General features: G+C 46.5%; 1 long non-coding RNA gene across 1 annotated transcript; it reads left to right on the top strand.

The window, feature by feature from the left end:
* Window positions 1-23,070: 23,070 nt before the first annotated feature.
* LOC144753702 (uncharacterized) lies at window positions 23,071-63,102 on the top strand. The gene is made up of 3 exons (XR_013594487.1): window positions 23,071-23,250; window positions 27,691-27,771; window positions 63,051-63,102. It is a non-coding gene; the product is annotated as an uncharacterized LOC144753702 (long non-coding RNA).
* Window positions 63,103-72,089: the final 8,987 nt, after the last annotated feature.

Here is a 72,089-nt window from a genome sequence, read left to right as displayed (position 1 = left end):
CCGACCCTATCGCTAACTTCCTGTGCAAGGTCTTTAATAACATACTTTTGTCCGGACAATATCCTATCATTTTGAAAGAAGCCATTGTTTCACCGCTCCTTAAGAAGCCCAACGCCAATTTCCTCAGAGCTGAAGAATTTTTTGCCTATCTCTCTTCTTCCTGCCCCAGCCAAGATTCTGGATACATTTATTAATGTGGAGCTTATGAAACACATTGAATCTTAAGATGTCCTTGACAGATCCTGAGCGGCTTTCGGGCAGGTCATAGTACCGAGTCCGCCTTGGTAGCAACCTCTGACTGCATCCGAATGCAGGTTGACCGAGGCGGATCTGCGGTACTGATCCTGCTCAACCTTACAGTGGCGTTCGATACCATCTCCCCAGTTTGCATGCTTCAGCTACTGCGGGAAGCAGGAGTTACATGGAAGGCCCTGCAGCTTCTTCACTCATTTATGAATGGCAGAACGAACGCTGTCAGTTGTGGTGGTTTTAAAGCCAAAGCTTTCGGCCTTCCGTGTGGGGTTCCCCAGGGCTCTTCGCTCAGCCCCACTCTTTTCAATCTTTACGTGACCCTCTCTGGCTACATTGGTAAGATCTTTCGGGTTTCACGTGCTCTCTAATGCGGATGCTACGCAAAACATAATTTCGATCTCCAATGATTTGCAATTGGTTGCCCAAAAGTTCAAGCAATGTATGTACAACAATATATGCTAAATGAAGGACAACTCACTTAAAATCAATACAGACAATACTGAGGTCCTGGTTTTTAGCCCTCAGACCCCCATTTGGTCTGCAGCCTGGTGGCCCGCAGTTTGCGGTCCCCTTCCTGTTCCGGTCAAAATGGCAAAAAATGTGGGGATCCTCTTTGACGAGGGCCTGTCTTTTGATGCCCAGGTGAACCGCATAGTCAGTACCTGTTTTTAAATCCTTAAAATCCTGAAGAAAGTCTTACCGTACATCCCCTCAGAGTTATATCGGCCCACCATCATTGCTCTGGTCACCTCCCGTTTAGACTACTGCAATGCTCTGTATCTTTAATATCAGTACAGGCTCCCTGAATAAGATCCAAGTGGTGCAAAACACGGCGGCAAGGCTGGTTCTTAATATCCCGAAACACCAGTCCGCCAGGGAAGGAATTAGTGCCTTGCACTGGCTTCCTATCAAGAAGTGCATTTCAAGGCTCTTAACTTGGTGTACAAAGCTATGCATTGCAAAGGCTCACGACACTTTAAGAATATGTTTCAGTGGTACACTCTGGGGAGAACCTTGAGATCCTCCACTCAAAAGCAACTTGTCTCTCCCAGATTTCGTAGGTTCATATGGGGTGGCCACTCATTTTTGGTGGCGGCCGCTAAACTTTGGAACTCTCTGCCCCCTTCTATTATCACGGCTGACTCGCTTCCGGTCTTCAGGAAACTTCTGAAGACCTGGCTTTTTGCCTCTAAGCTGGCTGGTGCTAGTCTTTCTCCTGCTCGTCTAGCGCCTTGACACCTTTTGGTTTAGTGCGCTCTATATATAATATCCTATCCTATATAAACATTTTCTCGAGGATGAAACAGATCACCAACCAATCATCCAGACAAGTACTTATTTCTTAATTTGGTTCTTGAAATGGCAGATCAAGATCCTGGGCCAGGGATAGCAGAACACTTTACAGAATAGCATAGAATTATTGTAGACAAATACAGCAAGTAATGTAGCAGGAGCTAGTGATAGCTTTTTAATACATACTTCAAAAGACTAGGTACAAACAGTGGGTGCAGAATTGCAAATTGTCTTGCTATTTGAAGGCCCTTTTAGAGGCGAAGATTGCTGTGGACTGTTGGATATGTTCATTTAGAGTTTTTCGGATACTTGATACTATTACATCTATGTTGGGAGCAATGCTGGGAGTTTTCCAGCGACTACATGCAACCAGGAGAGACAGGTGTGTTCAGTGTGCTGTTGGGTAATGCATAGTTGCACACCATGCTCAGCCCATCATCAGATGTCCTCACTGCTTGGATTGCTTTGCTGTTTTGACACTCATTGGTTACCATATACACATCCCTTTGTAAGATGGTGCTCTGGTGAAAGGATGCTATCTAAGATTAATAATCCAAGATGAAGCTGAGCCTTTTCTTCTGGCTGTCAGCTTCTGTTTGAATCACACATAAGGAGCCATGTCTGTCAGGCTAGTGCCAACCTTATGCACAGGATCCAACAAGAGTGATGCATCATTCCACCTCTCACTACACCCTGCACTGATCACATGCATGGAAATATGAGGACCAGTGGCATAGGCGGTAAATGGGAATGAGATAAGACAGAAAATAGAGACACTGGACTTCACCACCTCTGTCTCATCTCTCGCTTGCCAATGAGATCTGCAGAATATAGTGAATTAAGCCAAATCAAAGAGATATCTTAAGTGCTATGTCTTTCGGATAACTAAACAATGGTGAATAGAGACCTGGATTCTATCTGTATGTACCCAACTCTCTGGATATTCCACTTACCTAAACATATGCATAATACTGGTGAATATAAATTATAGTCTCCGCTTCAGTTCTGTAATTAGAAAAGATATGTTCCTACTTAAAACCTTATTCTTACAATTGTGAACTCACATCTGTTAGTGAATTATTAATTATTCAAGAATAGTCCAAGTTCGTTTTCATGAACATCACAACTTTAGAATAGGAACCACTATTCGTTGCAAAATAACCCCAGTTCCAATAGTTCGAAAATAGGCCAAGTTCAATGTTCTTTTTTCCAACAGTACACATTTAAAATGCCCACTCTAACTCTATAGTGAATTAAACTTCAGTTTTAATTGTTAAAACGTTGCCCAAATTCAAAGTTTGTTTTCATCAACAATATGACTTTAAAGCATTCACTGTAAATCTTTAGTAAATCAAACCCCAGTTTCAATAGTTCAAAATTAGCTCAACAATATGGTATCAGGATACTTCTCTGTGGGCCATATATTGATACAAACATCTCTCAACAGGCAACTGGTTTCTATGAAGGTAATCCAGAATGAAGTAGCAAGTTCTGGTCAACAATGTAGCATGTTACAGGCAGTAATCCAAGATGGCCGCCATCCCTCAGGAACACATGAGAATACACCTTGCTGGTGATTGTGCTTCAATTTAATTATCTCTCCATGACTGCAGGACACCCAGCAGAAGCGGCTTGACACACCACCAACACGTGCATGGATCCTGCATTACAGTAAGCAGCACCTCCAGACCGACTTTTTTACAGTTCCTCAGTGGCGGCCTGTGCAGGTAAGCGGGGTGGGCTGGGGCTGGGTGGAAATGACATACGATGGGTTAGTGAAGATAAATAAATAAAACCACTTACCTTGCGATGAGTGGAAGGTAAGTGGTTTTATTTATTTATTTTAATGTCAGTTCCACCAGCCTCCTAGCTCCTCGCTGCCCCATCGTGCTTACCTGCATGGGCCTCCACTGCAATTTCCATGAGATAGATCCCAACGCATTCCTTCCCTTAGTTTTCATTGCATTCTTTGACCCTTTATACCTATTTTTGTCTCTGATCAGTTGGAGTCTGTACTGGATTCTACTTCTTGATATTCTTGTTTAGCTCTTTCCTCTTCCCTGATGTCAAGGAGCGTTTGGTGCTTTGTGCTGTTCTCTTCCTTACATTGACTCTCATAGAGCGACAGTTGACACATTGCATGTATACTATTCAATGCAGGGTGACACTGTAGCAACTCGGGGAGTTGCCCTTTCCTCAGATAATCAAGGATGGGACTTACCAGACAATGGGTCTTAACAAACCACCTCAGTGTCCAGTCTTTGACTAATGCATTTCTGGCATATGATTGGTATAGAGAAGAAAACTGAATCACTGAGTTTGAAGCTTGTGCAGCGCTTCGATTCTTAATGTTCTGATGCTGCCTGAACGCTGGAGCTTTTGTGATGAATATTCAGCTTTGTATATTTGGATCACACTGCCTTAAAGATGATGCATATCTGTATTCTTTACAAGAGATACAGGCATGAGGCTATGGAGATATTTTAGTTGCAACCTGGCATTCCTGGCCATCTCTTTGACATGGAGACCAAGGTCAAGTAGCTTTTTGAGTTTGAAGCCTAAAGATTTTGCTTAGGTGATTTTTTGATGGAAGTCCTTTTACTGATTTGATTACTCAGCTGAATGATCCTATCCTTTTTTAGGGGAGAGAAGGAGAAATTCAGCTCTCTGAAGATTTAACTTTAGTTTCATGGCTGTCACCCAGTACTGAATTTCCTTAAGGAAGGAGACTAAGTGTTCTGAGGCTATTGTAGCAATCAATTCTAATTTATCTCTGTGCATCTTCAATACATAGTGTAAAAGAATAACCATGTTTTGTTAATGTATCCCCTAGCAATTCCACATAGAGAGTGAAAAGCAGCACGTGAGGATGGAAGCCTGAGGTATTCTGCAAAGTACATTGACAGAAGTACGGAATGAATGCCCCACTTTGATAATTTCTGTTCTATAAGAAAGATAATACCTAAATCGTTCTTTTACTGTTCCTACAAGACCTATTCTGTTACTTATGGTTTTGTGGAGGGTGTTTTAATAAACAGTATTTGAGGAGAACCTAAAGGCTGGCATTTCTTTCGTCAAAGAGCCATAGAGAATTATCCGCAAATGTGAGCATGGAGATCTCAATGCAGAGACCAGTTTGAAACCAGACTTGAAGATGCCTAGTAGATGATTATTGCTGGTGTGGACTTTTAGCTGCTGGCCACAAATTCACCAGGATCTTTGACATTAGACTCATCGTAAACACTCACAGCAAAAGCAACTGGACCCAGGTATCCCGCACACATAGGCACTCCAGAAAAAACATCAAAAGTATGGTGCACCCAGCCCAGCACAAGATCTATCCAGACTCAATGTAGATCTACTAATGGACACCATTATCATGGATTAGGTGGCAGGTCAAAGTACATGCACCCCCACTATTACTGCGATGTAGCAATGCAGAAACATTTCACTCTTACACAGGTTTTACCAGCAGGGCACAATGACAATCACTTCTTAATAATGCAACTAGAGGTAAAATCCAACACCTAACATCCCAGACTTTATTAGTAGATTTTACAGTTTTCAGTTACCACAAATTATATTCATATTTCAGAAGAAATCTAAAACAACACCGGATTTTGCTGCACTTTTACTGCTATGGCACTCTCTGGTGTCAAACAATATAAAAGCAGTCATCACTTCTAGCCATGTTTCTGGAATGGCAGCTCTTGCTAAGACCTTCTCGGACAATGCTAAAATACATCGTAAGCCATTGTGGCCATTCACAATGTCCCTGGACCTCTAGGACCTACTCTCACTCCCATTTAGGAGCACGGCTCACACCATGCGGCTTCAGCTCACTGTTCATTGCAAGCTTGCTATGTAGTGGCCAGCATATTCACAGCTGAATTCTGAGCAGTGTCTCTATCAATGGCAAGCCGCACCGCCATGATACCATCCACCTACATTAATTGTACAGTAGAGCTTTGCTGTCTGAAAGCTTATGTATCAGGGTTTTGGAAATAGAGATTGCAGAGCATACAAATGTCTCCAGTATCAATACCCAGCTATATGGTATGCTATGTGAATTTATAAAGTGCGAAGCTACCCAAAGGCTTCCCAGCACTAAGTGAGTCATAGCTAACAAGCAAACTACAGGGGCAGTGCATAGCTATGGCTAATAGGGGTATAACCAGGTTTGTAGCTTTTCTCTGAGCTCATTCATTTAGTTAGTCATCTCAGTAGGCATAGAATTCCACAGCTTCGAAGTCAAATGGGAGAACCCTTTGGATTCACAGCACTTTTAGTAGTCGCACCTTAGAAGGTCTTACTGTCCTACTAGTGGTGTGAGGTACCAGAATGTCCTTATCAAGGAGGGCCCTTAATGATTAATTCCCCTATGGGCCAGATAAAGTGCCTTAACCCCTTGGCAACGGCGGTAATTCCGCCGTGGCGCTAGGGGGAAGGGGGGCGCGTGGCGCCACCATGCTCGTGACCGAACCATTCCGTCACGAGCCGCGGTGGCGCTGTGCTTGTGATGAAATAGTTCCATCACGGCCCCGCCCGCCTAATAGAACCCTCAGCGCAGGCGCAAAATCAGGGCCGCGCCTGCGCGGCGTCCGGGCCGTGACAGAACCATTCCGTCACCAGCACAGCACCATCGTGGCTCGTGACGGAATGGTTCCGTCATGAGCATGCAAGGGGTTAAACTTGATCCTCTCAACCACAGGAAGCTAGTGCAAGGAGGCCAATGCATTTTTTTACTGACGAGTTCTGGGGTAGCTAGAAGATGATCCTTGCTACTGCCTTTTGGGCTACCTGGAGTCTCTCAATAATATATTTAAGTGAGCCAATATAGAAGGAGTTCCTGTAGTCCAGGCAGGAAGGAATCCGCGCCTGGACCACTGTTCTCCTAGATTGTATGGGTAAAAGCTCTAGGATTTTACCTAGGGTTCTAATCACACACTCTGAGGAGACAACCTGGAACAGAAATTTTGTATACGCCGCTCTATGCAGCTATGATTCATACTGTCACTTAGAACGTTACCTCTTCTATTACCCTCACTGTGAGTTAACAGTTTCACTGTCAGTAATTGTTGTCTCTTTTCGTTATTAATGCAAGCTACTGAGACTATTCCAACTTGAAATATAACTGTACACAAGAAGATCTTTCAAGTTCATTCTAGGATGGTCTCTCTAAAGGTGTTTATTTCTTTGTGTTGGTTTTAGGATGTGTTAATTGTTTGCGGTATGAATGCGGTATGCCTGATAGACCAGATGTGAGATTCTCTTGGTGTTTTTGGCACTGTTGTCTTGATCAGTTTATTTATTGTAAGGTGTTTATCACACTGATTTGATCTCAATATGTCTAATTTGATTGTCTTGACATGATAAAAATAAGAAATAAGAAAAGCAAGTTTCGTCCATGTTTTGGGAACTAATTCAATGTACACCATTTGGAACAGGCCAAGATCAGACAGTAAACGTACATTCATTGGCCTAGATCTTTCCTAGTAGCTCAAGGCAAAGAATTGAATAGGCTAACCCTGGGTTGTAGAAGCTAAGCACAGAACAGTCCAGTATATATCTCATGTCCTATGTACAAAATATGTATTCATCAAATCTTTGCCATTTGTTTGAAGAACAGAGGAATCGCATATCCTTGACATGGGTTGGGACAGGACCACTGGAAAGGGCGATTTAGTATTGGGAAATGAGAAATGAGATAGTCGGGGACTTTGGAGAACTAATGAAAAGTTATTTAGAAGAGCAAATTCAATTAAAGGGTACAATAAGAGAGCTGAGAGCAGGAATGAATATAGAAATACTTGACAATAGGAATGAATGAGGGAAGGAAGGACATCTCTTTATAAGTACCAGAAAAACAGCATCCCCTAATTATGTGCACAGCAAAAAAGAATAAACATGGGCAAACACTGATTTTATTAACTTCTGAATACATCGGAAAACACTGAAACCCCTGACAGGAGTCACAACAAATAGAAAAAGAACAGAGGCAAGCCCATATACTGGGCAAGATATGCTCACAGACAGCCCAACAAACGACCCTCCATGGGCAAACCCACAACAGAGACACATACCGCTGCAAAGGCCATTGATAGATGTCAGGTGCGCAACACCCATTGGGCTCATGGGGCTTCAGCCCCCCCGTCGTGTGTGTCAGCCCGGGCTGACACAGCTTTGCTGGCTGGCGACCATCTAATTGCAGCCGCACCCGAGTACGTAACAGGTCTTTAAAAGACCATTTGCTTGTAAATTAGGCTTTTGTTGTGTTTTCACCCCTTCTTACAGCTACTCTGTCTATGGTTGGAAGAATTAGCACCCCCCCCCGAAATATTTTTCAGCCCCCCCCCCCCCCCCCGAAATTTGGCTCTAGTTGCCCGCCTGATAGATGTGCACTACATAAAAAGTGTAAAACATAAGAAAAATAACATGCAAGGCAGGCAGAGAGTGCAAAGCATTGCTCGTAAGAGCCTCTGGCGTAGATCATGTGTTTTTCTCCACCCCTTTGCCTGCAAGACTTGATACAAGTGGTTGCCAAGAAACCGAGGGTTGCTCTTGGTAACATCTGAGACTTCAAGTGAGACTGCATCATCATAAGATGCTAGCTGCAGAATGGCAAACAAGACTCCAGCTCATCTATAGTAATGGTGTGTGACCAGTCACTAGCACCTTTGACCATGTTAATCTGCCCTTTTCTCATGTGAAAGGACTGGTAGCTGCATTAACTGGTTCTCTTTTAATTCTTGTCTTAACTAAATGTTGAGTTTCCTTATTTAGCAATGCATGTTTGCATTGAATTGTTACTACTAACTTTGTCAGAACAAACACACTTCCAACAGACCACGGATATATTATGTTATGTTGATTTGTTTAGCGCACTAATCACCCGAGGAGGGGTATCCTGTTGAAATACATCTATAGCTTCATACTGTACATCCAACAGACCATAGATATAGTTCTCAACTGAATGAATAACAAATCACATATCATACTGGTCGCATATAATATCCACCAGCATGCATTAAACAGGACCTTGCAACCCAACACAGTACCGATGGGCTAAATCGTTGGGTATAAACATGCACATGAAATACTACTTTTCACAGGCATAACATCCAACCAGACAGCACACATTAAACACAACCAACGTCACAGAGATTTACTATATAGTTGGATATCCTAGTGTTCACACCAGGACTGTCCACATAGACACACGATACTATGAGAGCAAACATTAAGCTAGGACTCTAAACACATGCCCAAATGTGCAACTTACAGCACTCACTGTCACCCGTTACCTACTATGCACATATATTTGCCATGAAATGGGCATGTATACTAACTGAGAATATATGTAACAATTTGTCACAGTCCTCCAATCTCACCACCTTAAACCCACAACGAATTTAAGCCGATATGTAGATGCACTCTCACTCACTTTACTGACTGCGCGTTACCCCAAAGCTGAATCAGACTGCGGTCTGCAATGCCAACCTCTGAACCATTTGGAAAATCATCTCAGGACTTCAAAATGTGGCAATGACATACTAACCACAGAGCGTGCGCTGTAAAGATATCAAAGTGCTATAATAAGACTAGCACAACTAATACATGACTTTCTTCCAGCACCCACAGATGTGCTCTTTGTGACTGCATGGTACCTTCCACAATGTGCATTGTTAAAAGTTAGGCTGAAAACCGTCAACATTATCGGCGCCCTCTTGCTCTCCTTAAACCTTTTGTGCGCGTAAAACAGCCGCCATTTTTTTGGACACCATGGCTTCCCTGCTCTCGCCGAGAGCCAGCGCGTCTCTCTCTCTCTCTCCTAACTTCGCTGGCAACCCCCCCTGCTTGCACCTGCCTTGAGTCATAAACCCCTCTTCGGCGCTGCTCTGCCCCAGGCCCTCATCCTGTTCCCAGCGCGACACCTCCCTGCTTCCCCGTCATGACCTCCGGCCTTTTTTGATGCAAACCCCTTTTCCCCGTGTGCCCGTTTGTCTTCCCCGTTCCCAGGCCGACACCTAGCTCTGCCGATACCAATCTCTTGCCCCTCCCCCTACCATAGGAAGCTTCCCTCCTCAAAGGACCCCCGAGATGATCAAAGCCCCCCCCCCATCCCATGAGATCCGATCGAAACCCGCACACTCCGTGAATCGGCGGAATACCCAGCTGCGCAATGATCATCACCTGTTGTGAACGGGGCGGGGACTTCCACTGTAGCCTTGCATGGGAACGGGCTGGGAAGGGGGGATTCTGAGGATGTCTTTCCGTACATCAAAGTATCAACGAGAATGTGTTACATGTAATAAAGAGATAAACTTGTGTATAAGAGGCCAGGCCTCCGGGATGCAGTTAGAGCACCTCAGAACGATACCTTCTGTCCGTTTTCGTTGTGTTCTCCTCCGGAGCGAATAAAAACCTTGTTTCCTGCCTTCCAGTCTCCAGCGCCTGCCTCTTCAATAGTTTAACTTCTTTGTGGGTTCAAGAGGCGACATCGCCGGGCAATAATTAAGGATCTTATATTCTGGTTGGTAGTGCCCCCCAGTTTGTATTTTTCCACAATTGGCGTCCCAAGCGTGGGGCCCATCAGCGACCCATGGATCCAGTGGGAGAGGTCCTGACGACAAAGTGAACGACTGCAACGATCGGGAACGCGTCTGTCCGATAGACCCTCGTCTGACAGCCGATCATCCGAACTTCACTGGTTCCGAACAGACCTCTCTCGAGTGATCTACGGTCCTGACTGGGAACCATCAGGAGTGCCGCGAGGATAACGAAGAAGAGAGGACGATCGGGCGCTGGATTCGGAAGTCAGGAAACTGTCCATGCGGTCCGGGTAAGGTCGTGTTACCACGACAAATTGCGAAAAAATTGCTTGATTGCTTGTTTGTTAAATACTAGTATTGCTCTTTTTGTTTATTTGGAGATTCACTGTCTGCAAACAGAGAAACAACAGGCTCTCTCTTTGCAAGCAGTGGAGGATAGGTAGGGCAGACAACCGTGCTTATTTTTCTCCCCCACTCAATAATCACCTGAAACTGAGCTGTTGTTCACAAACTATTGTTTCCTGGAGATTCCCTGTCTGCAAAAAGGGAAGAGACCACCCTTTTTGCAGATAGTGAAAAGGGTAGGTAACGCAGATCTTTGCGGACCTACTCATTCTCCCCATTGTTATTTATCGGTCTTTTGTTATCTTGATCTATGAGGGATTCACTGTCTGCAAACGGAGAAACAAAGGTCTCTCTCTTTGCAAGCAGTGGAGGATAGGTAGGGTAGCAGCCGTGCTTATTTTTTTCTCCCCCACCCTATAATTGCTTGAAACTGAACTGTTGTTCGCAAAATTATTGTTTCCTGGAGATTCCCTGTCTGCAAACAGGGAAGAGACCACCCTTTTTGCAGATAGTGAAAAAGGTAGGTAACGCAGATCTTTGCGGACCTACTCATTCTCCCCATTGTTATTTATTGGTCTTTGGTTATTGTGATCCATGAGGTATTCACTGCCTGCAAACAACGTAGAATAGAAATATTCTGTCTAGTCTTTGCACCTAGTGATAAGATAGGCAGTGCTGACTTTTTAGTCCCTCGTTACGAGCCGTCATGTCTGTCTTCTCCCCACTGATTAGTAGCCTGTTTAGCCCGGACCGCTTATTAGAGATGGACCATCCAGCCCCACTGGAAGGCACCCCTAATAAGGACATGTTCATGAAGCATGGATTGACCGCTATTGCCTATAGTAAACTATGGCATAAATATACAAAACAGGGTCAAGAAAGTCAATGGCCCCTGATAGGATCCTTCGATGATGATAAAATAAAAATGCTAGAAACTGCCCTAGGTAAAAACAAGACAACACCTACTATGCTTGATAGCTTCGGCATGTGGCGAAAAGAAACTGAACAGCGTAAAAAGAAAACTGAGAGTAGGTTGGAAAAAGAGCTGCAAAAAGCAGCCCACCTAGCTGCTCAGAAACTAAAAAAGGAGATAGAGGAAAGAGAGAAAGCTAAACAGAAACTAGAAAGGGAAACGCCAAGCCAGTGTCCGGTTAGAACCCCCTCCATGCTCTACCCTGATTTACCCTCGAAACGACAAGCCAATGAGGACCTGCTGTTAGGTCCTCCTATCATCTACATGCCCCCTCCATACGCCCCTTCTCGGCCCTTGGCGCAGCACGCGCCACCCCCAGGTACAAACGAAGGTACCGCCGCAGCGTCGGCCCCAATGGCCTCTGTGCCAGCCGAACCCCTTGTATTAAAACCCGCATCAACGACAACGTTAGACGAGCATGAGACTCGAGGGGCTGGCCTTGCAAGAACAAACAGGCTAGACAAAGATGAGCGAGCGGGGATCGACAAAATAGCAAGGACACTGGTAGAAAGGAAGGATGATGAAGAGTACATCACAGATATGTTCAGCTCGTATACAGGGAGTCACAGACGACATTTTACCGTACGACTGTGTTATCATGTCTTGAATACATACGAGGACCGATATCGAGACAAAGGTCCCGAGAGCCTAAGGACTCTGTACCGGAAGGTCGATATCGGGGATGAGGGCGAGTGTGATGTGTCGGACCTCCTTACGCGTACGCTTGAGGTTTTCCGCCACCTCACTGAACGAAAGCCGGGAGCTAAATCCGCGGCCCCCGTAGTGACCGAACCACCAACCGAGCAATCTAACACCATGATGCCGATACGTGAGGCTGCCCCTTACTGGGTTCCTCCTCGGGGTACAGGGACTCACGATGATGCAAACAACCAAGATGCGAAGGGAAGGGTAGTATACAACTGGGTCTACCAGCCATGGGACCGGCAAGAGATACTGACATTCCGGAAATCTCTACCCGACCTACGTAAAAACCCCACTGCCTTCTATACTGAATTGGGTACAGCCCTGGGTTCAACTATCATGACCCTGGCTGACATCGACTTGTTCTTCGGGTTATGTCTACCAGCTGATGTGTGGAAGCAAATCCGGAAAGTCGACCACCTTGAGCTGTTCGGACATACCTGGTCACAACTCGATGACTTGGACAAACAACGGGGACCAGGACAAAAACCGTTGAAATCCATTCTAGACCTCCCAGATAAAATTGTAGAGAAATTAAAAACCCTAATCCCAGAAAAGAAAGTGGACTGGTCGATAGTAACAGCCTGTCGCCAAAAACCCCAGGAGGATGTATCGGAATACTTCTCCCGGTTTGAAACGGTGTTCTCCGATTACAGCGGCCAGGACATGACCACTGCAACCGGACACCATCTGTTTGTCCAGAATTATGTTAAGGGCCTATCATTGGACATCTCCCAGAAACTACAGGCCAGCGAGAGTAGTTGGGCAGCCTCCAAACCTACAGCGATTCTCCAAATGGCCCAATATTATGAGCATCAGAAAAATGAAAACGATAGGGCGACAGAGAAAAAGAAGAAAGACTTAAAAGAGAGGGTGATGATCGCTAAACTGCAAGGGGTGACTATAGGACGAGACCAATACCGGGGAAACTACCAGACAAACGTCCCTAAGACTGCATTTCCCCAGGACCGCACTCTGACTCCCTACAGTGGACGCACAGACCTTAGAGATGACCAGTGCGCTTTCTGCAAAGGGACTGGCCATTGGAAATCCCAGTGCCCAGTTCTCCTGGAAATGATCAGGAACAGAGACCCCAGGGATGTAGCAAACGGACCGAGACCTAAGGGACCACAACGAGGGCCCCCAAATGACGCGACTAATGACAGATCAAGCAGACCGAATACGTTCGATCGACCCAGACAGAACCAATATCAACAATCTGACTATGACGACACTCACACCTTTGCATAGGACAGCCAAGGGCGAGGGAGGGATCCAGTCGAGCTCTATGTTGACCAGCAGGGCCCTTATGTCACTGCTAAGGTCCTGGGTACCAAGTCTCCATTTCTGGTAGACACTGGCGCAACACGTAGTGCGTTATCTAAACGACTGATTCCAAGGGCACCCTTGTCTGGCTCACTCATAACATCGACAGGTTTCGATGGAACGCCCTCCACCAACCCTTTGTCTGCCCCGATTCTCTTTGACGTAGAAAACAACACCACCGACACCACGTTCTTGCTTTCCTCCAATAGCCCTGACGCCATTATGGGACTTGACTTACTGAAACACTTCCGAGCGACGATTAGGTGTTCTCAAGATGGAGTTCGAGTGTTTCTTTACGACAACCCCGTTCTGCTTAAACATTGTTCCCCCCGACACATGTTTTCCATCACCGACGTCGACGCGTCCCTGCTTGACACCCTACCTCCGTATCTGTGGGCCAAAGCGGATTCGGACGTAGGGCGTATGTTAATTGACCCAGTGCACATTACTGTCCGACCAGACGCAACACTCCCAAAACTCCCACAATATCGGATATCGCCAGAGGGCGAGAAGGCATTGGTAATGATTATCCAGTCACTGATAGACGCAGGAGTGGTAGAGGAAGTGGTTAGCAACGTTTGCAACAGCCCTATCTTGCCCATTATCAAGAAGCAGGGAGAGGGAGATGAGAAAGCATACCGTTTCATCATCGACCTCCGAGAGATCAACAAAGTGGTGGTACCCCAGTACCCTGTGGTCTCAGACATCACCACCATCCTGACCTTGATTCCATCCACTGCCACCACCTTTTCCGTCATCGACCTCAAGAACGCATTCTTCTCCATCCCCATCCACCCAGACAGCCGATATCTCTTCGGCTTTACCCTAAAATCCCGCTCATATAGGTTTTGCCGAGCCCCTCAAGGCTACACGGAGAGCCCTAGCATCTACAGCCAGGCCCTCAAAAGGCAACTAGACCAAGTCCGGTTACCCGACGGGGTGGTGTTGGTACAATATGTCGATGACATCCTTTTGGCAGCCGACACCACCCCTCTAGCGGTTACCGCCACCATTCAACTCTTGCACTTCCTTGCGGAAAATGGCCACAAGGTCTCCAAGAAGAAGTTGCAATTCTGCCTACCCCAGGTCACTTACCTAGGCCACCTTCTGTCCAAAGATGGAAGGAAACTCACCCCTGATCGAATCCAGACCATTCTAGACACCCCTGTCCCTAAAACCCAGAAGCAGGTTCGCTCCCTATTAGGCCTCACCTCCTTCTGCCGACAATGGTTGCCAAACTTCAGCCTCGTTGTAAAACCACTGCTCTCTCTCCTAAACAAAGACGTCCCTTTCCCACTCCCTTGGACTCCTGAGTGTCAAACCTCCTTCACAGAACTACGAGATGCCCTTTGCTCAGCCCCTGTCCTGGGTACCCCTGATTACGGAAAGCCCTTCTCCCTTTACACTCACGAAAGGGAGGGGTGCGCTTTATCTGTCCTGACCCAGGCCATCGGTCCTAAGCAACGACCGTGCGCTTACTTCTCTGCCACTCTTGACCCTGTCGCCAGAGCCTTGCCTGCCTGCCTTCGAGCTGTAGCTGCTGCTGCAGTCTCTATCCGACAGAGTGAGGGGATTGTACTCTCGAATTCCCTCACGGTACTGGTACCCCATGCAGTCGACACCCTCCTGAACCAAACCAAGACGCAACATCTGACGAGTGCACGACTGACTGGATACGAACTAACCTTGCTTGCCCCCCATATCACCCTGAAAAGATGCACCACACTGAACCCAGCAACTCTGTTACCCTTGCCAGAGAACGACCCCAATGTGCACCCCGTACATGACTGCGTGACTCTTACGGACGAACAGACCAGGAGTAGGGTCGATCTCAGAGACACAGCTTTCCCTGACCCCGACGGGGAGTTGTGGGTGGACGGTTCTTGCATCAAACTCTCCGATGGTACCACTTCCGCTGCCTATGCAGTCACCACGGCTCGAACTGTAGTAGAAACAGCCCGCATCACCCAGCGATCTGCCCAGGCAGCGGAACTGATTGCTTTGACGAGAGCCTGCATCCTGGCAACAGGAACCACGGCGAACATTTACACCGACAGCCAGTATGCCTTCGGGGTGGTTCACCATTTTGGGCTCCTCTGGAGGGAGAGAGGATACTTGACCTCACACGGCACACCCATTCTGCACGGGGATTTAGTCTCCGCCTTAATCGAAGCTGTCCTCCTCCCCAACAAACTTGCCGTTATCAAATGCCAGGCACACAAGAAGGTGACAGACATTATTGGACAGGGAAATGTCTAGCCGACATCACCGCCCGAACGACAGCTGAAAATAGAACGACAACACGTATGTACGTGACCAGGTCACAAGCAGAAAACTGGACTGACGCCAAGGACACAATTAGAGACATACAAATGGCTAGCACACAACACGAATTGACTGAATGGGCACGGGTGGGATTGAAAGACGATGAAGGCTGCTGGCGGACAAAAGACACGAACAGATGGTTGCTACCTGATTCATACTTGATTCCCATATTATCCATGGCACACTCCCCAGCCCACATAGGATCAGCCCCCATGATCGAACTTGTCTCCAGGGTTTGGCACAATGACAAGATCCCAGATTCCGCCAAACGCCTGGTCCAACAATGCTTAATATGCCTGCAACACAACCCCGGGAAGGGAACTGTAGTACCCCGGGGGGGATTTGGGGTCCCAAACCACCCATTTGAAGTCCTGCAGATGGACTACATCCAGCTAGACAGATGCCAAGGCCTGAAATATGTACTTGTCGTGGTGTGCGCATTTAGCAAATGGGTGGAAGCATATCCAACCCGTGACAACACCGCTATGGCCACTGCAAAGGTCCTGTTAAAGGAGTTTTTCCCCCGTTATGGCCTCTGTCGTGTTTTATGGAGTGATAATGGCCCCCACTTCGTAGCCAACGTTATCCAGCTCATCCTAAATGGGCTGGGTATCAAACAGAAATTCCACGCAGTCTTCCACCCTCAATCTGCTGGGCTTGTCGAACGACACAACGCCACACTAAAGCTTAAACTGGCCAAAATAGTGGCTACGACGGGCCTGAAATGGCCAGACGCCCTCCCATTGGCATTGCTATCGATGCGCTCTACCCCCACCCGACATCACTTAACCCCTTATGAAGTTGTCTTCGGTCGACCCATGAGCGTCTGGTCTGCCCCGAAACCAACGTCCATTCATGACGTTCCGGATGTCCTAATGTCTGATTATCTGTACAAATTGACTGAAACTTTGTCTGTCCTTCATCAGCAGGTGCGGCAGGCCATCCCCGATGCTTCCAGGGGTCCGGGTCACGCCATCCAGCCGGGGGACTTCGTGCTGATCCGAAACTTTCAGCGATCAAAGAGTTTGGAACCCCGGTGGACGGGCCCCTGGCAAGTGCTGATCACCACTCGGACCGCACTTCGAGTGGAGGGGAAGAAACACTGGCTGCACGCTCATCACTGCAAAAAGGTCTCTCCAGCCCTGGCCACGACAGACACCGTCAACACCCAAGAAGAGCTCCTGAACCGGGACCGACCATCGTTGAACTGCTACCCTGATACAGAGACACTTGAACTTTCAAAACATCCTGACCCCACTGTGCCATCTCGAGAAGGGTATTTCCTGCGTCGAAAGGAGGGAGCTTCGGCTAAGTAGGCCACGGACTAGGTTAAAGAATCTCAGAACGGTGACCCAAACTACCAAGGGTTACCTGGAGAGAAGCTAAAACTGAGTCTGTGGTCCTGCCCACTACCGAGCACCTTGAAGACGAAGATGATGGAAGCGCCAGATAAGAAGATGATGGAAGCGCCAAACAAGAAGCCGACTGAGACAACAGGAAATACCCACTACAGAAATCCGAGAACAGACAGACTCCATAGCTCAAAGACAATTGCACTCTTCACCGTAATCCTCCTCTGTTTTCTCCTCATGACTACGCTCTGGATTATGGAAGAACACGCACCTGCTCACGAAACATTCCTAACCACTGCTCAGCCTACCACCATGAAGGAACATTATCTAATTTCGCTCTCTCCTCAACTAAGAGAGAGGCGAAAGGAGTTTTGGAACAACTCTTTCGTGCAGCTACTTCACCAGCACAATCTTGCCACCAACGCCACCAACTGCTGGATCTGTGGGTTGCTACCCCATGCCACTGGACATTCAATACCATTCATCCCTTCACCCTTCTCCGTCCACGGCTCCTGCCTTGCCTGGCTGATCCTCCTGCAAGAGAGCTATACGGGAAATGCCACCTCCAGCAGAGCTGCAGCACATTCTTCTCATGGGGCCGGGCGAAACAAGACAAAGACACACTTCTGCCCGCTGACCCCCAGCGACTCAATCCAAATGGACATTCCGGCCAAAGAACGAATCGAAATGCAGGTGTTCAACAATCCAACCAGACCCACCTTCTCCTATCTGCGGAAACGAACGGCTGCCACTCTGACTGTGGCCCTGACGGTCATCAACGTCACAGGCCACATGTGTGTAGAAGGACTTGGGACACAGCTGGTGGGTCACAGCGCTTGCCGCTTTACCAGAACTTTGGACTCCACGGATCCACCTTCCTTTGTGTCATCCCCAAACATGTATTTCATCTGTGGCACGAAGGCCTACACCTGGCTCCCCAAAGGCTGGGGGGGCACTTGCTACATCTCCTTCGTCCTTCCTCCAACTTATGTGGCCCCAGCGAATCACCACAGACAAAAACGAGCCAAAGACGTTGAGCAAGCCGACTCAACAGGGGCACAGTTCCTCGATGCTATGAAAGGACTCGTCCCCCTCTGGGGCCCGATGGCAAACAGCCGTGCCATCCGACATTTGACTCAGGCAGTCGAGACAACCATGAACATCACAGCGGGCATCTTTGCCAACAACACTGCCGAGCTCCAAGCGGTCCGTTTGGTGGCTCTTCAGAACCGCCTCGTTCTAGATGTAGTTCTGGCGGACCGTGGAGGAGCATGCCGCATTATTGGGGCCAGCTGTTGTACATACATACCGGACAACTCACCCTCAGTGTACAAAGCCATCGAACATCTTCACAGACTCTCTTCGGAAGTTCACCAAGAGCAAGAAGAATGGTCGCTTGGTGGTTGGTTCTGGGACACCGTCAAAAACTGGGGCTGGAGACTGCTCACCATTATCCTGATTCCCGTAGTCGTAATATGTGGCCTATGCTTAGGAATTCAATGTTTGCTACCTATGTGTTCTTTATGTGCGAGTTGTATTTTTCCCAAAACTGTGGACATTGGAAGCGAACATATGAGGGCATTATATGATACCGAAGTTAGGAATTTGATGAAAATTGACATTGAGTAAGCAAGTTGGCTAGATATGTTGAAAAGGGAGGACTGTTAAAAGTTAGGCTGAAAACCGTCAACATTATCGGCGCCCTCTTGCTCTCCTTAAACCTTTTGTGCGCGTAAAACAGCCGCCATTTTTTTGGACACCATGGCTTCCCTGCTCTCGCCGAGAGCCAGCGCGTCTCTCTCTCTCTCTCCTAACTTCGCTGGCAACCCCCCCTGCTTGCACCTGCCTTGAGTCATAAACCCCTCTTCGGCGCTGCTCTGCCCCAGGCCCTCATCCTGTTCCCAGCGCGACACCTCCCTGCTTCCCCGTCATGACCTCCGGCCTTTTTTGATGCAAACCCCTTTTCCCCGTGTGCCCGTTTGTCTTCCCCGTTCCCAGGCCGACACCTAGCTCTGCCGATACCAATCTCTTGCCCCTCCCCCTACCATAGGAAGCTTCCCTCCTCAAAGGACCCCCGAGATGATCAAAGCCCCCCCCCCATCCCATGAGATCCGATCGAAACCCGCACACTCCGTGAATCGGCGGAATACCCAGCTGCGCAATGATCATCACCTGTTGTGAACGGGGCGGGGACTTCCACTGTAGCCTTGCATGGGAACGGGCTGGGAAGGGGGGATTCTGAGGATGTCTTTCCGTACATCAAAGTATCAACGAGAATGTGTTACATGTAATAAAGAGATAAACTTGTGTATAAGAGGCCAGGCCTCCGGGATGCAGTTAGAGCACCTCAGAACGATACCTTCTGTCCGTTTTCGTTGTGTTCTCCTCCGGAGCGAATAAAAACCTTGTTTCCTGCCTTCCAGTCTCCAGCGCCTGCCTCTTCAATAGTTTAACTTCTTTGTGGGTTCAAGAGGCGACATCGCCGGGCAATAATTAAGGATCTTATATTCTGGTTGGTAGTGCCCCCCAGTTTGTATTTTTCCACAGCATCAGCAAGAGGTGGGGGAACTGATAAGATGCTTTAGGGACCCTTTGAAAGTGTCACCCCTTATGTACAGAGGTGCACAGCACGCCTAGAGTTTACTCTCTCAGGAAGTGAGAGACACGTTGACACACAACCCAACGTGGTGAAAAGAGAGAGAGATGCACTCATGTGAGCACAGAGACAGGTAACTCCCCAGTCACGTCCACACTAACTGGAGCTGTCGATACCCACAGCTGTGGAGGTAGAAAGAGGGCAGAGCTGGAAGGCTCAGGTAAGTTTAGTAGAAATTCAAACATGGACAAAAGCAGGATGGAAACACCCGCTGCTTGTCAGTAGTATACCTTTATAATTTCTTCTTCAAGAAAAGCTGGGACACCCCCACACTTCAGGTCTCTATGAAGGTGCGAGGCTGATAGTGAGATCAGGGTATGAACGGTTGTTTCAATTTCCTCTGGGAGCACTGGAGGTCTAGGATGCTGTGATTTGCCCTTCAAATATTTAGCTTTTTAAATGGAGCCAACAGGTGCACTTTAAAACACATTTACAAATAAAATGACGAATGAAAAGACAGAATGTAAGGAATGTACAGAAACTCCTGCTTGTATGTGTCACATGTCTCTGGTTGCAGCACATGGCATGCTTATCCTCAGTTCGCCGGTCCACTGTGCCCACGGACAGCCATGGGCGGCATCGACTCATGAACACACCGCGTACCAGCAGACAGACATGGGTGGCATCAGCTCGCGAACACACCCTGTACCAGCAGACAGGCATGGGTGGTATCGGCCCCCCAGCACACCCTGTACCAGCAGACAGGCATGGGTGGTATCGGCCCCCCAGCACACCCTGTACCAGCAGACAGGCATGGGTGGCATCGGCTCACAAACACACCCTGTAACAGCAGACAGGCATGGGTGCATCGACTCATGAACACACCGCGTACCAGCAGACAGGCGTGGGTGGCATCGGCTCACAAACACACCCTGTAACAGCAGACAGGCATGGGTGGCATCGACTCATGAACACACCGCGTACCAGCAGACAGGCGTGGGTGGCATCAGATCGCGAACACACCCTGTACCAGCAGACAGCCATGGGTGAAATCGGCTCACAAGCACACCCTGTACCAGCAGACAGCCATGGGTGGCATCGGCCCACAAGCACACCCTGTACCAGCAGACAGCCATGGGTGGCATCGGCCAGGGCCGGCTCTAGGCTCACGGAGGCCCTGAGCAGGGAGTGTAGGTAGGGGGCCCGAGGCCGCCAAATCCCTGCCAGGGGCCGCAACGCAAATATGTATCTAAGGATATATATTGGCGTGGCAGCCCCTGGGGTTTGGCGGCCCTGTGCAGGTGCACAGCTTGCACATGCCTTAGGCCGGCCCTGCATCGGCCCACAAGCACACCCTGTACCAGCAGACAGGCATGGGTGGCATTGGCTCACGAACACACCCTCTCCCTGCTACAGACTTGTCTGAAGTCCACTTATATGTCTCATAGAGACATGTCAAAACAATCATTTACAAATGTAATGCTTATCACCTCGCCCATTCGTTTCTGGACACAAAGCCACTGGCAAAGATACCTCTGTCAGTGGTTTTGGAGAGAGGGTCGCCTTTCCTGAGCGCTAGTCTACCTGTTACATATGTCAACTTCTACTCTTCTTGACCTGCTTTAACAGGAAAGTATTCTAAATGATTTATATTTATGCCTTGCCACTCTTATACCATGGCTGCCTACAATATTGAGCTATAACCGCCATTAAGCCAGGACCAGCATTAAGGTAGAGAATGCACTATGATGCCAGGCATGGCCAGAATGTGTCATGAATTTACTACCATAATGTAGGGGCCAGCTTTATAGATGCAATGGATGTCCATTATATATAAGGAATTAACACCATTGGGCAATGGATGCTCACAATCACACAAACATTACCAGTGTACTGCCCAACCCATCCCTGTGGCTGTGATGCCCACAATATTTCAGGAATTACCTGCAGAGCGCCGTCCTGAACGCCAGGACACTGTGGGGCACCATTGTGCAATGGATGCGGACAAAATGCCAATAATTGCCACCAAACTGTCAGGACTGCCATTATGCCATAGTGAGGCCTCCATCATACCACAGATACCCACAATATACCAGGAAATGCAACCCTTATGCCAGCACCAGCATTTTACCAGTAGTGGACAACATGCCACGGATGTCCACGTGTTACCCAAACCTACCACCATTATACCGTGGAACGACACTCATGCACTCTTTACCCGTGCACACACAGTCAAAGACACAAACACTTATGCACAGACAGACGTGGAGTCACTCATGCTCATAAACAAACTAAACATACATCAACATTTTATTTTACACAAAAAAGTGCCCTGCGCTCTGTGCTGCTCTCCACTTCTGCTGCTGCTCCGGGCTGCCTCGTTGCTTCTCTTCACAGTGGCTCAGATCCTGACACATGCGCCCAGGAGGAGGGAAAGGTAGACGGGAGCATCCAAGGGGCTGGGGTAACTCGTGCAGCCACTGTGGGTGCCAAGCGACTGAGGGGCACGAGGCTTGAGTGAATGAGGTGGCGGGAGCGAGTATGAAGCGAGCAGGAGTGCACGGGAGTGCTGGGGCATATGGCGCAGGAGAATGCGCCAAGGAGTCTGGGGGAGTAATGCACAAAGGAAGGGTGTCTGTCTGGAGAAGGTGGGTTGTGGGACCAGTTGAATCTACTCGCATGGCGGGGTGGGACCTTTAGCAGGGGAAGTGGCTGTCAGTAATGGGGCAGAGGGAAAGGGGCCGTGGGCCATCAGTTTAGATTTGGGTTCCTGGAGGGTTTCATTCCTCCCGTTGGTGGGAGAGCTGCAGGGGAGCTTCCTTTCGAGCAGATACATTTCTTTGTTTGTGTTTTTTCAACTTGATGGGGAGGCTACTATGGGAAATTCTTGTTATTTCTTTTGTTATGCAGATGGGCGGTTTCTTGCAAATGTACAACAACAAGGTAGTGGGATATCCACGGACGACGTGTCAATCATCATTTTGTAAAATCTGCCACAAAATGCGCATCAGTGTTCTACTAAGCTCCATTGAGGCAAATCACAATCACCTCAAAGGCCACTGCTAAAAAACTCTGGCATGTAACCGCATAACTACCCGCAGAACCAGGGGCCTGACATATCAAATGGGTTTCTCTCATTATGTGTCTATAGAAAAATGTGTTATTCCATATGACCCTGGCTGCCATGGTTGCCATAACAAGCGCCACTGCATTTCACATAACCACAGAAAGAATCTCTTCATGCGCAGCATTAGCTCATGTGACACCTGGGGTGACTATGGACATGAAACTGATTATGTTCTCTGTTTCCTTCCCAGGAGCAAACAAGCAGGACCAAGCGCTGCCAGGTGAGGCGCCTACCCTGCCGCGCTCGAGGAGCTGCCAGGAGAGACAGAGGCACACTGCTCACGAGGATGCAGCCAGAAGAAGTGCTCTTTCTGACTCGAAGACCACTGACACTACCCGAGCCAGAACAAGTGACAGAGGAGGAACATACCCAGCAACACAGAAGAGAACTACACGATGCAAGTGCAGGTGAGAATTACATGATGAAAGTGCAAGTGAAAACTGCATGATGAACGTGCAAGTGAGAACTACATGATGAAAATGCAGGTGAAAATGACATGATGAAGGTGCAAGTGAGAACTGCATGATGAAAGTTTAAGTGAGAATTACATGATGAAGGTGCAGGTGAGATCTACACGATGAAAGTGCAAGTGAGATCTACATGATGAAAGTGCAGGTGGGACCTGCATGATGAAAGTGCAGGTGAGAACTGCATGATGAAAGTGCAGGTGAGAATTACACGATGAAAGTACAGGTGAGAAGTACACAATGAAAGTGCAGGTGAGAAGTACACGATGAAAGTGCAGGTAAGAACTGCATGATGAAAGTGTAAGAACTACATGATGAAAGTGCAGGTGAGAACTACATGATGAAAGTTCAAATGAGAACTACATGATGAAAGTGCAGGTGAGAAGTACACGATGAAAGTGCAGGTGAGATCTAAACAATGAAAGTGCAAGTGAGAACTACATGATAAAAGTGCCGGTGAGAACTACATGATGAAAGTGCAGGTGAGAACTACATGATGAAAGTGCAGGTAAGAATTACATGATAAAAGTGCAGGTGAGAACTGCATGATATAAGTGCAGGTGAGCAGCTCATAACTTTTGGCCCAAACTGGCAGGCATTAGCACCCCTTGCACCAACGTTAAATGTACTTCTCCCTAGTGAAGCTCCTGGCTGCTGCCACAGCTCCATTCTTGTTGCTGTCCCCGCAGGATAGCAGCCTGGGGTTGACCCCCCCTGGGGGTGTGGGTTGCTACTATGCTCAAATATACAAATAGGCTCTTCCTTCCATAACTGTATTGCAAGTGCATGAGACCAGAAGATTTATTTTTCGTTCAGAACAAATAAATGACCTACTGCTAAGAGCTGCACTCGAATGCTGGAACACCTACATTTGTAATTTGTTCTGCCCGGCTATTCAGGAAATAAATCATGTCTTATTTATTTGTCCCGTCTAAAGCTCGACCAAAATTGCTGGAACTGCTACTTTGTAAGTTATAAAGATATAACTCTACAAGAGGTTTATCTCCATGTATTGGTCCTTCGACTTTGGCGTTTTTTTTCCTGTTTAAAATTATTTTAGATTTTTATTTTCAATACAAATGTATCATCTGGGGATAGTTTTATCTCTCCATTATACAAATGTAATGTGTTTGTAAATAGAGTTGTGATGCTATGTTGCCCTGCAGTGGAGGGCTCAAATAATTTTATAAATAGATAAAATACACATATAAACAAAACAAAGTGCATCCAAGGCTTACAACTTCTTCCCCCATTTTATCTCACACTTCCATTGACAATGCAATCAAAGCATCCAGACTATTGAAAGGATCAACCTGGAAAATATTTTTAACTATTACAGCTAATGTTTCCCAAGATATAGAGCTTTGAAAATTTCTGGGGGAACATGCGGTCCCCAGCTGACACTCGGAAGTACCCAGACTTTGTGGGCCCTGAAATGGTTTGTTCTGAGACTGCGATACGGGATAGTGAGAATCCAATACCGCTTGTGCATGAGAAAAAGTTGAGCATAAGTGCCCCGTTATTGCTGTTGGCCCCGGAGGTCTACTAAAAGCCCTTACTGTTATTCTTCAGACAAGGGAGGCTCCTGGGCACTCGTGAAACCTTCACAGCTGTTGGCCAATATCCATTGTTAAACAAGCATTGGCAAAGCCCACAAGTCTTGCATTTGTAATGTGATTGTTAAGCTCTTACCTTTGTCAATGCCAATTTGAAAAGCATTGTCTGAAAAGATAAAAAATTCTTAGTTGGGAAGAAAAAAAAACATAACTTATTGTATCTCAAAACTGTCCATTGATTTCAATATTTTTACTCTTTATGATTGCCATGGTTTATTTTTCAAATGTTAAGCAGGTAATGCTGAACAGGATTTTAAAAAGCTGTTGCATGTAATCCAGCTTCAAACATGACACAAGGAACTAGTTACACATACTTAAAAGAACTTAGCTGTCTGAGGAAGTGTCATTTACTTTCCATGTAACTCAGAACTGGGACAAATGCTCTGGCTATTTGGTGATCTGCAGCAGACCAAAGAGTAGATTTATGGGCCTGACAAAGAAGGGACATCTTTCCAGCCACTCTCAATACACATTCTGCCTCAAATGCAAGCTTAGGGCAGCAGACGTCTTCTCCCCACCATATTTGCACTGCCTTTGTTTGGCAAGGCCTTTGCTTTTTTGCAACATGTGGAAAGTAGTAGATACATTAAAATCAAGCTGATAAAGTCTACTGTTTAGTCAAACCCTGCAAAAATATACCTGCTCCTGTGCTTTTTCTGGTGAGCAGGGAGGAGTGGGAAGCAACACAGAGAGTGCAGGCGCAGGAATGTGAAGGGAAAAGTAGCATACGGAGCCAAGAGCAAGAAAACACATATATTCCCTTACAGTGCTGAAAGAAAAAGAAAAGAAGTTCCCTGATGTAAGCCACGAAGCATTGCGAGTCATCCAGTCAAAAGGATGGTAAAGAAGCTATGAACCAGTGCAGCACAAGAAGAGAAAGGATAGCTATTGAATAAGAAGCAAGCAAATAAGACTGACCAGAAAGACAACAAATGATAAGCAATGGGCTAATCCAAAACCCACTAGTGGATCCTAAGTATACTAAAATACATAGGAAACAACAAGATGATAGTGGATTAGAACCTGTGAAATGCATGCATCCTTTCATTGAATAAACTGAAAAATGAGAGCACATGTGAGTGGTAGTATTATTCAGCAATTTCCTTCATTTAGCCCTAATCCTCTTCAGTATATGCCAGGATTTGTTATCTAGATTGTTGTCCATCTTACAATTAATTAAATCAGGCTTCCTCTAGCTAAGTTCGGGCTTCTTGATCCTGGCTTGCTGCAAGTGGTGTTGGATTTGCTGAATTCCGCACTTTACGGGGGCTGTGTTCCACAGTCTTGGAAACACGCTCTGATCCTCCCACTCTCAAAGAAGCCCAATCTCGATCCAATTAACTGACTGGGCTAATTTTAGACCCATTTCTCTGTTGTCTTTCTTTTTCACAATTTTGGAAAAAGCATGTAAACTCATTGCTCACCACCTTGGTGAAAGACTACCAACTTCTTAAGTCTTCCCAATTGGGCTTTAGATCTGGACACAGTATGGAGTCCGCCCTCTTGGTAGTCACAGAACATGTAAAATGGCTCGTGGTCGAGGGCGGAACAGCTGTGCTAATCCTATTGGATCTTAGTGCAGCCTTCTATACAGTGACCCACTTCATCCTTGTAGATAGATTGATGGCTCTGTGCTTTGAGGGAACTTCCCTAGCTTGGCTGACCTCTTTCTTGAAAGATCGGTCATTTCAAGTTTTTCATCAGAGGCAAGGTAAGGGATTTGTGCCCTGACCTCAGGTGTACCCCAAGGTTCTGTGTTGAGCCCTATGCTGTTCAACCTTTATGTTCGCCCTCTTGCAGATGTGGTAGAGAGCTGTGGTTTGACATTGTTTTCCCACGCAGATGACACACAAAATGATTTTCTCTTTGTCATCCTCACAGAGGCACAACCCTGATGGCACAACCCTGATGCCTTCTACCTTGGTCGAGTTGCTTCCTAGATGCTTCCTAGATGAAAAGCAACTTGCTTAAACGTAACAATGATACAACCAAGGGTATGGTTTTAGGTAGAAACCCACAGCTCTGGGGTCCACAACATTGGCCTGAGTCTCTGGGGGCTCTTCCAATTTTATCTCTCAACGTAAAAAGTTTGGGATTTTGGCTGGTTGAAACTCTGTCTATGTGTCCCCAAGTGGCCAAAGTGGCATCCACCTCTTTCTTTGTGCTAAAGTGGGTGAGGAAGAATATTTGGATCATTCCTCACTCGCCACAAAGAACACTGATTCTGGCCCTGATGCTCTCACAAGTGGATTACTGTTACGTTCTCTACCTGGAAGTTGACAAGGTCTGCATTTTCCGTCTGCAGGTTGTGCAGAACTCAGCTGCAAGACTCCTTTCTCGGCATCGGAAGTATGTCCTGGCTTCTCCTTTTCTTTGTGAACTGCACTGACTTCCAATTAAAGAAAGTGCAATATAAAACTCTATGCTTTATGTTTAAAGGTAGAGATTGATTTGGCCCTTGCTATATACAGGACCTGGTCTCTCCCTATCAACCCAGCTGGAGACTCATATCTGATAATTGCGATTCTCCTATTACCATGAACAGAGAATCTGGATATCATTAAAGACACAGAGGCTAACATTATGCATTATTCTTTTAATACAACTTCAAGCAGCCATTTTAAAGTTATACATCACACAAGCAAAGCTCTAGAATATAATGCTCATGTGTTGCAATGGAGACACGCCTAGATAGATCTGCCTCTTTTAAATGCAATGAAAACAAAGTTCAACTATTATGAAAAGAAATAAACTTCTTCTTTAGAACTGGTGAATTCCAAAGGAACAACAAAGCACGATGCCGAGACTTGCTTGGAGGGAAGAGGAGGAAGTCTTAAATCTCCAGGTAAGATCCTGCATCTTGTGGAGGAACCATTTAAGCTGAATTATCTGAAAAAGGATGAAATATTACAAATTTACACTAATAAGCCCTATGTAAAAGGGAGAATATTGATCAAATTAAATAGTGCATTAATAAAGCATAATACATCAAAACAACTGAATTGTTTTCTCACTACACTTTTAAAAAAAAATCTAAACTTCAAACAAATGCAATAAAGTAAATTATTATCATGCTAGCTTAAGAGACCACTCCTTTGAGGGAAGGGTTGGGATAAAGTTAGCCTCCGTGTCTAATGAAATCCAGATTCTCTGGTCATGGTAATAGGAGAACCGCAATTTCATTACAAGACCGGAGACTACATTATGCATGTTGGTAGTCTAGTAAAAGTACATCAAATATGTGTTCAACAGGTTTACAGTAATGGAGGGGGCGTGGCTACCAGCCAAGCATGGTAGACGTGAGCTGAGCTCGCTCCGTCTAACACCCTAAAAATAAGCTAATCATCCTGAAATTCCTGGCACTAAAGTTCCCCCGTCTCAGTCCACTACTAGAGAGCTGTATTAAGGAAAGGGGTGACTGGTTTAAAAGACTGCCGAGGCTGTGGATCACCGAGACCGGCTCTTCGCGCTCGAGAGGCCTACACACGGAGAAAAAGCCACGGCCCACAGTAAGAGGAGGAGCCGCAAGACATCCGCTACTGAGACCCGGTGTTCGGGATCCCCCGGACACAGGCGACCTGCGAACCGCAGCAGAGAAGCGGGGACAGGCGAACGGACCCTACGCAACCGGACACACAGCAGGATACGGTGGGAGCAAGACACGCCCGAGAGGAGCGGACTGGGTCCGGACGTGTGGAGGTGAGACGGGACCACCGCAGCCGACGGCAGAGTGGGGCGGACTGTGCGGGAGCCCGATACGGGACACCGGAGCGGACGGGCGGGGGCCCCGTACCACACCATTGAGAACTGAAACTGTTACCTGCTCGGAGGGGACACACGGGGACGTTCGACAGCGAGATCCTAGTGAGTACGCACGGCCGCCATTTTGCACGCAAAACACGGGAGTGGCAAGGGGGCACTGAGCGGAGGGCCAGCTCAGGGCATTCATTACAACTGGCCGGAATTCAGCGGCACCTAGACCAAGACACGCAGGACACCCGTGGATCCTGAAGAGCTGCCCATCCCCCCCCCTCTGCCTGCCAACGAAGCCATGCAGGCTGGGACCGGCTGCAAATAGGGCGTTCCGCAAAGACGACTGTAGCGGAGAGCAACATATGAACTATCCGCCGATAGGGTCCGACTGTGAGACCAGAGAGGCGCCCTTCAACCCTGCACCAGGCCGAAAATTGTTCTCGGGGCGGCGAGGGGATTAAGCACGTTGGCACATAGCTCCGGAGAGTACGCTGGCCTGGGAGAGCCACACGGGCCCCGGAGGAACATAAGAGTGAGCACAGACAATCCCTACTTGTGGGCATTGAGGCCGAGGAAGCAAACATAGTCTATCACTGTGCATTTGGGAACACGCTGGACAGTGCAACTGGGTGAGTGCCGTCAACGTTTTGCGACGTGCCGATTGGATCTATTGGATTGGGATAACGGTCAGAGACCTTGAGTCCGAATACACAGGGATTGTAAGGAGGGCCCGAGAGAAGGGGAAACACTTACACCGCAACAGGGACGACTTGATTCCCGGGAGCGGATTAAGTCATGGTGCGCAAAAGTCTCAAACAGCCGGTCCCAACGGCGAACAACATGCTATCATCCACTGGCTCTGAGGACCCTCTGGCCTCCTCTAACGACGACATCATCCCGCCAACGGGCATGGACTCACAAGAGGCCAAGCTGGACTTGATCCTGACAGAAATCAGGGCCTCGAGGGAAGCGCTGGAAACGTGCATAGACGCAATGTCCACGGGATTGACACTTCTGAAGGCCGACCACAAAAAACTAGCGGAGAAAGTGACTGAACACAAACTTGCCTTAGACGACCTGATTCCTCAACAAATGGAACACTCCACGAGACTAGAGGAGTTGGAACGTCAGCTCAAGGGATTGCGGGATAGAGTGGATGACGCGGAAGGGCGCTTGCGCCGAAACAATATACGTATCCTAGGCATTCTGGAGCGCAGTGAGGGGGCGAACCCCACGCAGTTTGTAGAAGACTGGCTGAAGAAACTGGCGACCCCGGCGGAGCTTACCCCGATGTACAGTGTGGAACACGCACATAGAGTGCCCCCAAGGCCGCCCAAACCAGGGGCGCCTCCGAGACCTCTGATAGCATGCCTTCTGCACTATAAGGATAGGGACACAATACTAAAGGCAGCTAGGGAGAATGCACCGGTGAAATACGAAAACAGGACAGTGTCGATATACCCGGACTTCACCCCAGCAGTACAGAAAGCCAGATCGACCTTTCTAGGGGTAAAACGTACATTGCGGGATCGCAACCTGAAATACACACTCCTCTTCCCAGCACGCCTTAAGATTATACAGGGACATAAGACATATTTCTTTGATACCCCGGAGGAGGCGGCTGAGTGGATGGAAGTGGCACTCACACCAAACCCATCTCAGGACCATACGGAGACGGCGAAAGGGGGATACCCCGCTGGCCACCCAGAACCGCAACAAGAACTGCGCGGCACTGCATCAGGGGAAAAAGGAGGGGAGAGAGGCCGTTCGCCGCAGAAAGTGCCCCGGGAGCGGCACTACTGACGACAAATGTGCTGGCAGCCCACGAGGCCCGAGTTCGAACAGGAACGGACAGCCAGGACAGTTCACGCACGGCAGAAACGGACTCGGACACTAGTGCACAATTGTTTCCGAGCATCACAGCCCAAATGGCGAATGACTTTTGATGCCCTGTAACGAAGATGTCGAGTGGTAACGTATATATGCAGATGCTCGGAACATTGATGGGGGAACAGTGGACCAGGGTACATGTTAACGCAAGGTTGGTATGTAGTGGCATTGGAATAAAACAGTGAAGAGTGTTTGACTGGGTGCAACCCCCCAGGCCAAGGCACAATTGAGTTCTACTATCACCCACGTTGGGTATATTAATGTTTGGTCCCCAGTGTTTTTTGGGTGGGGACCCTAAGGTTGGGAGGTTACACGTGAGAGAAGCACTTACAAAACACATCACAATGAAGCGCACTCTGGTGGTACTAATACTTTCGCACGACGCGGGCACTCATGGCCATGACGACTCCTAACACATATAAGTTCTGCACCTGGAAAGTGAGGGGTATGGGATCGATACTTAAGAGACATAGAATGCTGGCGCAATTGAACAGAAGGCAAGTGAATATAGCATACCTACAAGAGACCCACGTAAATTAGTCAGAGGGCGACAAATTGCTTAAGTAATGGAAGGGCCAATTATACGCTACCGAATACTCAGCATTCTCCCGTGGGGTGGCCATCTGGATCAGGAACTCTGTCCCCTTCCAAAAGATGGAGCTGCGGGTGGATAAAGAAGGGAGATATGTGTTTGTAAGAGGGGTGCTAGATAGCATTATAATAGTTTTAGGCTGTGTATACGCACCTAACATGGAACAATCCAAGTTCCTGACCACTATTAGTGGGCTGCTGTCAGAATGGTCGGAGCATGACTGGATAATAGGCGGGGACTATAATGCGGTCCTGGACCTTACCCTAGACAGATCACACCCCCCCTGCATGCAGCAATTAGCCGGAGACAAGCAGAAGCCCTAGCGCACTGGGCGACCGGCTGGGGCATGGTAGATGTGTGGAGAATTAAGCATGATACCCACAGGGAATACACATTCTACTCCCCTCCCCAAAAGCTGCACACTAGAATAGACCGCATCTTCTGCTCCAGTACACTAATGGGGTCCATTGTTTCGACCGAGCACATGGGAAAGACGTTGTCAGACCACAACCCAGTGGAACTGACAATGCAGTGGGGTAGGATTCCAACCCCGATACCAACATGGCGCTTGTCGCCGGGGCTGCTGGAGGACACAGTATTCAGTTCTACACTGTTAGACGCAATTACAAAGTTTTTTGCTAAAAACACGAACACAGCTAGTTCCAGGCAAATAGAGTGGGATGCCTTTAAGGTAACTATACGTGGAGTGGCGATGGGTACGAAGGTGGGCATTAAGCATTCAGTAGTAGAGAAACTCACAAAGGTGGAGGGAAAGCTAGCAATGCTCGAAAGTGAGGCCGCGGGCACGAACAACAACCTCACACAACTCCAGGAGGCACATATCCAACATGCAGAATTATTAGAGGAACTAAGAGTAATTGACTACAAAGAATACACATGCAGACAACATGCTCAGGCTGACAGATCGGGTCCGTTATTGGCACGTTTAGTGCATAACGCTCCAGTGGATACCCCCATAGTAGAAATACAAGACCTACAGGGAAGGGCAATACGGACACAGCTAGACATAAACACCACATTTCAAGTTTACTACACTGCACTTTACGGTCCACACACGCCGCTATCGGACGCGAACCTAGAGGATTTTCTGGCGAACGTCCATATTCCACAGCTCTCGGCCGCACAGCGTATCGACCTAGCGACACCCATATCGATTGCAGAGATTAGACAAGCTATTAAAGCATTACCACGAAAAAAATCCCCTGGGTCGGATGGCCTTCCGGCCGAGTTCTATGTGACATATATTAACATACTAGCCCCACACCTCCACGCCCTATATGGGGAATCACTGAAATCCAGTACGCTACCCCCCGCGACACTGCAGGCACTGATAGTATCCCTCCTGAAACCCGGCAGGAATGCATTACAGATGGAGAACTACAGACCTTTGTCCTTATTAAACACGGACTACAAGATCCTTAGCAAAATATTAGCAACACGCCTATCACAATATATTCCAAAGCTTATACACTCAGACCAATGTGGTTTTGTGCCAGGACGTAGCACCGCACTGAACCTGAGACGACTGAGCCAGTTAATGCTACACGACGATGCGAAGACCGGTACTGAGGGCTGTAAATCATTAGACCTAAAGCAGGCCTTTGACTCCCTGAGATGGGATTATATGTTTGTGGCGTTGAACAAATTCGGCATACCGCCTGAGTATATAGCATGGGTACGCCTACTATATCTGAACCCCACGGCGCGTGTCCGTACTAATAAATGTATATCCGGACAATTTACAATAGCTAAGGGTACACGGCAGGGCTGCCCATTTTCGCCCTTGTTGTTCATCCTAGCCCTGGGACCTTTATTACTTAAAGTACGGAACCTCGCGATCACGAAAGGAATAATGAGACATTCAGCACTACACATAATATCGGCCTACGCTGATAACATATTACTATACATTAAGGACATGAAGGGCCGACTGGAGCCACTGCCGGAGAAATTCCAAGATTTCCGAGTGATATCGGGCCTTACGATCAATGATTCCAAATCGTACGGCTACTATTTCGCTGACGTGCCAGGGGACGCTCACATCCACTTCCCGCCACACAGATTCCAGATGGCTCCCACGACATTCAAGTATTTAGGGATTCAGGTATATTGTGAAGCCCGAGACCTACTGGACGGTAATCTGGGCAAAGCGATAAATACACTTCGGACACAAATACAATTCTGGAACACACTGCCACTATCTGTAGCAGAGAAGGTAGCGATCTCCAAGATGGTGGTGCTACCCAGAATGATATACTTTTTTACGAATCTGCTGCTACTGGTCCCGTTGAGCTTTTTTAAATCACTAAATGCGTTACTAACGGAGCTGGTATGGGGATCGGGTAGGAGGCGTATTAGCCTTGCCAAACTACAACTACCAACGGATAGGGGCGGTATGGGAGTACCGGATATGATTGCATATGGATATGCCTGCCATCTCCAATGGCTGGCCTACTGGCTAGCGGGACGTAACCTGCATGAGTTGGACATGACAGAGACGGATAGGAATAGGGGTACAATACATCGATTGCTACTTCCAAATGTGGATGTGCCCAGCTCTGCACCACACCTACTCAGACTCGCAATCAGCTACTGGAGGAAAGCGGTCAAGTACACTAATGCGCTGTCTTCGTCTGCACCCACTATACCTTTATTGGGACTCCCCCTAGGGACAGGTACGCTGACAGTCAGGGAACTGAGGCCCTGGCATGACGCAGGTGTGCTGCAGATAGGGGACTTCTTCGCGGAGGGTAATATCATGACACATGCAGACTTTGCACGCTCGAATCAGACCCCAGAAGCATTATTTCTACTACACGCACAAGTTAAACACTTCATAACTACGACCTGGGCGCCAACCGGAGTAGAACCACCCACGAACACGCTACTCACAATGCAATACCTAATGGGGACGGGCAGCCACCTAACAAAATGGCTGACAAATGGCATTAGAACTAACAGGGAGCTCTCGCTACAACCAACCCGGGAACGCTGGGAGGGAGACATAGGCCGGGTACTTAGGGACAAGGAATGGGAGAAGATCCTGAAGTTCCCTAAAAAGGTCTCCCACAATCCTAAATTTAAATTTATTCAACTAATGGTAGTACATAGAGAGTATCTCACCCCTCACCGGCTGCACGCCATGTTCCCAGAGACGGCGGGTACATGCCCCAGGTGCCAGGCAGACGATGCAGGGCTACTACATATGTTCTGGGACTGCCCAAAGTTAGACTATTACTGGGAAACTATACACAAGATTTTGGCAGGGATTGCACCTGGCAGACCCTATGCAACACCGTTATACAATATATTGGGATTAGGGCACACGGAAAAGAGGAAGAGTGCCGCCACACGCTTTGTGGATATGGCTCTGCTCCTAGCGAAACGGTCGATAGCGATGAGATGGAAATCAGCTAGGCCTCCAGACATAGAGGACTGGAATAAAGAGGTTTTACGATGGGGAAGAGCAGAAGGAGTAGAATTACAGCGGGAGGAACATAGAAGCCTCCGAAAGACGCATATCTCCTTGGAATGGAATGGAATGCTAATAGATTTTGAAATGCAGGAGGGATCAGATCGGGGATAGGCACATGAGAGTGGGAGAACCGGCCTCCAGAGATATTTGCGATATGACTAATTCACCCCATCAATCCCACATTTCTCAAGATACCCAGGGCGTAACCATAGGAATGCAGAGACTGTTCGAATGTAGAAAATGCATTTTTGTTGAAAGGAGGTGTTCATGGGAAGTTAAACGAATACCGCAAGACCGAATGTGCTTCATTGACAAAAGTAACATAGATTTTTGACTTTAAGTGCGCGGGGAATTGAGGCTGGGGGGAGTTTCAAATAAGGGAGACTTAATAAAGAAAAAAGGAAATCTGCAATGTGAATGCATATCCAATGTATACAAATGTAAAGTATAAGCATTACTCATGGTACGAAGTGATAAGGATTGTATGATTATGGAATTGATGCAGAAATAAAAATATTTCACACAAAAAAAACAGGTTTACAGTAATGTTTCGTAAAGGTATAGGAACTGGAGCAGTCGGCCGCCTTAAGAATATCGTCTAACTTACCTCCTTTCCAAAAGGATTGGCTCGACCATTTCTACTTTTTGGTGAGTTATTTGACCAACAACACCCTCTGTGCAGCTTCCGGTTGTCTTTCTTCGGTGATCAGCACACCTTAATTCATTTTTTGTCAAAGAATTTGTCCTGTTTAACTCACAACTGAAATTGTTTGTAAGTTCTTCTCGTATTCTCCCAGAGAGACTTTCCAATAGTGCAGTCATACCTTGGTGATCTGCAACACTTTTTGCATCGCCTCAGTGAATATTTATAGTTTGTTACCTTGACATTGTTGTTAAGTTGTACCACTTACTTTATCCATAGCAGCCATGTGTGCATCACATTCTTATGTTATTATGCCACCGTTATTCTTACCATCACCGGGTACTCCCACTATTATTTGGGAAGATTGGCTTGGAATGCTAGAAAATTACATAACAGCATTGGATGGCACTAATTTTGCTCCAGATAGAAAGAAAGCTTTGCTACTTAGTGCTTTAGGTAGTGAGGGTCAAAGTGTTTTTTAATACCTTCCTGTTGCCATGGGTGCAAATGGTCAGCCCATGGATGATGTTTACAAGGAAGCTATTAAACGCTTAGAAATTAGATTTGCTAAAGAAGCAAATGTAGTTATGTCAAGGTATAAATTCTATACTCATCCCCAAATGGAAGGTGAAAATATTGATGATTTTGTTGCCAGACTACGTGAATTATCAGTAAAGTGTCGCTTTGGAACAATGACTGATGAGTTAATTTGCGACCAATTAATTGTTCAATGTCGAGACAGGAAAATCCAAGAAAGACTTTGGGCTGCTAAGGATCCTTCTCTTAAAGAAGCTATTGACCTTGCTAAAGTTATTGAGGACTCTCAAAAATGTATTAAAGAGTTAAGTAGGAGAGACAAAGCTGTTACTGAAATTGCTAGTGTTGAGAGTGCTCTTCAAGATAAAGATGTTGATGTTAATGCAATTTAAAAAAAAGGTTAGGAATGCGAATAATTTTGGTGCTGTTAGTATGCTGTTAGTAAACCCAAAAGCAGAGAATGTTTGAGATGTGGCAGCCAATATCATTTGGCAGACTACAAAAAATGTTTCGCCTTAGACCAAGTATGTAGAAAGTGTGGTCGTAAAGGACATTATGCACGTATGTGCAAGTCAGTTGACACGTTTGACAAACATAGATCCAAGGTTAATGTTGTTCAACAGTGCCCAGATTTTTTTTTATTGCAGATACACAAAAAATTCCAGCATTCAAACAGTACTCCAGCTAGTCATCATTGCGGTACATAATAAAAGCAATAAAGTCTCACACTGCCGTTTGGCCCACACCCCAAAGGTCGGGCGGCGAATAACGTCATTGCGCTGGAAATACAAACTCAAAAAGCAATCGTATGCACCCAAGAACCATGTAGAGCATCTGCTTTTACTTTTTTTTTTAACCCCTCCAACATTTCAGTGCAGCAAGAACTAGACAAGATAGTCGAGAATCAGCAGTATAAACACTCCCACGTCCCTCCCTACCCATCTCACAGCCAAAAACAGTCCATCACACTGTCACACATTTCCGAAGGAGCCCCCCGACACATAATCGAGTAAATTTAACACTTCCCATCCGACGTACCTCTATCAGCATTCCAACAGTGGAATGGCCAGCTCCTAGAGTTCCGGGCCTTCACAATCCCCCATCCAACCCATGGTAGTGCCGCCATTTGGTCCACACCTTTCTAAATTTTTTCGGGCACCCCCTTGCTTTATACGTCACTCTCTCGGCTGCCATGTACATGTCCAACCCTCTTCTCTACTCCTCCAATCCCGGCAGATCCGGTGAGCCCCAATATCTTGCAATATCCCTTTTAGCCACTACTAGTGCCAGTACTAAGAAAATAAGAAGTGGGCGCGGCAGATCTACCTCGTTGGTCATGCCCAGCAGTGCCAGCTTGGGTTCACACTGGAGCGGGATCTCTAGAACCTCTCCTAGTTCTGTAAAGATGTGCGTCCAGTACGTCTGGATCTTGTCGCATGTCCATATAGTGTGAAAAAAAATCCCAATCCTGCTGGCAGCCCCTAAGGCAGTGTGCGTCTTCTACTTTCCCCATTCTATGAAGTCTCATCCTGTCATAATAGGTTCTATGGAGCACGTTGAATTGAATGAGGCGTAGTCTGGATTTAATTGCCACTTCCCGGGGGTGCATTAGCACTATCTCCCAGTCTAGGTCCTCCATGTCTCCCAGCTCCCCTTCCCATGTGCGTCGAAGCTTCACCAGGTCGCCTAACATATTGTTCGTTAGGGTTTTGTAGGTGAGGGACACCTCCTTCCCCGGGATCCGCTCCTAAAGGAGCCGTCCTTCCAAAGGCGCATATTCAGGGATATCAGTGAGTGGGACTTTCTGTGCTCGCCAAGCATGTCGTAGCTGGCTGTATTTGAAAAGTTGGGAATGGTGAAGCCCGAATTCTGTCCTGAGGGCTTGAAAAGATTTCAGCTCTCCTTTGGCGACCACATCCCCTATTGTGGAAATGCCGATGTCGTCCCATCCCCGGAAGCCACGTAGCTTGTGGAGTTCTGTCAGCCACTGGCAATGCCACAGCGGCGTCTGCCGAGTAGGTTTCTTTTCCCATCCCATGCGCCTCGTGGCCCTGGTCCACGCATTGAGCGTGAGGGTAGTAGCTAGAAGTAGCGGTGCCCGTCTAGAGCCTCCGTATATGTAGTACAGTAGGTTTCTTGACGACAATTTCAGCCTTTCCAGGGCATAGGTTGGGTGATCCGCCAGGGCATGTAGCCATTCATTAATTGGTGTCCTGTGTTCCGCCCAATAGTAAGCCCCCAAATTAGGGAGTGAAATCCCCCCACTATATTGATGCCTTTGGAGTGTGGTCAGAGCCACCCTAGGTTGCTTACCCAACCACAGGAAGGTTCTCAGATCAGAGTGAATTTTGGTAAGTACCGAGGCCGGAAGTGGGTAATATTCATTTTGTAGTGCGTAAAGAAATTTTGGTAGAATGATCATCTTGTACATCGCTGCTCGACCTAGGAGTGTGAGTGGGAGCTGCCTCCAGCGGTCCATGTCTGCCACCGAGCTCAAGATAATCCGTTCCAGATTCTTTCGAAACGATAGAGTCTTGTCTAATGTGATGTATTTCCTGAGGTACTGAAAGCCCTCAGTAGTCGTCAATAGTTGTTCAGGCAACCCAACCCATCGGCCCCCTCCCCCCGGGTCATAGAGAATAGATTTGTGCCAGTTAATGGTGTGTCCCGCCCATCTACCATAATGCCCTAGCTCTCGGAATAGTTCCGGTACCGTAGTCTCAGGTTTCGTAATATATAGAAGGACATCGTCTGAATAGAGTGATATCTTCTCTTGTACGCGGTCCGTGTCGGTCCTTTTAAAACCTGAGATGCCCTCATTCTGACGTATCCTGGATGCCAGGACCTCAATAGTGAGTGTGAAGAGGAGGGGTGACAGGGGACAACCCTGACGGGTCCCCCGCTGGATCGGGAATTCACGGGACAGCCTTACATTGACCCGTACCCTAGCACTCGGGGTAGTGTAAAGGAGCTGGATCCACCTCTGGAAGTTAGGACCAAATCCAAATTTGTGGAGCACAGCATTAAGAAATGGCAAATGAACCGCATCAAAGGCCTTTTCGGCGTCAAGGGAGAGAAACCAGTGCGGCTCGCCCCGACCCCTCACTTCCTGCAGCCAATTGTGGGTGCGTCGAAGATTCAGTTTGGTGGCCCTGTCCGGTAAAAAACCCGATTGGTCTAGGTGTATAAGGTTCGGGATAACTGACCTCAGGCGTCGCGCCAGGATGGTCGCCAAAAGTTTAACCTCCGTATTTTTTTTAATTTTTTTTTTGGGAAAACCTTTATTTGACATTTCAACCAAGTACAAACACGGGCCTACAACCCCCAGGGCCGGCCGCTAAGCAGTTGCAACACAATAAAAAAATCAAAACCCAGACTCAGCATCCCGGGGAGCAGATTCGCCACGTCCAATATACATACTGGTTGTAAACATATCAAGTTGGTAAACGGATAAAAAGGTTCCATTTTATAATATAAGATAGAAGGATCAGGTGCCATACAATATCTCAAGTTGCGAAAAAATGGGGGGCGAAATAGCATATGTCCACAGTTAAATCATCTTCGCGTAAGTCAGCGGCGTTAAAACATATTATTAATGGTAAGCGAGCGTACAAATACAGTTCACGCCAGCTGAATGCCCGCCCAGTAGCACTGAAACATCGAGAGAATTGAGGCACATATGAAACAGCAGAGATGGCCATAAAATTGAACCCATTACACTGACCCGGAAAGGAAGAAAAGAAAAGGGCAAAGAAAGATAAGAAGAAAAAGGCCATAGAAATAAAACGAAAACAAAACACCCATCCCCAACCCCCCACCCTGCACCCCTGCAGATGACTACGGCCTACCCCCCAGCAGCGTGCCTGTCGCCCAAGAACTGAGACCCGAAATATAGAAAGACCCAGAGAAAGACAGAAAGAAATTAAACCCCACCCAAAGAGGGGAAATGGAGGAAGGCTATCTTCTACGTGCTCCCAGTCTCTCCCCCCCGCCCTAACAAAGGGGTCCCCCCGAAACTGTCACATCTGAATAGTCCAAACTGAGAAAACATCCCGGGGGGAACCACCAGCCCTGCCCCGGACTCCGTTAAGCTAATGAAGCAGTCCCGTTACCGATAAGACTACAATGAACAACCCAAACAACAGTCTCAGCCCTGGCCCCGTCGATCGAATTCGCCGAGTCCCTCAGACGAATAAAGCCCCATCATCAAAATGTCAAAAGATACATAGAAGTGGTCGGAACATAGTTCAGTAGATGGAAAAAGAACAGTAGATCCCAAAGTAAGCAGCTGGTACCAACGATGTCCCTCCCCGTCTCCGAAGCCAGGCCTTATCACATCCGCCATCTTGATATACTGACTGGGTAGGGGGTTCGACACAATCCAAAACAGTGCACAGTACCGATTAAAAGGTTCCAGGATAGGGACAGCAGTTGAATGTTCCGACAGCTGCAAAACCGGGGATTCCAAAAAATTAGTAAAATCGCCGATCAAAGCCCATTCAAGGAGATTCACTTCTGTAGGGGCAGGCACAGCTTCCAGCACTGGGTCTAATTGCGCCACTGGGGCGTCGATCAAGAGGCAAGCTGGCTGCCGGGTCTCGGGCATCGAGTCAGGATCCGGTCTCAGTCCTTTAAGTCCATCCGCCGCCGACAACAGGCCGCAGGTCTGAGCTGCCACAGTCGCCTGAAGTGCCTCTAGGGCCGCCAGCACCTCCCGCAATGACGGGCCCCTTTGGGCCTGCTCCGCCTGGTTCCATATTTCCTCAGGCATAATGGTCCCCACGGAGAGGCGCCGTCTCCGGGGTGAGATCAGCAGGAGCAGGACTGTGCGGTGAGGGACCAACCGTCAGTATGCATTAGTACACGACGAGACTCCAATCCAAGGTGCGCCTGCGATGCAAGTGCCGGGCCCCCTGGTCAGGGACCTCCGCGACACCGCACCGCGCGTCACTCGTCTCCTCACCTCCAACACAACACCAGGCTGCAGATGATGGCAAAGCAATCCAAAAATTTCCGAAAGTTCCAGAGACCGGACCCTGCCGCCCTCAACAGTCCGCTGTTGTTCAACTCAGACCCGGCTAAGCCAGCACTCGAGACCCAGGCTTCCAGACTGGGTTAGGCCACAAATCGGTCCTCGACGTTACTCAGCTCCACAATGTCAGAAAAACCCCGGGATCACACCATCGGAGTGCGGATTAGTTCACACACACAGATCCGGGGCAGGAAATCAGGATAAGTGACAGGATCTTGAAGTGCAAGACGGAGGTCAGCGGAGCCGGGAGACTATGCGGCCATCTTGCTTGCTGTCGTAGCTCCTCCTAACCTCCGTATTAAGGAGGGAGATGGGGCGATAGGATGCACAGTCCTCCTTTGGTTTACCCTCTTTGTGTATTGGGACAATCATTGCCACGGAGGGGTCTGGGGGGAGCCTTCCTGCCTGGTAAGCCCCGGTGAAGAGCAACTTAAGATGTCGTCCCAAAAGGTCCGCCGTACGTTTAAAAAACTCAGCCGGAAAACCATTCGGCCCCGGAGTTTTCCCCGGTCTTAGTTTGGCTATAGCTTCTGATATGTCGTCAGCTGTAATGTCAGCCTCCAAGACCCGGAGTGCCTCAGGAGACAATGTGGACAGGTCCGTCCGTGCCATGTAATGGCCAGCCTCCTCGCATGTTCCTAAATCCCTAGCTGCGTAGAAAAGTTCGTAGTGTGAGGCGAATGTGTCGGCAATTGCCGCATCAGAGGTAACGAGCACCCCATCCATGTTCCTTATGGCCTCGACCCATCTAGCCGCCTGCTCCTTTCGACTGAGCCACGCTAGGAGTTTGCCCGACTTATCCCCCACATCGTACAGACGATGAAGGGTGGCAAGGGATTGGGTCTTCGCCTCATTAGTGACCACCTCTCTATATTGTCTTTGGGTATCTAGTAATCTCCTAAGGGTCCCAGTATCTTTCCGGCACTGGTAGTCCCTTTCCAATGCTAGGATAGTCTGTTCCATGGCTGTGACCTCGGCTTGGAGCTTACGGCGTTCGTCCCCCCTTCTACTCTGCAGTCTGTCCCGCAGGACCGGCTTCATGGCTTCCCAGAAGGTGACCGTCGATTCCACTGTTCCCTCGTTTTCTGCCACATAGACCTTGATGTCCGCCCTTAGACTGCACAGAATAGCTGCGTTTTGAAGGTCCCAGGCCGCAAGGCGCCAGGAGGCTCCCGAAGAGCCCTGGATGTGACCCGTCTGCACCCATAATGGCGAATGGTCCGATATCCCTCTGGCCTTATATTCTGCAATATCGTCCACCTTCAAATACTGTCTGGACATGAATACGTAGTCTAACCTCGAGAATACCTTGTGGGCCCCTGAGTAGTAGGAGTACGCACACTGGGTAGGGTGTAGCCACCTCCAAATGTCAGTGAGACCTAAAGTAGCTATCTGATGGGCCAGGGCGGTCCGGGTCCCTCCTCTACCTACCTCCCCTGAACGGTCCAGTCCTATATCCATCACATCATTAAAATCACCTCCCATGACTTGGATAATGTCAGCCGTGTCTAGGAGAATGCTAGCAAGAGCCTTGAGTGTACGTGCCTGCAGCTTAGGAGGTGCATAAACCGAAAGTATTGTGTATGTACGTCTATTCCATGTCCCTTGAACTCCAGCGTAGGTCCCCAATGGGTCTATCCAGGTGCGTGAGATGGAAAATGGGGAAGATTTGTTGATAATGACCGCTACCCCCCTGGAATCGGACGTGTAGCCCGCATGCGCCAGTACTTTGAAACGTCCCCTGGCTATGAAGGCGCAGTGTGTGCCCTTAAGATGGGTTTCCTGGAGTAAGGTAATATCTGGATCTAATCTTTTAAGGTAGGAGTTCACTAGCCCTCTTCTGACTTTGGTCCGTTAAAATTCCATGTCAGGATACTAACTCCCCTGTTGCCCGCTTGCGGTGTCGTTAGGGCACTAGCCATTCGCGGATGGGATATGTCAGCGAGGCTGTGCTCCGTTGTGGGAATGTGGTGTAGAACATCAAAGTGTGCAACTGCTTCTTCCCTACTGCTACCCCCGCCCCCCAACTCCCACCTCCCCGACCCCCACCCGAATGAACGTGAGACCCCCCTTTCCACTCCCCCACCTCACCTCCCTCCCCTTCCAGTCCCATCCCATCACAAGACAGAACTGTCCGTAGGAGAAGGCCTGTCGCCCTCCCACACATCCCTCCCTTTAAGCTCTCCTAGCTCCCCCCTCCACTACCGGGCAAGGAGAGTGGTCAGAAACAAAAACTTGAACAATGAACGTAATTAACAAAAAGGGCGTGTCAACTTGCGTGCTTCCCATCACCGAGCTGCATACTCAATAGCCCAATCCACCATTGTTCGTGATCTGGAGTCCTGAGTCTCTGATTCGGGCGCGCTGTGCTGTCCAGACATGTCCTGCTCCAACACTCGGATCGCATCGACCAGCGGATGGACAGATTATCCCTCCTCCTCCCCTTCCTCCCCTCCAGAAGTGCGGCTCTCAAGTTCCTCCTCGTCGTCTCCCTCTGAACGAGCCGTGGTTCGTAGACAGGTAAATCTCGAGCCCGCCTCTGCAGCTCCTCTCGGGGGAGGTCGATCGTCCTTTCCGCGTGTTTCCCGAACCATGGCCCCGATAAGGTGTCGCCGGAGTTTGCCTCTTCGACCTCCTGGACTTCATCCTCTGTGCCTTCGGTAGTTCCCACTGGGGTCCATTCCGCAATGACCTGTCCAACATTTCCCGCCCGACGGTCTCTCTGCTGTTGAGAATTGGGCGTTCCTCCAGCCACTGCCAGGCATCCTCCGGATGGGTGAAGAAGAGTGACTGTTCCTTGTAGAGCACCTTGAGTTTCGCCGGAAAGAGGAGCATGTAGGAGATCTGTAAGTCTCTAAGTTTCGCCTTCACGGCATCAAAGGAGCGGCGTTGTTTTTGCACCTCCTGACTGTAGTCCAGAAAGATCATGATGTGCGCGTTTTCTAGACGGATCTCACCCAGTTTCCTCGCCTCTCGCAGGATCAGGTCCCTGTCCGCGAAGTTAAGAAAATGCGCAATGACCGGTCGCGGTCTCGCTCCCTCCGGCGGCTTTGCCAGGAGGGCCCTGTGTGCTCTCTCAATAATGAAGCAAGGTGAAAATTGTACCGCTGGGAAGGTTTCCATCAGCCAGGAGTGGAGGAAGGACACCATATCCGCCTTCTCAATCCCTTCCCTAAATCCAACAAAGCGCAGGTTGTTGCGTCGCGCTCTGTTTTCAGCGTCATCAACCTTCCACAGTAGTTGGCGATGGGATGCCTTGAGCTCCGCCATGTCTTTTCTCAGGGTAGAGATCGAATCCTCGGCTTCGCCCATCCGCGTCTCAGCAGAAGTCACCCTGTCGGATAAGTTTCGGAAGTCTTGCTTCAGCAGTGTCACTTCAGAGCCCACCTCGCCTATCTTGACCTCTAGGGCCGCTCGGGACTCCTGGATATCGGCCTGTGAAGCCTGGATGGCCCCCATCAGCAGTTCGGTGTCAGAGCGCACACCTGATGCGGTCGGGAGGGTCTCCGCCATCTGTCTCGGCGCGGCAAAATTGTCTATGGGCCCTTGTTTAGGCGCTTTGGGTAGTGGGTCCCTCTTCCCACTGCAAGGCTGCTGCGTCAAGCACGCAGGGCAAGCAGTGATTCACCCTACCTCACGGGCACTAGTCGCGGCCTGATGGGTGGGCCGTCGTATCTGTACCTCTCCCGGTGCGCTGGGGGTCCAAGAGCCTTACACCGCCGTTCTCGTGGGCCACTGTCGTCTCCTTCTCGCACTCCACGGTAATCGGGTCGCTGGTGAGTGGTGCCAGGTAGGTCCTTCAGTCCACCTTCCTCCGATGGTCGCCTCCCAGGATTGCTCACCAAGCCCCGAGCCCCTGTCGCCGCCTGGGACAGACCCTCTTTCGTAGGAAGCCGGGGGGGGGGGGGGGGCGCAGGAATAAAAATCCTATACTGTCCGGGTTACATTCAGTGACCAGGGCCTCCTTCAGATGGGCCAGGGATGAGTAGTAGGTGGAAGGTGTGCAGAGCAATCCCCGAAGCGACTCCTTCCGTTTCTGCGGTCGTAAGGAGGTAGAGCCGTCTGAGCTCTCCGCCGGGTGGTTGGCTGTGCGCCGTTATCTGGCCACAGGGCGTTGGGGTCGCCGTAGGGTCCGAGGCCGGGTCGGGGGCCTCCCTATCTCCGGTTCGCGGCTCCGGCCGCCATCTTGGTGTAACTCCAGGCCCGATGCAGGCCCACGATGGTTCCTCAGGGGCTCCCTCTCAGACCCCACCCCTGGTAAGGTCGTCGCCTCTTGCCTCTCTGCCTCTCACCTCATGGGCCCCCAGGGCGATGGCTCGACGATCCCTCGACACCCCTCATCACATCACGGGTGCTCCCGCCGCCATCTTAGTTAAGGGCTGATCGTCTCCGGAGCTTCTAGCCCCGCGGATCGGGGGTGCCCAGGCCTGGCGAATCGCCACACAAAGAGTACTGCCCTCCGACCCCACTGCAGGGGCCCGTCGCCGGATTCGAAGGCCGGGTTTCAGCTCCTCCGCCGATGTTCGAGCACCGCGGCCGCCATCTTGCCTCCGGCCGGGCGCGCAAAGCGGTAACAAAAAGTCCGCGTATTAGGCGCTTCAGGCAGGTACACCGCTTGTTGCTCGCCTCCACTGGGTCCCGCTGTGCCCCCGCTTCGTCCCTGCTAGTTTGGTGGCATTTTGGGTATCAAGAATGACGGATTTTGAAGCAGCTCGCCGGGAGCTCTGGAGCCACACGTCTTAGCTCGCCATGGTGTTGGCCACGCCCCCCAACAGTGCCCAGATTTTAAGCATACTATCAATAGAGTGTTGGTGTTGGAAGAAGGCACTGATTGTTTTGGGGGCAAAGTCAACCAAGACTCTGGTTCTATGTTCACCATCATTCCTGAGTCACTCTTCCTAGCGTTCTGGAAAGGTGTTTCCTTATCTATCAAGGACATTAATCCAGTCAGTTATCAGGGTGAGTCTATTGAAATATTAGGTTATATGCAAGGTACAATCAAATTTGGCTCGAGGAGTAACCAGGGGAAAATTTACATTGCAAAAGATGGTCCACCAATTCGTGGCTGGATGCATCAATATGATCTACATATTGTCATCAATCCAAGGTCCCCTATCAAATTATGGTTGTGGAAGACGATATTCAGATTGACCATATTATACAAGACGCATACAAGGTGTTTGAGGACAGACTTGGTTGTGTGAGGGGATATTTGCACAAAATTTTGCTCAAACCCAATACTTGTCCTGTTCAACACAAACTAAGGAAAGTACCACTTTCTGTTAGACAAGGTCTTAAAGATCTTTTACAAGAATTGCTTAAGTCTGGAGTTATTGACCCGGTAGAAGCTTCATCTTGAATTTCTCCAGTAATTTTGACCCTTAAGTCTGATGGTCGTTTGAGATTCTGCATTGACCTCAGAGCATTAAATCGAGATATTGTCATCAATATATTTCCCCTGCCAAACATTAATGAGTTTTTACAATCTGTTGGTGGTGGTAAGTATTTATCTAAAATAGATTTGAGAAGTGCTTATCGCCAGATTAAGCGACACCCTGACTCCAAATCACTCACTGTTTTTATTACCACTGAAGGCACTTTTCAATTCACTCGTATGCCGTTCGGTTTGGCCTCGGCTGCGAGTCTTTTTCAGAGAATGATGTCCAACATGTTTAAGGAGTTGGTGGGGGTGGCATATTTTCAAGACGACATTCTTGTTTCAGGGAACACTATTGAAGAACATAATGCTCTACTTAGACAAATACTATGGGAACTTAAGCAAACTGGGTTAACAGTTAATAAAGAGAAATGTACGTTTTTAACCGAACAAATAGAATACCTTGGGTACACAATGTCGATTAGTGGAATATCTCCTAAACAGAATTTACTGAAAGCTATAAAAAGCGCACCTTGTCCCAAAGATAAAGACCAACTCAGGTCTTTTCAAGACCTCGTGGAATATTATTCCAAATTCATGTAAGATTTTGCTGACATTTCTGAACCTTTGAGAATTCTTCTACGAAAGGGAACCAAATTTGAATGGGAAAAGGAACAAAACAAAGCTTTCTCTAAGATCAAAGACGTGATTTGCAATGCAGGTATTTTATCTCCCTTTAAGTCAGAGTGTCAATCCTTTCTCGCAGTTGATGGCAGTCTTACTGGCATAGGTGTTGTACTCTCTCAAAACCAACGTAGGTCTGAAAAGACTATTGCATTTGCTTCCAGGACTCTTACGCAAATGGAAAGGAACTATTCCGTAATTGAGAGGGAAGCACTTGCTGCTGCTTGGGGTGTTGAGTATTTTAGAGTGTACTTGTGGGGATCAAGATTTGTTTTGAGATCAGACCACAAGCCTCTGTTGAAAATCTTATCTGCTGGGGGCGCTGGGAAGGGCTCTGCTCGTTTGGCCAGGTTTGCTGCTAGGTTGCAAGAATATGCATACAATATTGAATTCATTCATGGATGGAGGAACTTGCAAGCTGATTGCTTATTTCGCTTATCGTTAGATTTGGAAGTGGTTGATGAAAATGTTGTTAAAAAGCTTGAATCTGAGGAATCTGTAGCCTTAGTGAGTCATGTTTGTGAATGTAGTTTTTTTTTTCTTCCAAAACTCAGCGGTTACAAGAAATGCATTTGGGTACCACCTTGAAAGATGTTATCTCTTAAATCAAGAGAGGTACTCCGCGTGAGAATATGGTTCCGGTGGCCACTAGACCTTTCTGGAAGCTGTTAGATGAGTTGTCTGTAAGTGGTACTGATATTATTATGAGAGGTGGCAGGTTTCTGCCTCCTTGTGGACTTCGATTGCACAGTTTTTAAACTTGCTCATGATGGTCATTTAGGCCAGGGTATGACTATTAGGAGAATCAAACAAGAGTTTTGGTGGCTGGGAATGGATGACCAGATTCGCAGATGGGTTGAGTCTGCGGCATGTCCTTTTATTATGTCTATTTTACCTTAGTGGAATGTTCTTATCTTCATGTTCTGTAGAATGTTAGGCTGACGGCACTCGATGATGTTCAAGTTCAAGTTCAGAGATTTGTATAGCGCACTACTCACCCATAGGGTCTCAAGGCGCTTGTGGGAGGGGGTGTATTATTTATCGAATAGCCAGGTTTTAACCGCATGCGTGCGGGCGGAATTCCGCTCGCACGCTGAGATATTGAAAAGCGCATGTTACGTGACGAGCTGGGCTCGTCATCAGCGTAGCAGGAGGCTACCTCATGACGAGCCCAGCTCGTCATCAGCGTCGAAGGGGTTAAGTTCCTTTCTGAAGGAAATGTGGTTCTGTGTGAGGCGGAGGTGAGTGGGGAGAGAGTTCCAGGTTTTGGCCGCCAGGTAGGAAAAGGATCTTCCTCCCATGGTGGATCTGTGGATGCGCGGGACTGCGGCAAGCGCTTGGTTGGAGGATCTTAGTTGGCGGGTGGGTGTGTAGAAGGACAGTCGTGTGTTGAGGCATTCGGGTCCTATATTGTAGAGGGCCTTGTGGGCGTGGGTGAGGAGACGGAACGTTATTCTCTTGTTGACGGGAAGCCAGTGGAGGTCTTTCAGGTGGCCGGTAATGTGAGCTTGGCGAGGGATGTCTAGTATGAGTCTGGCCGATGCATTTTGGATGCGTTGGAGTTTTTTCTGTAATTTGGCTGTGGTTCCGGCGTAGAGGGTGTTTCCATAATCCAGTCGGCTAGTGACCAGTGCGTGAGTGACCGTCTTTCTAGTTTCGGTGGGGATCCAGCGGAAGATTTTTTTGAGCATACGGAGTACGTTGAAGCAAGAGGATGAGACGGCGTTAACTTGTCTGGTCATCGAGAGGGAGGAGTCTAGGATGAAACCTAGGTTGCGTGCGTGGTTTGTGGGTATGGGTGCTGCGCCCAGGTCCGATGGCCACCAAGAGTCATCCCAGGCAGAAGGTGAAGATCCTAGGATGAGAACTTCAGATTTGTCTGAGTTAAGTTTTAGGCGGCTGTTTTTCATCCATTCGGCTACTTCTTTCATGCCTTCATGAAGATTGGTTTTGGCGGTGTTAGGGTCTTTGGTGAGGGAAAGGATTAGCTGGGTGTCGTCCACGTAGGAGATGATGTTGAGGTTGTGTTGTCGCGCGATGGATGCGAGGGGGCACATGTCAACGTTGAAGAGGGTGGAACTGAGTGATGAACCTTGTGGTACGCCACAGATGACTTCGGTGGTCTCTGATTTGAATGGGGGGAGTCGGACTCTCTGGGTTCTCCCAGCGAGGAACGAGATGATCCAGTCTAAGGCTTTTCCTTGTATTCCAATTTTGCTGAGGCGTTGTATGAGGGTGCTGTGACAGACTGTGTCGAAGGCGGCGGAGAGGTCGAGTAGGATGAGGGCAGCTGTTTCTCCGTTGTCCAGTAGCGTTCGGATGTCATCTGTCGCTGCAATGAGGGCAGTTTCGGTGCTGTGTTTGGCTCGAAAGCCGGACTGTGAGGGGTCGAGGGAGTTGTTGTATTCAAGGAAGGCGGCGAGCTGGCTATTGACGGCTTTCTCAATGACTTTGGCAGGGAAAGGGAGGAGGGAAATGGGGCGGTAGTTCTTAAGTTCAGAGGGGTCAGCTGTGGGTTTTTTCAGGAGGGCAGTGAGTTCGGCGTGTTTCCAGCTTTCTGGGAAGGTGGCGGAGTTGAAGGAGCAGTTGATGACGTCGCGGAGATGGGGTGCGATGATGGAGTCTGCTTTGTTGAAGATGTGGTGGGGGCAGGGGTCTGTTGGCGATCTTGAATGGATGGAGTTCATTAGGCGGATGGTGTCTTCAGTGGTGATTGGGTTCCAGTCGTTAAGGTTGTTAAGGAGCGGTTCGCGTTTGGAGGTGGGTAAGGTGGGGTGCTCTTCTGAAATGTTCTTAAAGCTGTTATGTATGTCGGCGATTTTGTTGTAGAAGAAAGAGGATAACGAGTCGCAGAGGTCTTGGGAGGGGGTAATGTCGTTAGAGGCTGCGGTGGGGTTTGGTGATGTCAGTTGCTGCTGGATCGTCGAGGTGGTCGAATTCCAGGTTGTGCTCCGGATTAAATCTTCTTCAACCTACCTGGCTACCTTGGGATTTATTCCACAGTTCATCATAACATTGGGATGGCCAGAAGGGTGTTATTAGAATTATTGAACATTGTTCCATTCTCAACTTCTGTAGGACTCACTGGATCATTGCAAAGGGGGTAAAAGCATATCTCCAAATCCCTTTCCAAGGTTGAAGAAAGGCATTCACTGCCAGAGCACCCAGGTCTAGCATCCAGCTGAAGTTTCTTCATTTTTGTATTCGGCTTTCCTAGTCCATCTTTTTTTCATTACAGTCTTACTCCCTTCATGGTCATCAAGCCTTGTGGTAAGGTTCTGTCATGTCTTGCCTCAGAATACTGGGGTTTCAATATTCCAAGGCGAGCATTAGAAGCAGTCTTGGGGGATACTGACGAATTAGGTTGTCTGCCTGGGCCTATACATTCAGGAAAAATGATTGTCTTAAATTGCTGGGCATTGGTATTTTCTTGCAATGTTCATATTTCTCGCTCCCACTTTCCCCTTATCTTTTCCCCACCACCTTAAACTTTTTGTCCATCTTCCTCTCCTGTACTTCCAGTTCCTCATCTCTCTAACTTCACACGTAATCTCTCACCATCTTCCATCCTGTGCTTTGTCCTCTAAGTTCCTTTCTACCCTTCCCTTCTCCTATTTCAACTCTCTCAGTCACATTGAAAAATACATTCCCATAAATTGTTCATAATCTACACTTCTTTGTTCTAAAATGTTAGCATGTGTCCTTTCTTGCCAGTCCTCTCGTCTTCCATCACTTCTCCTACCCAGAAAAGGCAGGCCGCGAGGTGTGAGGTGATCACAGCGGTGATGGTACCACAACTTAAACTCTTAATTAAACCTGTAAGTTTGTCTGCTCTGTGCCGCTACTCTTTTACCAATCCCTGTGCCCTCAGCCGATGCCAGCTGCTTGCCGTGCCACTCTCCTGCGGGACCCTACAGCCCTCACATCTTCTACATCCAACAATAATCAAATTCTCGAAATGAGGCTCACGGGACTAACAATATATTAGAAGGCATCATTTATCACCAGACACCTCCATCATCGCCTGAGTACCCCGGGGGCAAGTTGTCTGCATGATGCCACAAGCAGGAGCCCCGGGGGCTCCTGACGGGGGGCAGTAGTGGCCCAGCTTGAGTGGAGTCGCATCTTGGAGCTGTCTTCAGATGTCATTAATTGTTTTTTATTGGTGTCTGGTGGCGAATGCTTTTTCAATTTGTATTTTTAATTAAGCGACACTATGCCCCTGGTTTTCTTCCACGCTCATCTGTTATGTAGTTCATAAGCCGATCTCCAGAGCGCCTTTTGTAGCAATTAGGTCCGTACAATACAATGTTAACTCGACGCGCGCGCAGTAGTTTTGTCAAAAACCAGATACTGAGCCAAATACTTGTACGTTTACTCATTTGAAGTCGAATAGTTTAGGCTGGTCTGTCATTCTAGGACGATGAGTCAAAACAAGCAGCAATTTACATTTTAAAAATTGTAATCCGAGGGCTGCTCGCTGACAATTTAATTATGTTCCAACGTTATTGTTTTAATTAAAAAAGCTGCGCTGATGAAAGCGATGGGAACGTATGAAACACGGTAAGGTATATTTGTCTTGGTGTTTGATATCTTTTATAAAGCGTCTGTCTGGTAACTAGTTTGGAAATGTGGTTAAAAAAAAATACTCTGCCTTTTTGGTCCAATGAGTGACACTCTGATATTCTCGAACATTCCCGGACGCCTCTGCGTCAGAAGAGACGCTGTACTCCTCTTCAGCTCTTTTTAGGTCTCGCTGGAATAGCATCCGAAGGATGCGTCCAGCTGGAGACGTTTAGCTGCCCGTCTCGGGGGGGATTAGGGACAGGCGGGTGTTACGAGCGTTTAGTGTGGATTTGGGTGCAGCACGGCGCCGTGCACACTGTCTTAAACACGGGCACCCGCAGGGAGGGAAAGCACACGGGGGGGGCGCGGCCACCGGCAATGTTCTCCGACGTGACTGCCGGCCGCCCGTGTGACCCGCTCTGACCACGAGCCGTGTTTGCACTGTGTCCATGGGCCGCTTCTACCCGCTTCACCCCCCTCTTGCCGGACTGCGCCGCCTCCCCGCTGGCTGAGAGCTTGCACTGCGCCCGCCCGTACACCTGTATCGGCCGGCCCTGTGCGTTGTGCCTCTGAGATCCGCAGCCCCTGTGAGCTGTGCGCCGCGGATCCCAAGAGCCTTCCCCCGCCTGGAAAAGCACGCGCCAAGTGAACGTCCCGTCGGACGGATTCTGCCTGGGTCTGGCCCGCTTCCTTCCCCGTGGGCGCCCCGCCGATAACGCCTCAGCTAGAGACGCCTTCACGGGCCGGACAGAGCCCCACCGGTAGGAGAGCCGCCAGATTGCCCCAGGAGCCCCGCCTACGCCTGGACAACAGACAGCAACCCTGACGGCCCGCAGAGCCCCTCGGAGGCCCCGCTCCAGTGCCGCATCTCTTCAACGCTGCCACGAGCCGGACCTACCTCAGGCGCCCTGCTGAGCCCTGCCGGTCCACAGCTGTTCCCCGCATTGTCCGCGGCATCCCGGACACAGGTACTGTTTAGTGTGTGCTCGAGGGCGCCATCACGGACTCGAAGGTCCGCCCCTCATGAGATCTGTTTGCTGACAGTTAACCCCTTGCAGGGCCTAGTAACCTGCCTCTTCCCAGTAAACGCAAAGCGCACAGAACAGCGCATTAGAAGCAATCACCCTAAGGAAAGTATCGTGTAATCAGGAATTCTGTTCCCCAGTCCAATCTTGTTTTCATTCATGTGATTTCATGTGTTAATCTCATAGAAATGGGCTAACCTTGTTAGAATGAGTTGCTTAGCTTTCATATTGGTTTTACAGTTTTGATCTCCTTTCTCCACCAGTTTTCATATTTTATTGAGTCTTTTTCTACAGCTGCATTTTAGAGTTCTTGCTTGAAAACTCTTTAAAAGACCTCATTGTTCTAGCTGAATAAGATGCTGGTACCTTGCTTTCCGCATTCTGTTTCAAGTTGTACAGGTGTAATCAGTCATGATTTGTAGAAGAATTTTTTTCACTCGTGCATATTCGTCAGTGTAGCATGCCCCACCTTGCCCCTGGTCTTTCTTTGATTTGGACTACTTATTTATATGAGATTTAGAGGTCCTTGAGTCCACCTCTCTGCCTAACCATGCGAATTTGTTTTAGTTAATGCAATTTACACACCACATAATTACACTGCATTCAATGCAACATACACTCCAAATACCACTCAGTGCCACATAATTACACGCCACATAATTACACTGCTCTCAATGCAACATACACTCCAAATACCACTCAATGCCACATAATTACACTGAACTCAATGCAACATACACTCCAAATACCATTCAGTGCCATATAATTACAAGCCACATAATTACACTGTACTCAATGCAACACACACTCCAAATACCACTCAATGCCACATAATTACACTGAACTCAATGCAACATACACTCCAAATACCACTCAGTGCCACATAATTATATGTTACATAATTACACTGCACTCAATGCAACATACACTCCAAATACCACTCAGTGCCACATAATTACACGCCACATAATTACACTCTACTAAATACAATATACACTCCAGACAATACCACTCAGTGCCACATAGTTATATGCTACATATTTACACTGCGCTCAATGCAACATACACTCCAAATACTACTCAGTGCACATAATTACACAGCACATAATTACACTGCACTCAATGCAACATACACTCCAAATACCACTCAGTGCCACATAATTACACGCCACATAATTACACTGCACTCAATGCAACATACACTCCAAATACCACTCAGTGCCACATAATTACACGCTACATAATTACACTGCACGCAATGCAACATACACTCCAAATATCACTCAGTGCCACATAATTACACACCACATAATTACACTGCACTCAATGCAACAATACACTCCAAATACCACTCAGTGCCACACAGTTACACGCCACATAATTACACTGCACTCAATGCAACATACACTCCAAATACAACTCAGTGCCACATAATTACACGCCACATAATTACACTGCACTCAATGCTACATACACTCCAAATACCACTCAGTACCACATAATTACACGCCACATAATTACACTGCACTCAATGCAACATACACTCCAAATACCACTCAGTGCCACATAATTACACGCCATATAATTACACTGCACTCAATGCAACATACACTCAAAATACCACTCAGTGCCACATAATTACACGCCACATAATTACACTGCACGCAATGCAACATACACTCCAAATATCACTCAGTGCTACATAATTACACGCCGCATAATTACGCTGCACTCAATGCAAAAATACACTCCAAATACCACTCAGTGCCACACAGTTACACGCCACATAATTACACTGCACTCAATGCAACATACACTCCAAATACAACTCAGTGCCACATAATTACACGCCACATAATTACACTGCACTGTATGCTACATACACTCCAAATACCATTCAGTGCCACATAATTACACGCCACATAATTACACTGCACTCAATGCAACATACACTCCAAATACCACTCAGTGCCACATAATTACACGCCACATAATTACACTGCACTCAATGCAACATACACTCCAAATACCACTCAGTGCCACATAATTACACGACGCATAACTACACTGCACGCAATGCAACATACACTCCAAAAATATCACTCAGTGCCACATAATTACAAGCCGCATAATTACGCTGCACTCAATGCAACAATACCCTCCAAATACCACTCAGTGCCAAACAGTTACACGCCACATAATTGCACTGCACTCAATGCAACATACACTCCAAATACAACTCAGTGCCACATAATTACACGCCACATAATTACACTGCACTCAATGCTACATACACTCCAAATACCACTCAGTGCCACATAATTACACGCCACATAATAACACTGCACTCAATGCAACATACACTCCAAATACCACTCAGTGCCACATAATTACACGGCACATAATTACACTGCCCGCAATGCAACATACACTCCAAATATCACTCAGTGCCACATAATTACACGCCACATAATTACACTGCACTCGATGCAACAATACACTCCAAATACCACTCAGTACCACATAGTTACACGCCACATAATTACACGGCACTCAATGCAACATACACTCCAAATACAACTCAGTGCCACATAATTACACGCCACATAATTACACTGCACTCAATGCAACATACACTCCAAATACCACTCAGTGCTACATAATTACACGCCCCATAATTACACTCTACTGAATGCAACACGCACACTCCACACAATACCACTCAGTGCCACATAATTATATCTATCTATCGCCCTCACTCTATCTATCGCCTTCACTCTATCAATCTATCTATCTATCTATCTATCTATCTATCTATCTATCTATCTATCTATCTATCTATCACCCTCACTCTATTTATCTATCGCCCCCACTCTATCCATCGCCCCCACTCTATCGCCCTTTCTCTATCTATCGCCCTCACTCTATATATCACATCACCACAACATCACTCAGCACCACCACAGCATCACTCAGGGGCACCACAACATCACTCAGCGCCACCACTGCATCAATCTGTGCAACCATTCAACAACAACTAGTTCAAATATGTTCTCTCAATGTTTCAAGCTTTATTATAAATGTCACAAAAAAGATGTTAATATTTCACATCTATTCTTGGATTTTCGTCACAATAAAATACACTGAACATAATCTTCACAAAAGTTATTTACAAAACTTTAAGCTATTGCTATTATAAATTACAATAACTTTTATTTAAGTTTTAATTATTAAAAAATAAATAAAAACCATTTATTTGCAATATCAATACATGTAAGTCACGTAAATAAAACACATATTGCATTACAAATGCTATAGGTGTCACATTTGCGAAAGCTATACCTATTAGCATTGTAAATGACAAAGCTATTAATTGCGCTATTTTCAAAACCAACACATAAATACAAAATTTGTCATTTACAATACCAATAGCTCAAACTTTCCTAATGCGAGACCTATTGCATTGCAAATGCTTGTTCCTTATACCAACCACTGTAAACCCAGAGATTAAGTGCATCTGATTTGAATGAGAAACTGGCCTAAACCCCACAGAGCATTTAGGGCCAGATGTAGGTAAATACTATTTACCTATTTCGGTATTTAAGAATAGGTATGTAGGTAATTTTTCGGTAAATGTTAACGAATCTGTAAAATTCTGTATTTACCTAATCGGTATTCACCGATTCGGTAATTGCTATTCATTCCTATGGGCCTGGAGGTCCATAGGAATGAATGTCAATTACCGAATCGATAAATACCGATTCGGTAACAGGGGGAAAACATTGAAGGGTGGCAGGGTGTCACTTTGACACCCTGTTGCACCCCTCAATTGTGTATGGGTGCACATGTTGCAGACATGTATGTCTGCAACATGGCACTGTTGGAAAAGCAAAAAAATGCTTTTTCAAAGGTTTTCATTATTTACCACCAACTTGTAGTTGGTGGTAAATAACGAATCCTTAACTGAGGAATGTACTGACTTGAGTGCTCCCTACATCCTGGATTCAGTAATTTACCGAATCAGTATATTAAGACTGCGGCATTTTACCGAATCCTTAAGTTACCGATTCGGTAAAATACCGAATCCTACAAAAATGCCACCTACATCTAAAAAGCCCAATACCGGTCGGTAACGGCCGAAATTCGGTAATTTCGGCCGTTACCGACCGGTATTGGGCGACCTACATCTGGCCCTTGGTGGTTAAAATGAAAACACAGGAATAGAATATGACTCTATTCATAAAAGCCAATTCCACAAGAAGTTTTTCGAGTAGTCCCACTAGGCCTTAGGTTTACATAGGTGCACACTTGCTCAGCACCAGGATACCCTCCTGGGTGACAGTGCACTCTACAGAGCTGCATAACATATTCTCATGTAATGGGCCACTCTCCTAATGTAGTGCTTGTCCGATTTCCCCAGGGTACTCCCTCACATTTTATAAATGGTATACTGGAATTTGCACCAGGTGCTTAAGGACGTGTTGCTGGGAGGGAGCGGGTGTGTGGTGTACCAATGGAAAGGCCCAGCCTTGTTTGGGTTCAAAGTGTATGCTGGTAGACTTTGAGGCACCACACAACCTTCAATAAGTGGGGAGTTGTTGATCTATGAATAACTTACATGAAGGAAAGCGAGCTACAATCTTAAAGTACAGTAGAACTCGCCTCATCCAGCCAAAGGCGGAGAGGCCAAAAACTGAATGGGTGCAATTGATGAGAGGCACCGAGAGCAACCTCTTACCCTGATCCCTTCACAAAACAATAAGTAATTAGGTAAGGATTCTGAACCACGGCTCCCCCTTCTTTCGGTCCAGCACTGAAAGCGCCAGACAGCTCTACAACAACTACATTTTCAACTGCAAATGTCTGATCTGTGAGTTTATAAACTCCGGCGAACAGCGAAACAACGCGCAGAGTGAGTGTCACTTCTCGGCTGCGATCTCTACTTTGTGCGAGACTCTGACAGGCCTGGCAGGGTTTCCTGGCTGCACATATGCATGTCTGCATAGCTGTAAATATTTATGAGCTATACGCATAAATATGTCTCCGCATAGCAAACACTGCACTAATGAGAAAGCTTCTGATGTTTAGATTGCATTGAAGTGTCAGGCTGGCTGTGCTCATCAGATCATCCTAAACTCTATTGTTAGAATGTTTTTGTTTACTTTTTCGTTTCTGTGAGAAGAGAGGGAGAACTGGATGAGAACAGAGACTGAACTTCCCTCAGCTCAAGAAATAACGTTTCTAACAATAAAATAAACATTCAAGGGGCAGAAAATCCGCCAACTCCAATAGAGGGCAGGATTGGAGTGGCATGGGTGATACACTCTCCTCACACCCCTAAAAGTGCTCCCTAAGGGATTAAATGGATATGGGCTAGCACTGTCCGCAGGCCCTACATAAGCTCACACCGCAGTGAGGTCTATGAATGATTGCTCATAGCGAGGTCAAATACTGAATGGGCATGAACTATTAGTCCAGCATTAACTCTAGAGGTGTATTTAGAGTAAGATAAAAAAAAGTCTAGCATAGAGATTAAGGGTTACCAAAGGTGGTTCCCTCCTACATGTATCAAAAGTATTGATAACTGTCACAATCTGGACTTGTATCCAGTTATTAGCAGTTTTACAACACTTCTCGGAGGACTGTTTAAAGCACACACTGTTTCAAATAATGTATTGATCTTAGGGAATTTAGGGGCTGGTTCGAAGTTTGGAGGACTGATTTTACTCTGTTAGGGCAGTGAAGTAACACACTCTGTCGCCCTGACGAAGTAACCGCTCTTCAAATTTAGAGATGTTCACAACCCCAGCGGACATCTCTACATTGGCAGCCACTGTTTCCACGGCGGTTCCTGTGAATGCATTGAAATTATGCTGTGCGGCTCCATTAACACGACAGCGCCCTATGGCGCACTTTCAATATATTTTTCATTTTGAAAAACAAAATCCCAAAGTGAGATTGTTTACGTGAAAATAAATTAAAAAAACAATAACCCCTCGCCATGGGAGCTTCTCCCATGGCTTGGGGGCCAATAAGATGTTTATACTTTCACTTATTGACACGTTTTAGATGGTGGTGTGTTAAAGTAAAAACTGGGAGAGAGGGTATGGCTGCGATGGAGTTTCCGCCAAACCGAAAAGAAGGCCCTAGTTTAACTCATCCACGTCATTGCATTAATGAGTGTCATAACACTACCCATGTCCAAATGATATCTGCCCTGCCTATTTTACCAATGACCAGTCACATCCATTAAGTTCTATGTGTCCCACCTTCAGAGGTCTCAGTTATGAACTGGGCAGTTGTACACCTATCCAACCATCCTGTGTTTTCAAAACAGACATTTCATCACAACTAGGATCAACCTCAACAAGCACTATCGAAGCTAATGGCTCTGGCCTTTGTAACCTGGTGGGAGGGTTATTTTCTTTTATTGCAAGCACATACCATAAAAATATAAGGAGGAAAGAAAGTGCTTCTCTAAACATGACAACCATATGTTTGCAATACCAGTTTTAAAAATGTAACAATCACATATTATTTTATTAGAACTGTACAAATGCTTCCTAACAAGTCTGTGTAATTATAGCAGGTAAGGATGCACTTTATGTACAGACTTTGAATTACTGTAAATTGCTGTGGAGGGTAAAAACAAAATGTGAATGACAGTTGAACAGACCAGTGACTGAAGAGGGGTGACTTGAAGTGTCTCTACAATCAATACAATGAGATATCAAAAGGATAATTAGTGAAATCCAAACCATTTTCCATCACGGAAAGACACACTCAAGAACACTGGAAAAACATGGGTATATTATAAATAAATATTTTTAAAAATCAAAAGCTTATCCTAGTGCACACAATCTGAGCAGCAACTATTATGAATATAAGCAACAAACTAGCAACAAAATTAATCAGGAAGCATAAAAATAGTATTGTGACATATTGGTAAAATGACAAAGCTTTTCTTTGTGCCAATATTTACAATCTCATCCTCTCCTTTTTGGCTAATTCAACTGATAGTAGCACCAAAGAAAGGCCTAATTCGAGTCCCAGAGATGGTTCATACCGGCATACCCTCTCTGAACCAGGAAGCAGTGTTCAGGATAATAGAGGTCTCTGCTATTCTCTTCTGCGTTGACAGGCAGTTAGCTAAGCCTGTTGAATGAAGGCTAAATATGCCTCCTGTTATTCTTCAGCAAAGAAAGTGATACAGCTCGGTCAGTGGCGTAACAAAACTTGAGGGGGTCCCTCTGCAAAGTACATTGATGGGGTCCCCTCTCCCTGGCCCACCACCTGCCACTTTTGCCAAGGGGTCCTGTAGAGCTCAGGTGCCCCCCTGAGCCGCGGGGCTTATGTTACGCCAGTGAGCTTGGTATGGCCTCAGTCCTGAGTCCCTGATACGAAGTTCATCTCTGCCTCATCGCACTATGTTCCTAGCTTCATAACATGCCTGATCATGGTTGAATGTTCTGAAAATAGACAATTAACAGAAAAGGCATTGCTGCCCTTTCACTTTACTTTATTACCCATTTTAAGTTCGAGTTCCACGAACCTCAGTCAGTCAAAAAATACTTTATTCAATTATTTAAAATCATAAAAGCAAGTGTGTGACAATCCATTTGTTCATGTAAATACATCACATATGCAAATTTAAAAAGCAGTTAAAAAGGTTCACCAGTTAAAAGATAAACAAATATTAAAATGATTTGTAGATGATTTAAAAAACAAATTCATTCAGGCGGATTACAAGTAACTGATCTCTTAACCTTATTCCGTACAGCTGCTACCAGAAAACTTGCAACACCAAACATTACTTGGCAACTACTTAATAGTTGCAAATAAGTCAATGCGGGGCTAACTTGTATAAACCCAGCCTCCCTCAGTAACGGCTTTAAAAAAGTTTTCCTCGGTTCAGCATAATGTTCACAGAACATGATGAAATGCAACGTGTTTTGCCTAGAAAAATTATCACAACTGCATGGTGGGGAGGAATATGGTTTACCCCACACTGGAAAATGACCTAAAGAATAGTGAATCAAATTAAACCTAAACTTAATTAAGAGGTGCCGGTGGAACGGGATTGTGACAATTTTTAAATATGGTTCTAATGACATTGTTGTCAACAGAGCATAATTTCCTCTGACACAAGGTTTTAACAGTTCCTGTTCCTCTCGTTCTAAAACTAGCATACCCAAGGCATTCTTCTTCGTCCAGGCTATGTCTTCCTTTGTAATTAGCTCCGGAGACCAATAAAGTTCAGGGCGCCCAAGTTTCAAAAACATTGCCTTTATATATACTAGCCAGGGTACCCTGTCTATCCTCTCTAGAGCCATACAATCTCTCAAAATTAGGTGGTTCAGTGTGATCTCCTGGTTCAGCCAGGTCTTAATCCAGGTAATCAACAGGGCCACCTTCAGTTGATCACTCACATAATCCAACCCCAATTCAGAAGGAATAGAAAATGTGGGAGTTGAATTGGGGACTGCCAAGAGGGATCTTAGAAATTTATTCTCGGCCACCTGTATCTTTTCCTGGGGTATATAGCCCCATAATGAGGCACCATACAAGGCTATTGCCAGGCATTTTGACATTTATATATTTAAAAGTGCCTCCATAGGTCTCGCCCCCAGCCGTTTTGCGAAGGCCATAAGTGCACATGTTGACCTCGCTACCACATTAGCCTTTAGCTTCTGCTGAAGGCCCCATGTGCCTCTTTCGTCAAATAAAACCCCAAGATATGTAAAAACAGGTACCCCAGAAATTTCTATACCATTACAGGAAAAACGTTTGGGTTTATGGCCCCTCAGGAGTTTGCCCACAATCATACCATGTGACTTAGGGTTATTGACCCTGAGGTCCAGAGAACCCATGAATGTACCAAAGGAATCTAGTAACCTCTGGGTCAATCCCTATATTTAATAAAATAGCCCAAAGTTTTGACCTGTTTACCAGGTCAAAGGCCGAAGAAAGGTCCATAAAACCTAAATAAAGCAATCCTTCCTTAGCCTGTGTATATTTGCTTATCAACAGGTGGAGGTTTAAGCATTGATCTAAAGTGCTTCTGTGCTCCCTGAACCCATATTGTAAATTGGATAAGACCCCTCCTTCCTCCAGCCAATCCCTAAATTGGTACAGAATGACTCTGCCTAAAATTTTCACGGCAGAGTCAATCAGCGAGATCGGTCTGTAGCAAGAGGGATCATCCCTTTGGCCCTTTTTAAAAACTGGTACTATTACAGAGGTTGACCAGGATACCGGGAACCCATTAACAGTAGACACATTAAAAACATTAGTTAACATTTTTGCCCAAAATTTGGGTAAAGTGCTATGCAGGTCCGCTGGAACCCCATCCAGACCTGGGGCTTTGTGTTTGGAAATTTCCAGTATCGCTTTATGGACGTCCTCCTCTTTAAAAAGAAGAGGGGACACAGACTGTATGGGCTCGTACTCAGTGTCTTGGGTATCGCTACTCTCACTAGCATAAATCCCTCTAAAGTGAGACAGCCATTTTTCATCTGGTATCACACAATCTAAAATAGACATCTCTTGCCCAGAAAAGAAGGGATGGTTTATTATAGCCCAGAATTTACCGCTATCCCTTAAAACTTCTACCGATAAAAGGTTATTCCAGGCCTCAGTTTTAATAGCCTTTTTCCGTTTATAGATTGCCCCTTTATAGGCCTTCCTTAGGGTAGCCACTAGCTCTCTATCTCTGAGCTTTTGCTTTAGTGCCTGTAAAAGCGCACAATGTGCTTTGGAACAATAGCAATCAAACCATCTAAAAAGCTTGTTAGGGCCCAATTTATTTTGTACCATTAGGTCCGCTTCAATCTGGGTGCAAATAGTGACATACGCCTCAACAATATCACTACTTGGGGCTGCGCTATCTAGACAGACTCCTAGTGGGCCCTCTACCTTTTGGAGCAAACCCTCGATAAAGGCCTCTGGGATCACCTTCGCCCATTTAAGTCTCCTTCCTTGATCTTTTGAGGTCAGATGGATGCAATCGATTGTTAAATTGTTCCTACTATTAGAGACCTCACCCAAACTAAAATCCAGGGTCACAGGGTTATGGTCACTAAATCCTGATGGAATTATCTCATACCGGGTAACCCTATCTATTACCCCGAAAGAGACAAAGATATAGTCAATTACCGTATCCGAGTCTCGCCCCTTAAATGTGGGGACCCTTGCCGCCTCCTGGTCACGTGCCACTGATGGAGCGAGATTTGGAAATAGATTTATTTTCAACTCGTGAAGTCACACTTCCATAATTAGAAATAATTTTATTAACGTTTTGTACTGTGTGTGTATTAATTCAACATAGTTTAAAGTTGCATCTACACAGAACACGCGGGAAACTAACATATGTGCTCATAAATGTGCATTATTATGCATCTTTCTGTTTGTGAAAAATAATAAACTAAATCTGTCTATTTGTTATGTCATAACTAATTGCGGCTGTTTTAAAAGTGACATGTGCTTATTTTGCTTTCCTTGTCAATGTGGTGTCACTCTATTCTTTACAGGTGCATAAGGAATCTCGTTGGATTTTATGAAGAATGGTAGATATAACTGCTGCTTTATTTGTACGCTTTAGCTAGGTAATTTAGACTAATGGGTTAAATCATTAGCAATGGTGGGTGGCAACAGAACAAACTATATTTCTCGCATTAATTATTCTTTTGTGTTTGTTTATATATTAGTTACCGATAAAATGGCTGCTTTGGGCCTAGTTTACTCGAGTCTGCTAAAATTCTGCACTGAGCAAGAAAGAGAGTCCTTACAGAGAAAAAGCTTCCTTTGCTGTAACAAAATCTGATGGATGTAATGTGCCTCTGACTGTTTCCTAGTCAGACAAGGCCAAGGCCAGGAACCGGCAAAAGAGCGTGCGATAATTTTGCATCCGAGGAAGCAAACGACGTGATGACATTTTTCTTCGAGTAATGTTGCAACTTGAGGAAGCCTCGTTGTTCGAATGTTAGAGACAATGGACTCTAAGAAAGTGACGGAACTGATATTTTGAAAAATGTGGTGACACGTCGCCTGTCACTTGTAAGCCAATGGGACTCCGAATTTTTCAGAAAAGATTTACTTTTACCTAGATTAGCTTAGCGTAGAAAGGTATAAAAACCCATTCCCTGTGGAAGGGTTGTGCTGCTGCTTTTTACTGACCTTTGGATGAGGGTGTCGTGCAGATGAACTTTCCTTGGAGCACATAAGAGCCCTCAAAGACTTTATTCTTTTATTTTCCAATTATTTAGCATAGTTAGGGACTTAGGTTTTGGAAATGCTAAACTAATAAATTCATTCTGCAATAATAAATTTTAAATTTCGAAAAATTATCATAATTACTTGCAATAATTCTAATAAAAATGCTTTAATAAAGATTTCAATTACAATTCTCAAAATAAATAAGCTAATAAAAATCTTACTTTGGAAAACAAGCTGGACTTGTTATTTCATGCGTTTAGGTTACTTTTAGCAAGATTTATCGCCATAAGTGGCTTAATAGTCAGTGGGGTTTGTTAAGTATAATGATTTTCATTTACCGCGGTTGTATATAAATGTATATAATTTGTGAATAGGTTAATTAAGCCACATGATTCAGTTGGTCAAAATATGTCATGTTTGATTTATGGGCCTTGTGTTTGAATAGTGATTTTTAGTGTATATTGTGAAGATAGTAGCGTAGTTTATGACATATTTCCTATAGGCCGCTGGATCAATTCCCTGGTAGCAGATTTGATGGTTGCTATGGTAACCAACATACTATATGGTAGTTACATAGGATCAATGTCTAACATATGTTGAGTTAGTTCTCGTGTTATACGTAAGCTGTACCGGTACAAAATAGTGTGATGAGAAGGTAGTCACACAGCACATTTGATCGGTTTCAGAATAGTGGTATCGTCGAGTATCACAAGTGTTGTCGTCGTGCAACACATGTTAGGGAAATTAGGTGTGAATGTATGCATAGTGAGGATTGTCTAAGAAATTTGAGCAGCATGAGTATAGGGACAATGAGCCCGTTCTAAAACTCACTGTGAAAAGAGTAATAGTATATATTCAAGCTTGAGTGAAGGGTAAGATAACGTGGCTTATTTTACTAACGGTGCATGTTATCTATAAGCAGGTGAGAGTCCTGCAAAGATTACATGTGTGTATTGTTAGAGATATTTTCCGTTTGAAAGTGCGTAATTGATTCTGTAATTCCGTTCGAGTCAAACTTTGAATTGCTACTTTAAATGTGCATTCAGAGGGAAACGCGTTCGCTATTACTTGTTTGAAGGGTAGAGTAAAAGGATTACTTTATCGGCGAATGTATATTCTGTGAGAATAGCGCCGTCTATTCCACACAAAATAATTCAAGCACGATTGAATTTCTGTCACTTTATTAGAGAAACAGACAGATGAGTCTTTCTTGTCGTTGTTAAATTAATTTCCAGTGAAAAAGGCGTTCTTAAAATGGCGCAGTGAAAAGTTTTTGTGAAGGAGGGGTGAGCGCTGAGAGTGAGACACGAGAAACCGCAGCAGCTGTGTACGTCACACGGTTCGCGCAGTGATTGGATAGCATACGTCACAGGCTGTGTTCTGATTGGCTCTCGTGACTCTAACAGGCTGTAAGCTGATTGGTTCTTTAAGAAAACACCATTTCTATTGGTTGAGCAAGGTAGTGACGTAGCTTAACCGTGATTGGCTTGTTGGTGTGTTTCGCGCACGGATTGGTTGGTGTAACGGAACATTCAGGAAATAACTTAAGATCATTTTTACTAAAGCGGATTTGATTCGGAAAATGAGTTATTATTTTAAACATGTCGAGAAAAAGCCCACAATGCTTCAAAGGTTTAAAATTTTTATCTCACCTGACAAGAAAATAAAAACGCGAGGTGGTAAATTACTTCATAAATACAAAACACCTGCAGCGTATATAGAAGGTGAATATGGTTATCATACTGTTCTATGGTTTGATGTTTGTAAACATTATACAAAGGACGACGGCGTTTTGATTTGGCCAGACGATGGTTCTTTTAACATGAGAATTTTAAGAAATTTAAGAGAATGGATGTCAGCTCTTATACCAAAGCCTAGACCGACACAATTTGAAGCCTTAGTTGAATGGGAAGATGAGATGGTTCAACTTCAGAGAGAAGCGAATGGAATTCAAAGGCCTTTAAAACCACCGAGTTATAGAAGAGAAACGCATGAGGATAGAATGCGGATGTGGAGACAAGGAGACATGTGTGATGGTCTTTATTTAATTAGGGAAATGGTTTTAGGGTCTCCAGGTGAAAAAAGAGCTGAAAAGAAAAATAATATTGTCACAGAAAGTGAATCTGAGGATGCAGTTTTAGAAGAAATTTTTACTTCTAATAAAAAGAATGAACCTTTAAGACAACTTCATTCATGGTCTACTCCGATGGTTTCTACTGGAACCATACCAAGTGCACTTATAATGAATGAATCGCCTAAATTATATCCAAATAATTCTAACTCTTTTGAAACTCCAGAAAGATTAGAAACAGGAATAGACTCTAGTGTTTACAGTGGAAGCAGACAGTTTTCAATAACTCCGAAGGAAAGTGAGGCTCCTAGGAATTTAATGAGAACTGACAGAAATGAAGAAAATGTAAATACTTCAGAATATTTACGATCAAAAGAAGAATTAATTCGGCAGATAACAAAGGGCATGGAAGCAGTAACAGTTCCAGTAACGATTGGTCCTGTTCAGCCTGTTTTCGAACAGAGAGAAAATAATAAAACAGGTTTGACAATTCCTTTAAATGCAGAGATTCAAAGGGTTGCTGAAAAATTTTATTCAGATTTATCTGAAATTAATCGTGAGAAAACTAGAATGCCTGATTTGACTTCTAATGAAGGTTCTTTTAACAAATCACCAATGGGTGCAGAATCAGATGCTGAGTCTTCTGAAAGAAGAGGGTCAAATTCAAAACTTGATGTTGCAAAATTAAAAGCAAATTTAGAAGAATTAATAATTGGCACAATTGGTCCTGACAGTCTAAAGTTTTATCATGATGATGAACTCCTATTCATCTGTAAAAGCATTCAATGGAAAACAAAGAATAAATATGATCAGTTAGAAGAACTGGCAGGTGAATTAGATATTGATTTAAACAAACAGAAAAATTTCAGTAAACACTACAGATTGGATTTTACAGACAAGGACATTGAAAACTTTAACACAATGGGAAGAATATGTTTAGAGAAAGAATAACGGTGGAAGATTCCCAACAGAACAGCACCTAGTCAAATATTCTCTCAAAACTAATTTGGACCCACGATGTAGTACATGGGACAATATGTGTGCACACTTCAAAAAACACCCACCGTTACAATGTTGGTTCAAAACATGAACTATGAAATACTTTAAACAAGGTCAAGGTGCACCACTTCAATATTTACAAAAACTGTTCACTTTGATAAGGTCAACAGAAAAAAATCACATCAGTTGTTACTTGTGTTCTTTAAGAGTTCTTTTATTCAATTCAGTTGTGCATGAAAGGCACACACAGGTGCTACAGCCGACGCGTTTCGTCCTCTTGGGACTTCTTCAGGGCAAAACGAATAATAAGATGATGTTCTTAGATCTTCTCCCGTGGTTATTAGGTACGTGGGTATATCCGTGACGTTCTATTATGCTGAAGGGGGCATCATATTTGACAAAGAGTTCTCAACGGAGCAGTCTGGTCTGTTAGAGCCGTTCTTGTTAATAGGCGGTGTGTATCTATTTGTAGTCACGTTCAGCCAATACGCTCAAAAATTGAGAGGAATTTCAATATTATGCTTGTCAATCACATCAATATTTGGATGAAAGTCCATGTAGGGCTGGAACCAGAGTAGTGAACAAGGGATGAAGTTCTGTCTATCTACTGTTACTTGCTTGTTATGAGGGAGATATAGGTTAAACCTCCTGCTTGGACACTCCTAATAAAGTGAGCTGAGGCATCCCCTGGTTCCTAAATCAGCATGCAATACGACGTCCTCCTCCGTCAGGTAGACAGAACTTCATCCCTTGTTCACTACTCTGGTTCCAGCACTACATGGACTTTCATGGGCATGGGCTGCGGCGGTCCCTCCGTGCAAATTAGGATGTGACCGCCACCCTGGCGGTCACATCCTGGATATTTAACATTGCGGCGGGTGCTGCTTCAAGCAGCACCCGCCGCAATGTTAAAAGTGCATGTTTAACATTTACATGCACAAAGCGGCAGGCACGTATGTAAATACTGGGGGGTACCATAGGTACCCCCCATGTGCACCCCCCATCCGCCTACACCCTGGGGGCCCGCACCGGGCCCCCAAATTCAAAAGCATGTCTACAAATGCATCCTAATTTGGCTGGCGGTGTCTGATAGACACTGCCAGCCAAATGAGAGCTTTTCCGCCGCGGTTGTAATCCGACCGCGGCGGAAAAGCAGCGGACAGAAACCAAGATCCACCAGCCATCGTAATGCGGCGGTGGGTCTTTGGTGACTCCGCAGAGGATTTTCCGCCTCCTCCGGGCCGGAGGTGGCTTCCGCCGGCCCGGAGGAGGCGGAAAATCCTCCATCCTAATCGGCCCCAAAGTGTTAACGCATGATCTGAGACCTGGAGATTGGGTCAGAACAAAAGTTCATCGAAGAAGAAATTGTCTGGTACCGAGGTGGCAGAAGCCTAGGCAGGTGATTCTTGTTACAACAAATGCAGTGAGGTGTAGAGGAATAAAGAGGTGGATTCATCCGAGTCACACTATTCCGATACCTACACCTGAAAACTCTGATGAAGAGAGTGATACAACAGCTGATTCAGATTCTGAGGTAGAAGGTGAAGAAGTTCCAGATTCTGAAGATCGACAGAGAGGTCGACATCTGGAAAAAATGTCTGTGAATGGAAATCTGAACAGAAAAGATTTGGAAATCATTGAAATAGACTCTGAAAAAGATGAAGATCTACTAGAAGACAATGAAGCAGATGGAATAAGGATAATTGATAAAATCGAAGAAAAAGAAGTTGAAACTGCAGAAATATCTGACCAGGGGAGTATCGAAAAGCAGAAAACGAACTCTGAAAGAAGGAACAGAAAACCAGAAACTGGGAAATTGAAGGTAATTGAAGAAGAGAATGAAAATGAATTGCCAAGTACCAGTAATGGAAGACAGAGTATAGTTCCTAACGGAGTGAGACTGCCGATTAGAAAAGTTCCTGAGTCAAGAATTTAAATTTCTGACAGTGATTCTGGAGAAAGCGATGAAGATTGTCAAAGAGAAAGTGTGAGAAAAAGATCTTGGAAAACAGAATCTAATTTGGCTGAACCAAAAAGGAAGATTCTGAGAAAAGGAGAAACCTGGCCAAATAAAAACGGAGGATTAAGAGTCAGGTTAATTAAAAGATCGAAAGAGCAGGTGAATGAGATTACTAGTCAAGAGGATCCTGAAAAGAAAGCAGAAAAAGGAAGGAAAATAGAAGTAGTGACTAGAAAGACAAAGAGAGTTTTGAGACCTAATCAGAAATACAAATCACCGAATGGACATATTTAATTATACCTCCTGTTATTGAAATTAACAGCAGTAGTCAAGAAGAAGTTGAAGAAATCAGTGACAATGATTGAAACACTTATCTGAAAAAAAAATTGGTTTCTGTTTTTGGCAAAAGGCTGAAGAAATTGTGTTAGGTGACACAAGGTCGAAGAGATTATGTTTAGTTGGAAAATAACTTGTGACATAAGGTCAAAGAAAAGTTGTTAGAGGGATAAAAAAAAAAATTTTAAAAAAGATTTTAAAAAGGGGGGTGTTAATTTAGATTTTAGAATTTTTACATATTTTAAAATTTTGTTTTCTTTTTCTTTACTTCTTTGAAAATAGACTAGCTAGAATGCCTTATGTTATGGAACGCAGTACTTCGAAATGTTCCATTATCAAGAAATGCTGTAAGATGACACTGGTGTGTGTGCTCATATTAATTCTGCTTTGGTTGATTTTAGCTGTTGTTGTTCCTTTTGAGATCAATAAAGAGTTGTATACGGTCAACATGACAAGTAAAGCTTCAGTTAGTCAAGACAAACAGTGCAACAGGCAAAGCTAACAAAGTTATTGATCACAAACCTGAGGCTCATCAGGATAGGTCTGTTAGTGATTTTTCAAGCCTTTTTCTGTTGTGAGCGCTGTTCCTGGCGCTATTCCTGGGATCCTTGCTGCCTGTTGTTGCCTGCGTGGACAGCTCGCCCGATTTGGCTGGGGGCAGGTTCGTGACTGCTGTGCTTGACGCTGTGTTGGTGCAGGGCTTGGGTGCGAGGCAGCGGGGCTGCGAGCGTGTGCAGGGACTCCATTGCCCAGGAGTCCCTGCGTGACCCTGCAAGACCTTCCGGTCCGCTCTCCCCGTGGCCCGCCCACCGCCCATAACGGTCCCTATATCTAGGTACGGGACTCCCGCAGCGCGGGACGCAGCTCGGGGCGAAGACCGGGCTAAGAGCGGGCCGTTTGAGGCCGTTCGAGGTCTGAGCGGTCTGGTCTGGGCCCCTTATCTTTCGCCCTAGCTTTGCCCTTTTTCTTACACTGACATTGGTCATTATTACTGCCCAGGCTGGTAGTTTCTTTATGCCCTCATGTGTACTCGTGTAACTCGCAATAGGGCGGCCAAGGGGGGGCTGGTTCACAATGGTCCTATGGATGATTTTATCACACGCACAAATATCGCCATAGACCATGAAATCACCAAACTCCAAACTAGAGTGTTCCTTGACTTGGAAGCTGCTAGGAAGTTGTCACTCGAATTTGCTAATTCCAAGAAATCTTCCCTAGGGCACATAGCATCTGCCATCACCCCAAATCGCGCACACAATCCACAGTGCGTATTAACGGTGGCTAATGTTCACGACACTCCTGTTTTGCCTATCCCCTCGCCACCTCCGTGTTCACTACCTCTGCATGAAGGTTTGCCCATCCCTGTGGGTAGCCCTCCCCATCCCCTCACTTCTATTTCCCATTCCTCAGATATTTCTGTTGCATCCACTTCTTATGGTAGACTTGATAGCATCCCGGCCAATCCGCACAAAAGAAAACGTTCTCCCAGCACAACTTCGTTACAGAAAAAGACCAAAAACCAGGGGGCTAATTTTTCTAATGCTGGTAACACCCCAGCCGACGGTAGTCTGGAAATGCTCTACACTCCCCCGCAGGCTCCTTGGTGCAACGTTAACGTGGGGTTAGCTCCTGCTGCCTCCAAAAGTATTCCATCAATTGAGAGAGCAGATATTGTCACAAATGATCAGGAGGGGAGGGAAAGGGAATTTATAGGAGTGGTTTGGGACACCCTGAAAAGTCTCTTATCTCCCCTGGATTTAAGACTCTCTCGAATTGAGAACAACCTCCTAGAGATGGAGAAAAGCATCATAGCCTTGGCCACACTTGGCTTGAGAGGTCTTGAACACCAGGGATTGATAGAGAATAATACGGCTCCCCAGGTTCCTACCCCTTCCCCCACAGCTTTGCTTGGCCCGTCTTCCAACCCTATTGCGCCTTGTCCCACTCAGCCCATCCCTAAACCACGCACTAAGAGAGTTGTCACCACAAACCCGGCACCCCAGCCCAGGGTTAACACCCCAAACGCTTCCATCTTACAACCACACACCCGTACTAAGATGGCTGCCCCGAGGACACAGAATCCTAATAGTGCTAGCCTCCGTCCCACCCAGGTCTACCAGAAAAAAACCTCTACTCGCTCTCCTGGGGGTCCTCATACCAAGAGCAATTTTCGAGGGGGATATATTGATCTCCCTCCTGAAGCCAATGATTACGTGGTGGTTCTGACGGGTGTGCCGGAGGTAGAGAATGGCCATCACGAATATCAGCGTTCCTTACATAACAAGGTCATGCACTGGCTCAACACCTACAGACCGATTCCCAATGGCAGGAGGAGCAGAGTCACAATGGTACGCAGAGTACCGTGGGTGGGATCAACAAGGAAATCCATTCCCGGTGACTGCATAGTCGTGACGTTTGACGATCTTTTCACGGCTAATCACATCTGCACCTGGGTGAGTCAAGATGGGGGCTCCTCCATTGCCCCGAGGCCTTTGTCATTCTTTTATCAACCACGCGTTGCATTCCCACAGGGGGGCAATTGGTCTATGGTTCCCCAACAGCCCAGCTGGGGGTACTCCTCCAGGGAGCATAATCCAACTACAGGCTGGCTTGGGATTACAACTTCAAATAGGTTCGGCAGTCTTGAGGATGTTGACTGACTCCCAATGTCTCCTGCTTTGGTACCATCAACCCAACCTAAGGCCTCTTCGTTGGAAGCTGATACCTGCCCCCTGTTGACTACCCTGGTTGTGACTAGTACTGCCCTTCCGATTCAAACCAGGACCCAGGTTTCCCCTGTACAGGGCCTGCTGTACTTTTCCAACTCTGACGGTAATACCAGTACTTCCGCAATTGCGAGTGAGATAGCCCTTGTCTCGTCGCCACCTAAAGCTCCTTTCCAGTCCTCCTGGCTTGTCGGTTCCGACGCTGCTCCCCCAGTCCCTGCCCCCCCGACCTGCAAAAGACCTGCAGGCAACTCCCAGCTTA

Source organism: Lissotriton helveticus, chromosome 5_1 (assembly GCF_964261635.1).
Source record: "Lissotriton helveticus chromosome 5_1, aLisHel1.1, whole genome shotgun sequence".
Lineage (NCBI taxonomy): Eukaryota > Metazoa > Chordata > Amphibia > Caudata > Salamandridae > Lissotriton > Lissotriton helveticus.
This window is presented reverse-complemented; position numbering and strand designations above follow the sequence as displayed.